Source organism: Telopea speciosissima, chromosome 7 (assembly GCF_018873765.1).
Source record: "Telopea speciosissima isolate NSW1024214 ecotype Mountain lineage chromosome 7, Tspe_v1, whole genome shotgun sequence".
Lineage (NCBI taxonomy): Eukaryota > Viridiplantae > Streptophyta > Magnoliopsida > Proteales > Proteaceae > Telopea > Telopea speciosissima.
The window spans coordinates 50,502,232-50,574,320 of NC_057922.1; the positions used below are offsets into that span (position 1 = coordinate 50,502,232).

At 40.3% G+C, this 72,089-nt stretch overlaps 1 protein-coding gene and 1 long non-coding RNA gene across 4 annotated transcripts; one reads left to right on the plus strand and one right to left on the minus strand.

The window, feature by feature from the left end:
• Nucleotides 1-11,231: 11,231 nt before the first annotated feature.
• LOC122669196 lies at nt 11,232-45,007 on the minus strand. 3 transcript variants are annotated; one of them, XM_043865891.1, is made up of 4 exons: nt 44,702-45,003; nt 43,514-44,602; nt 38,623-38,697; nt 11,232-11,532 (listed from the first exon to the last, which is right to left on the minus strand). In XM_043865891.1, the coding sequence occupies exons 2-4, from the start codon at nt 44,447-44,449 to the stop codon at nt 11,416-11,418; spliced, it is 1,128 nt and encodes a 375-aa protein (XP_043721826.1). In that variant the 5' UTR covers nt 44,450-44,602; nt 44,702-45,003; the 3' UTR covers nt 11,232-11,415. The 3 variants fall into 3 exon arrangements, with proteins under 3 accessions (XP_043721826.1, XP_043721827.1, XP_043721825.1); XM_043865892.1 differs by having other exon boundaries at nt 38,661-38,697; nt 43,514-45,007; XM_043865890.1 differs by having other exon boundaries at nt 43,514-45,003.
• On the plus strand, nt 20,706-39,218 carry LOC122669197. The gene is made up of 3 exons (XR_006333978.1): nt 20,706-20,718; nt 24,567-24,570; nt 39,093-39,218. It is a non-coding gene; the product is annotated as an uncharacterized LOC122669197 (long non-coding RNA).
• Nucleotides 45,008-72,089: the final 27,082 nt, after the last annotated feature.

Below are 72,089 nucleotides of genomic sequence, written 5' to 3' on the forward strand. Positions count from 1 at the left end.
CGACAAACAGGCCTAACAATGGACTTGGGCTTGCGTCAAATATGTGTTATTAATATGAAATGGACTAACTCATCCTAGTTTAGCATAGAATTAGTACATGATGATCTTTCATTTTTGCTACTACCTTGTGTAAAGAAAATTTTTTGTTTTTAATTCTCATTCAATATAATTTTGTTCAGGAATTTACTTTAAGAGTAAGATTATTCCAAAACATTGCAAATGCATTACTGGAGAAGAGATGGAGGAATACTATTTCCAAAGGGTTAAGAAGCACAAATAAAAATAAGGAAAGCTATACAATCGGATCAATGATTTACCAGGTGTGTTACATTTTTCTTATATTTCCATAAGGGAACAAAAATAAATACACAAATAGACCTTTTTATGCGAAAAGCACCCTTGTTTTCTCCTCACAATGTTTCCTCCATTTTAGGTTTCTTATATTAATCTATGAATGGTGACATCCAAAATGGCCTAATGCATATCTATTTGTTATAATTTATCATTTCATTGGATTATTCCTTTTAGTAAGTTTTAAAATTCTTATCGAATTAGATGCTAACTTCCCCACCTGTTGGACGAGGACATCAACATCCACTCCTTTTCTAGCTAGAAATTTGTTGTAGTAGTTGTTATGTTTCTTAGCTTGTACTCACTTTCCAAAAAATATCTTATCTAAGTGAGACTATTATGCCTTGTGGAAATTTTCTGTCCTCCGGTGATAGAATTCTAGATCAATGCAAAAAGGGGTGTGGCTTTAGCTAAACTTCAAACTGAGGCACTAAACTTGTTTCCACTAATGTGTTTTTAGTAGTATGAGAACTATTAGATGTCTTTTGGTGTCCGCTTCAAGCAGGCTGGTTTAAATCAATATTGATGGGTGTTCGCTTGGTAATCCTGGAAAGGTGGCTGCTGGTGGTTTTATCAGGGACTCTAACCCCAAAGTGATTGCTTCTTTTAGATACTTCCTTGGTGTCTCTACCAACTTTGAAGCAGAGTTTAGGGCATTGCTTATAGGGTTGACTTAGGCAAGAGATCTTTGTCTCCCTAAGGTTTGGATTGAGTGCGACTCGGTTGCGGTGGTGGTCTTGGTTTCTAAGTTGTTGCTGCTAAGGTTTGCTTGGTAACAGTTGTTGGGCGTCCAAGATTATATCAGGAGCATTGAATGGAAACTTTCCCATTATTGCTTTCGAGAGTTTAATCCAGTTGCAGATTACCTTGCTAAGTCGGTTGCTAAGTTTGGATTATCTTCTCCTATTGATTCTTGGTTGGCTTCTGTTGAAGAGGATCTTAGGTTTGATGCTTAGGGAAGACCAAGATTCCGTTGGCGATACTTCTTTTTAGTTTTCTCTTTCTTTGTCTATTTTTCTTTTCTGCGGTTTGAACCCTCTGCTGATGGCAATGTCGTAGGTAGGGGGTTAAATTGGTAGTTATCGTGTTTGATTTATCTGGTTTTCTCCGGTCTTTGCTTGTATTTTTCTTTCATTCTTTAATATACATGACCTTTAGCGGGGGGAAAATTTCATATTAGGGGATGTCAACTTTTGTATGTGGCACAATTGGACCTAACCCATTGAAAAAGCCAATCCACCTAGCTATTGCATAGGCAGGAATAAGCCAAATCCACCAATTATACCCATGATTCAAATAAATGAAGGACAAAATAGATAACTTTGTCCAGTTTATTTTTGTTGTTGTATGTATCTTAAACTCTTTTAGTTTTGTAATATATATACTCAACTCAATGGAACAATATTTTGTCGCTGATTTTCTCTGAATTGCAATACTGTTGAGATGATCTTAATAATCCCACATGGGATCATTGTGACAGAGCACCATATTGTGTCATTTTGGATTTTGAATTTTTGATTTAAAAAGAATTGGCTATTCTTATATAGAAAGAGTTTATAATTGAGTACACTCATTAATCATTATTGCATGATCTTTGAGGTTCATTTTTTGTTTCTTTGGAACAAGCAGATGATGATCTTAGTTGTAACATGTTTTCATTGCAATCTTATAGGAATAAATGTTATTCGAATGCTGAAGGCATGGTATGCCTATGTTAGTATTCCCTCCTCCTTCTCTAGGTATGTCATTTCTTTTTACTCTTTAATTTCACTTGTATTATTTCAGTTTAATTATTAACATAAGATCACTAAACATAGATGAGACTAAAACCCTAGTCATAATCAGGGTTTTAAGAATTGGAAATACAATTGGTGAATCGGCTATGATCGATCCTGATTTTCACCGATCCGACACGATCGTTTCGAAATTCCCTGTTTTCGGATCTGAGGACCGATTCTAGGATTCTTGAGGACCAATTCTGTCTCTGATTCCGCGTTTTAAAATATGGCTCATAATATTTAATGTTATTATAGTATAATTAGTGTCTTTCTTTTATAATTATTTTTATTTCTTGTCTCTTTTATGTGTCATCAGCTAAGGAAAACCAGGAAACGCAGTCGAGAAGAGAAGACTGAAGAAGTAGAGATGAAGAAGAAGATGGATGAGGAGGTATTAATGGATCAGAGAAGGGAATGTAACCGTGGTAATGGAAAGGTTGGAAGTGTAGTCAAATGACACTCAAAAGTGTGCTCCCTCAACATCGATCTCAACACCATTCCATCCATTACTGCTGATCCTTAGATGGAGAATGAAGATGGCAAAAACTAAGAGAAGGATAGATAATAAGCTCATTTACTCCTCTCTTCCCTTCCCTTCTTTTTCAAGACAAGAATGAACTAAAATGCAGTTTTCTGGACTGAGATCAGGCTTCACCAATAACCTGGGGAAGTAAGAGTAGCAAATTCTCCTCCTACAATATCTTCAGCCTTTATGTCATTGGCTTGTGATGGATCATTTTGGAAACCGCCACCATCTGGTATGTTAAAAAATAATACTCATGATCCCTTCGCTTTAGATGCGGGTATTGGTGGAGTTGGTTTTATTATCAGCCACTACCTTGGGCCACAGATCTTGACGGTTTCAGAGAAGTTATCTTTTAACTCTGTTATTGTGGGAGAGGCTTTGGCGGTAAGGGTGGCGCTCAAGGCAACGGTGAAGGAAGGGCTTTTGCAGGTTCAAGGGGAATCAGACAGTGCAACTCTAATACATTGGATTACTAATCAGGGTTGTCCTCGTACCCTCGAGATCGATCCACTTCTCAGACACTTTAGATATCTTTCCTTCATCTTTAATGATTGTAATTTTTTCTTTTCTTTCAAGGGGAGCAAATGATATAGCTCATTCCTTTGCAATGAAGGCCTTGTCAATAGTGCATATGACGATTTAACTTAATTCCACTCCTTAGTTTCATGATTTGTGTGTAAATAAAGGGACCGTTTGACAACGTTTTGTTTCTCCTGTTTCTTTGCCAGTAACGTTACCAGAACACAAATGTAACAGAAAAACCGTTTGATAAATCCGTTTTGTTTCACTTGTTTTTTATAACAAAAATCAAAATTTATAACAATTTATGCCTAAAATAACGTTTTTGACATAACAACTATCTGTTGTTATTACCATTTTACGAGCCAATGTCAAAAACTGTTACGCGACAAATCACTCTTGCTCATCTTTCACTCAAACAAAACAAAGGTAAAGGGTAAAGGAAAACCCTATTTTGCAGACGAAGGGAGAAGGGAGACGATCTGAAGGGAGAGCTGCAACTCTCAAGGTACGGTCATCTCTATCTTTGCTATCTCTCACTCTCTCTCTCTCACTATCTCGCTCACTCTCTGGAGAGAATGCACCAATCTGCCACTCTATCTCTCTCGCTCATCTCTCTCTGGCTCGGAGATGAAAACAATGTGAAATGCTCCCCCCTTCTCCGGCAGCCCCAACCGCTCGCTGCACCTCTGTTTCTCAGCCAGACCCTCCCTCTCCCTGTCCGTCTACTTCCCACGTTGACCCATCCACCCTTGTTGTCGACCAATCTACCCCTGTTGAAAAACCCTGTTCCTCCTTTTTCTCCGGCAGCACCTCTGTTAAACCTGCTGGACATCCTCTCCATTTTGTCCCTCCCACCTCTGCTAAACCTGTGTTACTCTCTGTTTGTGAACTATAAGGCTGATTTTTTCTCCCATTTTGTCTTAGAAATTGGTGGATTGACTTGCTGTAAGCCCTCTGCTAGTAGATCGACGAAGTTCAACAACCAAAAGGTAAGGATTTCATAGGGTTTTTATTGAAATTGTTAAGGGCTTTGTGGAATTTCATTTCGAGAATATTTCAGTCTTCCCTGTTCTCTTCTTTTGTGAATGTTGCTTCTGCTCTCTCTGTGTCACTCTCTTTTTTTTTTTTTTTTACTTTGAAAAAGTCTAACATTGCTTCTGCTTTTGCTCTCAAGTAATAATTTCATCAACTTTGACTATCATCTCAGTAGCTTCAGTTGCAGAGAGCAGCACAGCTTGTTTCACTTTAAATGCCTCTGATATCCCAAGCTTCTCCCATGTCTCCCACCTGTAGGACACCATAAGTCATTAAACACGTATGGTTTGCCACTAATTTCTTATCTTTATAGAAGTTGGATCCTTGCTTAGCAGATTTTGTTGCCATTTGTATTTAGATTTTTTTTTCCATTTGTACTAGAAGAGAATACAAGGTTTGAAACTCTGTGAAGTCACTCTGGTTTTCAACTCACATACCCAGCCTCTCAAGCACACAGCAAATCCCAAATGATCTCTGGATAGGGCTATAAGATCTCTGCTTGAACTGTATTTTTATTAGCTTTTGTTCAAGAAGCTTACAAAGTTGTTCTCCAGGAAATGATTGGATCTGTTAATTTTTAGGGTGGATCCCATCTGAATGTAACCATACAACCTATGAGTAATTTTTTTTCTTTTGGTTCTTCTTGTCATTCAGGCATTTTATTAGTTGAATCACAAAAACTCTGACTGGATTTGGCATAATAGCTTTGTTTCTTTCCTTGTAAAAGGGTGAAAAAAGGAAAAATTTCATGTAAAATAAATTTTTTTACTATTTGTTTCAATTATAGACAATGTTTACAATGAAACACTTAGGTTACAGAGGGTGAAAAATTTTAGTTGACCTTATAACTCTAACTTGTCCTGTACCATAATCGTACCTCTATTTATTTGACATGGGAATATTGTATCTATCTAACGATTAGAGAATGATGATCAGCTGTGTGTCTGTGGCTTAGAAATAACAAAGGTGTGGATAAGCTCGTCTCAATTTTTTTTTGGGTAAATAGCTTGTCTCGATGTTGTGTGCAAGTAAACCGTTAGATAACCTGTTTGTCTGTATGGCAATAGATATTAGTCTAGCTTGTAAATGGTCTGGTGCTGTCAATAGCAGTTGGATTCTTTCGGAAGGAAATAAGGTCATGCCTTGGCAGCTAAAGAGAAGCTGTCAACTTTAATCCCAGCAGTAACTTCCTTGTGAGATGGAAGCATTGCATCAGGGAGCCATGAACTAAGCTGAATGGTCTTTTTCCATGAACTAAGCTGGATGGTCTTTTTCAGTATTCAGTTTAGTAAAGCCCATAAACATTTTGTATCTTTTCCCCCTTCTGAGTTTCTGTAGTTAGTGATTATTCTTGTAATGTCGTTGGCAGTGATTCTTCATTGTATCTTTTCATGGATAGTACTATTTTTTTAATCCTTTTTTTTTTTGGGGGTCGCAATATTTTCCTGTCACCACTTTTTGTAGTGATTTTCTATGTTCAAATTGTGATTTGTAACAGTTCATGATCAATTGATCACAGTGATAATAGTGAAAACCATTAAAGTGTTATGGAAACTAACTTTGACCATTGAGATGGTTGTTGGGATTTGGGAAACTGTCACCAATCCTTGTTGCATCTAGTTTTAGTTTTAAGAAAATTCTAACTAAGAAAAGTCTTGGTTTGGCCCGGCTAGACCAATAAAGTCATGTAGATTTGCCCACGCATAAAAAAAGAAGTAAGACTATGGCTTTCATTTAACTAAGAGATTCTCGCAAGTCTCTCTCCCCCCCCCCCCCTCCTAAAATTAATTTATACCAATGGGTGTTTTAAGGTATTGCCATGCAATGCAATGATTAAACTCTTTACTTGTCTATTTTAAGGTATTGCCATTAAAAGAGGTAAATTCTTGTGTAATATATCGTTTCTATTATATAACTATGTTATTTGTGATTAGGTTAGATATTATGGCAACTAGCTCAACTCAAGAAACTCATGTAACATGGAATGTACATGAGGTCGATAAGTTTGCTTATGTATTGATTGAGAATGTGAGGAATGGTCAAAAGACCAATACAACATTCTCAAAAGTAGGTTGGAGTAACATCTAAACTGAAATGGAACGGATGTTTCAACGTCCTTTTTCAAAGGACCAACTACGTCAGAAGATGTACAAATTACAAAAGGAATACCATAGCTTCAAAAAGTTGTTAGAGACTACAGGGTTTGGTTGGGACCATAATTCAAGGACAGCTACTGCAGAAGATTCTGTTTGGGATTCTGCTATTAAGGTACAACATACCTTTTATTCCCATCAACTGAATTCCTTATCTATTAGTGTCCATTACTTATGTGTTATTCCATTAAAACAGAGTTTATTTTAAATATACAGGCAAACCCAACATGGAGAATATTTCGAAGGAATGGCCTTCCATGGTGGCCTGAGTTGTGTGAGATCTTTTCAGACACAAGTGCAAATGAGGAAGGAGGAGTTACCCCACAAAGGCCTACAGCTCCACCCCAAATCATCATTGGTGAACAATTAGAGGATGAGATAGACCCACAGGATTCCTCATTGGGTTTGGATGAGATAGACCCAACTTATGTTGAGGATTGTACAACTCCTCCTACCACAAAGCAGAAGCGGGATCTTGATAAAACACCAAATGATTGTAGGAAGAAGAGTGCATCAAAAGCTGTTGCTGGTATTAAGAGTGATTTTACTCACTTTATTAACTGGAAAATGGAACGGGCTGATAGTGTCACTCCCACATCCTCCGCAGCACCTCCTGTTGTTTCTACCACTACTGTGCAACCTCTCACTGTGCCTCCTCCTGATCCGACACACCATGATGGACCTTATAACATCAAAGCTTGTCAGATTATGTTGGACAACATAAAAGACATTATCCAAAAGGTGTATGCGGCTGCCATCAAGAAGATGGTTGACGACCCTGGTTGGAGAATCTCATTTATGGAGGCAAGACCAGACAAAAAGATGTGGATCCTGTTTGTCTTTGAATAGTTATCTTTGATTAATGGTTGATAATACATTTAGACACGTATTCCTAAATAATATTGGCTTTTAAAATTTGATACTTTTTATATTAATATTTGGTTGTATTTGGTTGATATGAGACTTTAACACTACTTTATTTGATTCTGCTATTTGGTAAACTTAAATGGTAGACACGTATTCCTAATCAATGTTATCTTTGATTAATGATTGATAATACATCTAGATATTTTTATGGCATCTATTAAAATACTTTATTTGATTATGGTATTTGGTTGAATGCCCAACTATATGTCATTATGTAGTACGATGTAATATTGCATTAATTGTTGTCATATTCTTTACAGATATGTCAGTCAATAATTACAACCAAGATGATTCATCAGATGACGAAGATATTGTCATTCTAGCTATGGTTGACGCTGTTCTTGATTCGATCAGAGTTAGAGAACCATGCATGGATGGGCTGTACTCTTCATCTCTTCTAATGCATGACATATTGACGGGCCATTCCGATTTTTGCTATAGGTTGTTTAGAGTTGAAAGACACGTATTCCTTAACCTACTTGACCTCATGGTTCAGAGAAACTGGTTGCAAGACACTCGTTTTATTCGAGTTGACGAACAACTAGGGATCTTCATAATGAAAGTTGGACATGCTCTAGGTACTAGAAAGGTAGCAACTAAATTTCGGCGGTCAACACAGACAATTAGCTCTGTCTTTCAGCTTGTGTAACAAGCTATGCTCAATTTAGCAGAGGAACTCATTCAACCACCTTCTTATGAGGTAGTACCAAACGAGATAAAATACAACATTTATTTTAAGGTAATCTCGACTTTGACTGCAGGGTTTTTAGTATGTTAATTTATGACTGGAATTCTTTTTCCTTAAAATATAATATGTATCAATTGTTCCTTTTAGGATTGCATCGGTGCTATTGATGGCTCCCATATCAGTGCAATAGTCACAGCAGGAGAGCAAGCCCGATATCGAAACCGAAAGAGAATAACCACACAGAATGTCATGTGTGCTTGTTCATTTGATATGCGTTTCACGTTTGTGTACGCGGGATGGAAAGGTAATGCACATGATGCTAGAGTCTTTGAAGCTGCAAGAGCAGATCCATCTTTAGGTTTTCCTCATCCATTTTCAAGTAAATTATAGATTTTGAAACCCCTCAATTCTGTCAGATTTTGATTATTATAATTAATATTAATATATATCTAATTCATAATACTTCTAGGTAAGTATTATGTTGTGGACTCAGGTTATGCAAACCAACTTAGGTACTTAACACCGTTTAGAGGAGAAAGGTATCACTTACCGAACTTTCAGGGAGCGTGCAGGAGAGCAAGAACGACTAAAGAATTGTTCAACCACAGACATTCCTCTCTAAGAAATGTTATTGAAAGGACATTTGGAGTCCTAAAGAATAGGTTCCAAATCTTGAGGTCAATGAAAGCGTATGACATTAATGACAAAGCGTCAATTGTGTTGGTTTGTTGTGAGTTACATAACGATATCAAAGATGAACAAAGAAGGGATGAATTGTTAGAGGAGTATGGTCGGGAAAAACACATAATAGATGAACTTAATCCCGCCCCTCAATCTTTTGAACAAGTTAATGCAACTACAACTCAGAGGAAAAGTGCAAGACAAATGACAGTAGCACGCCTCCAAATTGCAAACGAATTGGCCATCGATATGAGGTTACCTCAGATTCCTACTTCGGAAGACTTTCTAATGGTTGGACTACATGGTTGTATACTTAACAATGTTATTTTGATACTTATGGAGATTGGTGATCGATTCAATTTTATGTACTTTATTTGGTTAACTTTTAAACTTATAGATATTGATGGTGTTGATGGATTAATGGTTATGTACTTAACATCGTTTATATCTTTGTGGCATGTTTAAATATTTTTCATATCATACCCATTATTAAACCATCTTTTTATTTGACCAGATGATTTCTAGTCAGTACACGCTTACACATGCTAGATGTGAAGTGTGCAACTCCATTTGTAGTACGGATATAACAAAGAAAGGTCCCAATACAGGTAGATATTTTTTCAAATATCTACAACATAAATAATTTTTCATGTGGGTGGAAGATTTAAGATTATGTCAATGTAGAGAGGGACAATGTAAGGTACGAACATAAAAAACCGCAGCAAACCCCGGCCGAAGATTCTGGTGTTGCTCAAAATCAACAGGGGTATGCCTAATATTCACAAAAATTTATAACATTGATTATATTCTTTTAAGGTTATGAAATGTTAATAAGAATGTTTTTATTTTTTATACAAATTCAAAACCCGGGTTATAGGTTTTTCAAATGGATAGATGAAGAAATCATGTGCGGTTATAAACAGCATAACCCAATGTCAAGTGATTGTGTGAGCACTTCAATTTCAGTCACCTCTTCCTCAACTCCTACATCTGTACGGGTTATGAAATATTTGCAGAAAGCTATGCAAGAAGAGGAAGAAAAAAAAAGGATTTTAATAGGAACAATTCAAACTTCAGAGGAAAAGTAAAAAATATACAATGATATCCTTGAAGACCTTAAGAATATGAGCATAAACAAAAAATGATGATTGTTCAAATGATTGTGTACCTTTTATTTCAATATATACTTTATGTGGGTTTGTAATAACTAATGTACTAATATTATTTACTTTATATGGATTACAATATTAATGGTTACACATAATTTTCTTTATATGGTTTTTATTATTTTTTAATTAAAAATAATTTTTAATGTCCTACCATCCATGATTTTATATGTATTTTAGTAAAAATAGAAATTTTGTAATTTACATTAATCAATACAAAACTGTTATAGAAACAGCTTTTATCAAACTCTTTTCAGTATTAATAGTGTTCTGGATACGTTTCTGGAACAGGTTTATCAAACACCTTTCAGGAAGCCAGTAACGTTATTCTAGTAATAGTAACACTAAATTACGTTTTTAGTCAAAAACAAAACATAAACGCTACTAACATTGTCAAACGGTGCCAAAGTCTTGGCTACTACACACTTTTATCATCAATAGACTTCGATTTATCTAAAAAACCTTTTTTTGAAGGATGACTTCAACCATGTCCAAAGGAAACAGAGTCTCAATTAATGGATTGTTCCTTATCAAAAAAAAAAAAAAAAAAAAAACATTTAAGGGAATGTTCCCAACTCCTATTAGCTAAAATTAAATCACTAACATTATGTAGATCCTGCTATCTAATTACATAGGTTGGGATCTTGTAAAAATTAAGACGGGATCCATGGATTTCCAAAAATCTATTTTTTTCTCCTAACTACACCCCAACAAACCCATTTTTGCAGTTGATCATATTAAGACCTCTTCAAACCTAGGATGCAAAATATGACTTTTTACTCTTAAGTTCTGTTTGGTTGCAAGGAAAATTAAAAAGGAGGGAAGGGAAATTTTTCAAACCTTAAAAAAAAAACTTTTGAAATCATTACCTCGTGATTGTATAAACTACTTAAATTTCTTATCATATTTAGTAATGATACATTTCACATATAATATTTATTTTACTTTTTAAACCAAAAGGTATTGGATGCAAGGTAAAGTGAAATTTAATAACCAAATATGAAATGATTTGGAATTAGTGATATTATCACATGGGATAATGATTACAAAAATTCTTTTTTGAAGTATAAAAATTCCACTTCCCTTCTCTTTAATTCCCCATGCAACCAAACGGAGCCTTAAGGAAATTCAAAAACATTTTGATTTCAAAATCCTAACTCAAAGAGAATATGGATCTTTTTGGATCTCTATCCTGAGGGTAACGAAGAGAGCTCGGTTTTCATTGCCCTTCCTTTTTTTCGTTCCAGAAATGGGATTGCAGGCTAATGTTTTACAGGCCTAAACAAACAGACCAGCATAATCTCTAAGGACCAGAAACCATTTAAATTCTCACATGCACAGAGAGAGAGACAGAGAGAGAAGTCAAATCAACAAGGTCCATAGTATAGAATAGAAGCCCATCAATACAAGAACATAAAGAACATATTCAACAGAAGAATTATGACGGAGAAGCAATTTAGGGGACCTTTTGAGTTAGAAATGGTGGTACCAATGATTTCTATAAAAGTACCCAATTTAAAGAATAACAATTAAAAAGCATTATAAAGGACATTTGTCCTGCTGCGCATCAACATTGTACCAACAGAATTCATGTATTATGTGCACCATGTGTTCGGGAAGCCCATATTCCAAAGACAAGAAACCAGAAGACAAATAAGATCGCCCAGTATCTTGCAGGTCCATATTTAATTCTAGATAGCACAATCTGCAAGGCCCAACAGACAAAATACATTATTCCAAATAATTTTCAGATGACTACTAGAACTACAATCTTAATTCTTTTAAGACAGGTGAATAGCAAGCAAGAAAGGCAAAACCATTCATCACAATGCCTGAAAATAGGTGACAGGGAGAAAAGGAGACAGAGCATAAACAGCCAAAACAGATCTCTAGCCTAACAACTACACAAGGCAATCAAGAAAACAAGATGGCTGCACAGACTCATCCCCTTGATCTGTTTAGGGAGACAGCAATTTTAACAACAAAGGTAGAAATATGGAATCAACACATGCACAGACAACCATCAGCCTCTAGACACTTCATAAATCATAAAAATCTTGATGACCAGATTACTTCTTCTCATCCTTCACTATTCCCGGGTCAGTTGCAAGAACCATCGCACAAACTTGAGGAAGCTTCTTCTAAGATTGGAAGATGCTTTCGAGTCTGATGAAGCACAGCCTAAGGTTATGGATTTCCAAGGCTGAACTACAAGGAAAGGTGGTGGGAAGACTTACAAAAATAGAGGAGACTAGAGGGAAGAAAAAATCTAGTGCTTCCACCATCAACATGTTTCATCATCAAAAAGAGGTAGATTGTTGGCATATTGCATTTTGCCATATGTTTTGATGATGAGCTAAACATGGTTGTGATGGTTTTATGGAATACTAACTTGTTTGTTAAAATGTGCTTCAAGTGTTTAATATCCCCACAAGCTCAAGTTGGACTATATTAGACCTAATTAAGTATTGAATTCCCAAGAAAAGTCGACCAAGAGCAAAGATTGAAGCCTTATTCTACCATTTGGAGTGTCAACAAGTCGTGACTCGCGACCATCCAAAAGTTGAAGATACCAGACTTGGAAGGAACCATGAGGATCATGAAGATCAAGACAAACTTCAAGACATAGGATTTAGTTTCATAATTGTACAAGTTTTTGCAAATCCAATGTAATGATTCCAGCAGGCTAGAAGCCCTTAAAAAAGTGTAATTGGTCACCCAAAAAGCTAAGGGAGTCGACCAATCTCACTGGAGACAAGTTGACAATCTTTAGTGACTAACTAAGAGGTAATGCAAAAGTCGACCTCGAACCAGTGAGAGATTGTTTGCAGCCAGGATCAACACGATAAGGATCTATTAATGGTGTACAACAACAGCAACAATTTGGGACAACAGCAGCAGCACTCGATTGACCTTCTGGGCAGAGGAGTGTCCATACAACAGCCCTGGTTCGATTGGAAGTAACAGCAACAATCTTGGGGGTCAATAGAAGGATGGATTCAGATCTTCAGATTGTATTCTCAGTAGTTGTTGCAGTCACAGGTAGTAGCAGCAGTCAGAAGGTATAAGGGAATCTCAGTAGTCTTCAGTTGAGGTTTTTAGAAGCAGCAACAGTCATAAATAGCACTAGCCACCAACAGGGAATCAAGGAATCGAGCAGGGTAGTTTGCAGGAGCAGCAATGGAGATCGAAGAGGGGTAGGGAAGAAGAGAAGATAGAAGAAGGGGGTAGGGGGATGGGTCTCTCACCCACAGCTATCTCAGCTGTTGTAACATAGGGAAAACACCCATACTCGTTGGCTTAATTGGCCAAACAATTCTTTCTCAAATTCTGTATTTTCCATTAAGATCTGATGCCTTTTAATAGGCAAGCTTACAATAAAACTTCCAAAAATAAAAGCTAATTCTAAAATAAAAACTCAATAAATTAGAAACTACTAAATCCTAAGAGAAATTAACTAAATCTAATTGGCTTTATAATTCAGCCACAAAATAGAAACTTAAACAAATTAGAAACTACAAAATTAAAAACATAATAATAACTGAATTAGAAACTAGACCTAATAAAAATAAAAACTAAAGAAAGTCTTCAAGTTCAATCTCCACCAATCTGTCCATATCAGCTCCAAATCACTGTTCACATGAACAGTAAGTCGTGGTACTGTTCATGTGAACAGTAACTATTTTTTTCTTTTTATTAATTATGTCCGTCTTCTTCATGCTTCGATCTACATCAAGATGGCAATCAACCGTCTAATGCAGTGTTTTGCAACCAGTGAGTTCTATTGATCCCTATTGGTTCCCAAACCCTATCAAGAATACGAAGCAACAGTGGTAATTTGAAATAACCCAAAAATGAAAGGAGGAGGAGGAAAACCAACCTGGGAGGGAGGATGAAACACCAGTCGACCTAGTCTCATGCTCTCACAGTAACCGCTTTATTGAAATCAATATTTCATTCATTCAACAACAACCACCACCACCACCACCACCTAGCCTTATCCCAAATAAATGGGGGATTTTTTTTTTTTTTTCCCATTCATTCAATCCAACCCAAATCAGCATGGGTTACAGTCTTACCTAATAAAGAAGAAAAAACTCCTAAACAAACTCACATAGAGTTCAAAGTTATTTGGACTCTCACTCCTACGTAGCTAACAAAGAGATAATGTTAAAAATGGAAATTGACCAAAATAACCCTATTTAACCCTACGTGTAACTGCATCAGTTTCGTTTCCTAATCCAAGTAAATTACTTTCATATTTCTAAATCTGACCATCAGTCTTCAACCTAACTTCACTGGATTGTTCCCCTTGACAGAAAGACCCTTCAACCAGAATTCTATAAGCATCTGAGTTGTTTTGAGTCTGGTTTATCCTTATTCCCAGTGATCCTGTCGCAATCTGACCTCGCACTGGATCTCACTGGTTTATGATTAGTTCTGCATTAGATCCAATGCGGCTGCTGGGTATAGGCTAATTCAAAATTACGAAACCTGATATTTTGTAGCCAAGGGACTAGCCTGTGGGGAAAGTATCATGAAAGGACTGAGATTACCTCCAATGTATTGATACAAAGGTGGGTTTAGGTAACATAACTCGATTTTGGGATAGAATTTGGTATTCCACCATAGGCTGAGAAATATATCATCCCCAATCTTTACAAACCATAGTTGTTAAGGTGCCACAGTAAGCCAAGGCACCAAAGCGAGTACCTAGTTCTTTTAAATGAGGGTTTCGGTGTATATATCCGTAGATATATGGGTGATAAGATTATGCAGTAAGGATGAGGGGTAATAGTTAAAAAATTTATGGATATATGGGCAAGGGTTATGATTGAAGTATGGTTACAATGTAAATAAAATAGACCTTGTGGAATAAATATAACAACATTATAAACCAGAGCCCAATTGGAGCTTTTGCCTGATTTAGACTTGATGAGGGGAGCAGCCAGCATCAGCAACTTGAAGCGGTAATAAGGTATGTCTCTTCTTCTTATTATTTTTCTTCCTCTACCTCCTCTTCCTCCGAGTTTGGATCAGGTCCCCACATGGGGACATGTGGGGTCAAATCTGGACCCGCCATGGGGTGTGGACCCTACACACCAGAGGTGGGTTCCACACCCCATGGACGGTCCAGATCTGTCCCCATGATCCCCATGTGTGACCTGATCCAGACTCAATTCTTCCTCCTCTTTTCTTTTTTATTTTAATTGCAGCCGCCAAGGCACCTTGAACAAAAAAGCGATAAGATGCCTCGAGCATAAGGGAACACTTTGCCACCCAAGCAACATCTTTACAACTATTGTGGGGAACAAGGCAGCAATGGTGGTGGCAGGTGGTATTACAAAACAAGAAAAAACAGACATGGGTACACTCCTTTAAAGAAAATGTAAATGATGGGGTTCAATCAAATAGCTAAACTGTTCTGGATTCTTCAGGTAGTTATTACTAAACATAGAGAAGACGCTTTAAAAGAAATGCAGACTAGAGAGATCTAGCTTCTTTCCTGACAACAGCACAATATCCTAAATGCACACTTTCATCCCTCTACTTTCCAAGTTTGGCAGTTTGTGCCACAGTTCCTCCAAGAATATAATGTCTTTACTCTTTAATGTGGTTCTAAATTGGTAGGAATTCAACTAGAAGCCAAATAACCAGGATCTGTTATGAACAGTAACTCGTGTAGGTCAAAAATAGATATTTTGGTCAAATTATGGTTAGGGTATAATGGAACCTAGGGTTTGATGGTAGGGTTAGGGTAAGTTGATGTTGGGGAGTCTTCTAGTGAAGGTTACTTTAAGTTTTTGTTGAAGTATTAGTGTGCTAGGGGCAGTTTAGTCTTTTCCTCTTTCTTTTCTATCGGTTCTTGAGTTCTATGTAATGTCGGTTGGTTGTAGGGGCAGTATTGTCCTATCCTTTTACTAATTACTATGATTAATTATAAATAGAACGGAACAGACCTGTGGTAGAACATTCTGTTCTAGCCGCAGGTTATCTCCCACCTTTGAACCTTGTGTGCTTCTTCTCCTCTCTTCTTCTCTTCTTTTTCTTCTTCATTCTCTTATTATTCTGGTCTGATTATAGGATCTTGATGTTATAACATGGTATCAGAGCACCTATAATCAAATTAGAGTCTCTTCCACAATTCCCCTGCTAATGTCTCTTTCACAATTTTACCTTGTGGTGTGCAGCCACCTATTGCTGTGGGTTTTTTTTTTTTTTTTTTGGGTGGGGGATAGATTGTTGAGGGTACTAGGAGTTAAAACCACTCCTTTCCCTATTAATGGAGTGTTTTAGTTTTTCCTATACTACTAATGGTTGCTGATTTGAAGATTACATCTCCTACAGCCAAGGTCAGCAAAAATCGATTCCAAGGCAAAACCCTGACAATGTCGATCTCCTCTGTATGGCTGTTTTTGGAGCTGTGCTTATTGAAGATTGTGATGCTATGCTTCCTAGTTGGTATTTGCAATTGATTGCACCTCAGATTTAATGCCTATACTGCATATTTGAAGTTGGGGGTATTCTTCTCAAAACCCTGACAACGATCTCCTCTTGGCCAGTTCAATTTTGTCTTCTATTCTGCTGGTTTGTTTCTTCTTGTTGTTGAAGATTCAAACTCTTCCAAGTACTAGAGTCAGTTGCTGCTCCCTTTTTTCCTCTACATATTAAAGTTAGTTGTGTTAGTCGCTCCTTAGTTATCTCTTCCAGAATCGACTGCTATCACCTTGTTTCAAGAATCGATTGTTGTTGCCTTTTAGGTGTTTGAAGAATTTCCTAAATCAGCTGTTGCTGCCCTTACTGATTTTTTGAAGATTTTTCTCTCATTATGGCTGACACAAAGACTTCCACCGATAATGTTAATGTTCAGATTACATCTATCAAGTTCAAGGAGAGTTCCAATTATCTATTGTGGGCCCAAGCTGTCTGTGTCTACATTATGGCTAAGGATAAACTTAGCTATATTACTTCTGCTCCTCCAGCTCCAGATTCCAAGGACTACAGTGTCTGGGTGAAGGAGAATGCAATTATTCTGATTTGGTTGTGGAATAGCATGGAACCCGATATTGCTGCCAATGTCATGTTTCACACAACTGCTAAGGGAGTGTGAGATGACTTGAAGGAGACATATTCTCAAGAGAAGACTATGATCCGTATTTATGATCTTTATAAGAAGCTATTCCAATTCCAACAGTCCGATAAATCTCTTCAGGAGTACTACAGTACTTTTAATGGGATTGTTGAAGAACTAAATGTTTTTCATCCCCTTACCACTAATATTGAAAAATTGAAGGCCCAACGGAATGAATTTTTTGTCTCCAAATTTTTGGTTAGATTGAATCCTAATCTGAAGGCTGTGAAGGGTCACTTACTTGCTGGTGATTTGGTTCCCACTCTCTATGATACTTACTCTAGGCTGCAGCGTATTGTCTTTCCTAGTTCCAAACCAGATCCCACCCCCAAGGAAAACTCAACATTCACCACTAGTAGACGTCGTGGTTCAGGGGAGGACGTAGTACTGGTGGCCTTGGCTCTAGTGGTCTTGGCTCTGGTGGGCAGCATATTGACAAAGCTGCTCAGCAATGTTCTTATTGTGGGAAATTCAATCACACTATTAATACATACTGGTCCAAGCATAGGAAACCAGAATGGGCCCAACACTTGGCCAATCATGCAGCTCCTGAAGAAGGGACAGACATGGTTGCATCCAGTGATTCTAAATCAGGCTCAGCCACGGTAAAATCCTCCTCCGCTCTTCATGATGAGGTCCATCAGCTGATGTGCCACATCAAGAGTCTTGAGTCATCCACTTCCACTACTGGGGCATCTACTTCCGCTACCACATTGGCTCATGCAGGTACACCTGCTTTTCTTTCCATCACTTCCACACCCTGGATTATTGATTCGGGGGCTTCTACTCACATGACTGGTAAGTCATCTATTTTTAATTCTATTTCATCTAACTCTCATACTCCAGCCGTTATCCTTGCCAATGGATCTTCTACACCAGTTACTGGGTATGGTACTGTTTGCATTAACTCTAACCTTTCCCTTTCTTCTATATTACATGTACCTCAATTTCCCCAAAGTCTTCCTTCAGTTAGTCAACTCACTAAAAATTTGAATTGCTCAGTAAAACTTTTTCCTTCTCGCTGTCTTTTCCAGGATCTTCACACAAGGAAGACGATTGGTGGAGGGCTTGAGAAAGATGGCCTAGATTATCTCTATGATGCTGCCCCATGTAATTTTGTTGTTGTTATTACTGTTAGTGGAGAGTCGCCATTCCAATGGCATTGTTGATTAGGACATTTGTTCTTGTCTAGGTTAAAAATTTTATTTCCGCAATTTAAGTATTTAGATAGGTTGGAGTGTGAGGGTTGCGAGTTGGGACAGCATCATCGTGCTTCTTATCTATCTCATACTATGCCCCGTAGTCCGTCTCTATTTTCTTTGGTTCATTCAGATGTATTAGGTCCTTGTCGTGCAAGTAATAGACTTGGTTTTCGGTATTTTACCACATTTTTGGACGACCATTCTCGACTTACTTGGTTAAATCTTTTAAAGGATCGTTCTGAATTTTTACATGTATTTCAGAATTTTTGCAATGAAACAAAACCCTAGTTTAAAGCTTCCATTCAAGTTTTTCGTTTTGATAATGCTTTGGAATTTGTTCAAAATGAAATTTCCTCTTTTTGAGTAGATAATGGAATGATTCACCAAACCAGTTGCTCCTATACTCCTCAACAGAATGGGGTAGCTGAACGGAAAAATAGACACTTGCTTGAGGTCGACCGTGCTATTATGCTTCATATACAAGTGCCTAAACATTTTTTGTGTGATGCAGTTCTTACTGCATGTTACTTAATTAACCGAATGCCTTCTTCTGTGCTTGCCAATAAGTCTCCCTTTTTTATGTTATGTTCTGAGTTACCGATTTTTAACTTGCCACCTCTGGTTTCCGGATGTGTCTGCTTTGTTCATAATCTCCATCAACTGGGTGATAAGTTAGACCCTAGGTCAACTAAGTGTAATTTTCTGGGTTACTCCCGTACCCAGAAGGGGTACCAGTGTTATGACCCCCTTACTCGGAGACAATTTGTCAATGCTAATGTCACCTTCTTTGAAGGTACCTCTTACTTCTCTGGTCAGCCCACCTTGTCGGGTGACCCCTTGACTGTGTCTAACTCTTCTCCCATTTCAGTGGTTGTTCCTCTATTTACCCTTCCTCTGCAGGTGTATCGGCGTAAGAGGCATATTAGGCAGCTCCGTACATATACTACTGGCCCATCCCCATCTCTTCCTGATCCGTCCTCAACCTCTGGTGTGGATCCTCACTTACTTGTTCTTCCTGACTTACCAACTGAACCAAATGACTTGCCAATTGCTGCTTGTAAAGGTCAACGGTCATGCACCCAAAAATCTTTAGTTGCATACCTCATTGAAAAGTTTGTGTCACTCTCCTATCTTCCTTCTTGTTACCATAGTTTTGCTCACTCTCTGTCTACTTACTCCATTCCTCACACCCATATTGAGGCCCTTGCTATTCCTGCTTGGAAGAAAGCCATGGACGTGGAAATGGATGCCTTATTGACTCGTCATACATGGGAATTGGTGGAGTTACCTCCTGGCAAAGACCTGGTGAAGTGTAGGTGGGTATATACTATTAAGTATTGTCAATAATAAGAGAAAAGGAAGAAGAAGAAGAAGGAGAAACGAGAGAAGAAGAGGAGAAAGATGAATGCAACTTGGGAGTTACACAATGAGGGTAATCCTCCCTCTAAACTTCAATATATAGCCACTTAAGGGTAAAACAGGAAAACAGAAAAATAAAAGTAAAACTAATTTACTAATCTACCCTTCCTCACACCTCTCGGTATTAGCTATAGAAACTAATACCGAGACTACATAGTTCTCAATAACACTCCCCCTCAAGCTGGAGCATAGATGTTAATCATGCCCAGCTTGTTACAAATATAATCCACTCTCGCACTCCCCAAAGACTTTGTGAACACATTTGCAAGTTGTTCTCCTGTACGTACGTGACCAGGAGAAATTAAACCTTGTTGTAGCTTCTCTCGAACAAAATGACAGTCAACTTCAATGTGTTTCGTTCTTTCATGAAACACCGGATTTAAAGCAATATGGACAGCTGCTTGGTTGTCACACCACAGTTTCATTGGAGAATCATCAACAAAACCAAATTCAGCCAACAACTGTCTTATCCACATCAATTAAAAGGTAGCAAGTGCCATAGCCTATACTCTGACTCTACACCAAAACAAGCAACTACTGTCTGTTTCTTGCTCTTCCAGGACACCAAATTACCACCAACAAACATGCAATAGCTTGTAGTAGACCTCCTGTCAACTGGAGACCCTGCCCAATCAGCACCTGAAAAACCCTCTATCTGCCTATGTCCATGATCACTGTATAGAAGATCACGTCCAAGAGCCTTTTTAAGATAGCGTAAGATATGCACAACTGCCTCCCAACAGACCCTGCCTTTTTATTGACTTCACTCACAAAAGAACAAAAAAATTGAGAATAATTCAGAATGACATTTCATTAAATAAAGCCAGGTAACCCTGGAATAGTCATCAACAAAGGTTACAAAGTAACGATAACCTAAAGTAGAGACGACAGGACATGGACCCCATACATCTGAATGAACTAAAGAAAAAGGTTGATTAGACCGTTTATTAACTCTAGGAGGGTAACTCACACGATGAAGTTTCCCAAACTGACATGACTCACAATTCAAACTAGAAAGAGACCGAAACCGACTATCCAAAATCTTTAAACTCTCCAACAAAGGATGACCCAAACGACAATAAATCTGGTGGGGTGACGCCACACCGATACACGCCAAAGATGAAGTGTCCTCAAGTATGTAAAGTCCCCCCGACTCACGACCTCTACCAATCATCTTCTTCGTCGTAAGATCCTGAAATACACAAAAATCCGGGAAAAAGGTTATAGAACAGTTATGAGATTTGGTAAAACGATTAACAGAGAAAAGGTTGACTGGGAAATCAGGCAAGTAGAAAACAGAAGATAAAGACAAAGAAGGTGTAACATGTGCAGTACCAGTACCAGTTATGTTAGCTAAGAAACCATTAGCTAAAGTAACACAAGACGAAGATTTTTGGAAGGAAGAAAGAATACCTGAAACACCAGTCATGTGATCCGATGCCCCTAAATCAATGATCCAAGGACGAGTAGCAGTCGAAATACAGGTAGTAGCATTACCTGTCTTAACAAAGGTGGCGGTTGGAGGCTGGGCTGATTGAGAAATCTGAAATTGTGTAAAACGGGCATATTCTTCATCGACATCTTCACTGTCTTACCCTCAGTGTGGAGATGCGAACTGTAGACTCATAGTGGTAGCTGAATTGGCAAACTGTTACTGAGGTGGTTTGCCATGAAGTTTCCAACAAAAGCGTTGAATATGTCCTGGACGACCACAATGATGACAACTCCTCACTTGCCCCGAACCATCAGGAACACTCTAAGTACCCAAGGTAGGTGGTTTACTAGAACCAGCCCCACCACCACGACCACGACCAGCACCACTATTACCATTACCACCAGTACCAGCCCCACCATTGGGCCCACGGTTCTGGGGAAAAGAAGCCAAGGCCGAATTATCAACAGTAGTAGTAGTCTCACAGGAGACACGTAGAACCCTGCAAAAAAGTCTCAGACAATGTCACTACCTTGTCACCACCAAGAATTTGGGAACGGACTGAATCGAACTCCTTCCCAAGTCCTCCCAAAAATCCCATAACAGCAAGCTGCTCCCGCTGACTTTGCATTGCTTCTACATTAGAAGTAATGTGAAGAAGAGAATTAAGCTCCTCATACATCCTTTTAAAATCAGCAAAGTATTGGGTCAAAGGATGACCCTTTCGATCAACTCTATAGAACTCCTAGGACAACTCATAAATGTGAGAAAGGTTGTTTTGTCCAGAGTACAAAACATTGAGATACTCCCAAAGTTCCTTAACTGTATCAATATGTGTTACCAAATCAACAATTTGGTGCTCCATAGAATTCAGCATTTGTCCCAGGATTCTAGCATCAACTGTATCCCACAATGGGTCATCATCAGGCTTGAGCTTAAATAGGTGATCCTGCTGATCACGTCCCGTCAATACCAACTTCACAATTTTCTTCCATTGTTGAAAGTTGGTAATTCCCTCCAATTTCTTTTTAGTGATTCGATTAGAGGAAGAAGAGAAAACTTCAGTCATCACAGACTTAGAACCATCACCCATAATTTACTACCAAATTGATGAAGTGAAGAAATACGAATAAAAATTCTGGAAAAAATCAAACCTCCAAAAACCCTGGCAAAAATCGATTATAAGAGAAGATGATCAACACTAAGAAATTCTTCTATATGTCCTTCGAAAGAGGGGCAGCACAGTCCAAAAATTCAGCCAAGTCCAGAAACAGTCCCAAAAATCGATTTCAAATCCCTATGAAAAAATCGATTTTTCTCTCTTGAAAAATCGATCTCAAAACCCTAATAAAAGGTGTCAATCCTATGCTTCAGCCTTCAATTCAATCTTCACTCCGTCCAATGCAATCCACAAACACAAAAGAGACCAAGTTCTTAATTTATACCATGAACTAGTCTCAAAAAGCCTCCAAAATACAGCATAGGATGCTGCACCCCTTCAAACAGAAAGAGGAAGAAACCGCAAGTCTTCACGCTTCAATACCACTTCAATCTTCAATCTTAAGTTGTAGAAAAGACAGAGAAGTCCACCAAGAGCTGTAACAGTGCTTAAAGCTTTGATACCATGTCAATAATAAGAGAAAAGGAAGAAGGAGGAACGAGAGAAGAAGAGGAGAAAGATGAATGCAACTTGGGAGTTACACAATGAGTGTAATCCTCCCTCTAAACTTCAATATATAGCCACTTAAGGGTAAAAAAGGAAAAAAGAAAAATAAAAGTAAGACTAATTTACTAATCTACCCTTCCTCACACCTCTCGGTATTAGCTATAGAAACTAATACCGAGACTACATAGTTCTCGATAACAAGTATCACTCTGATGGTTTTGTTGAACGGCTGAAGGCAACTTATGGTGTTGACTACTTTGAGACTTTCTCTCCTATGGCACGATTGAATTCCATTTGCCTTATTGTTTCTATGGCTGTAAACTTTGATTGGCCTTTATTTCAATTGGACGTTAAAAATTCCTTCCTCTATGGTGACTTACTCGAAGAGGTCTATATGGAGCAACCTCCAGGGTATGTTGCTCAGGAGGAGAATGGTGGATGTGTGTGTAGGTTGCACAAGGCTATTTATGGGCCGAAACAGTCCCCTCAAGCGTGGTTCAAGAAATTCAATGCTATTGTGATTGGCTATGGTTTTTCTCAGTGTTTTTCTAACCATTCAGTATTTGTTCGTCGCCAAGGAGAGAAATTGGTTCTTCTTGTTGTCTATGTAGATGACATCATTGTCTCAGGAAACGATGAGAGTCGCATTAAGGAGGTAAAGAATTACTTACAGCAGCAATTTCAGACCAAAGACTTGGGCCAGCTTCATTACATTCTTGGGGTTGAGGTTATTAGAAGCAAAAAGGGGGATCAGCCTATCTCAAAGAAAGTATATTGTAGATCTCTTGACTGACACTGGTATGCTTGCTGCCAAACCAGTGGATATTCCTATGGATCCTAATAAAAAATTTGGGATTGATGATGGTGAACCTCTCAAAGAGGTCCATTCCTACAGAAGCTTGATTGGGAAGTTAATATACTTGACTGCCACTCATAGTTATTAAGGCGTCGCCATGGCGATAAGGTGGTTTTATAAGGGTGAGGCGATTGGACGCCTTATGGTATGTAACAAAGGCGAACACTTTGGTCTCTAAGGCGTCGCCTTGGGCACCTTAGGACGCCTAATCCTCTAGGCGGTCGCCTTAGTACTTTTTTAAAAAATAAATCTATTTTTTACTTTTTTTATGTTGTTGAAGTTATTCTAATTTCCATAATGTTAATGGTTTTATGGTTTGGTTCCATGCTCTGAGAAGCATGGAATCATATGTTAAAAAAAACAAAAGAAAAACAAAACCTAAATCGATTTCAACTCACCGTCTCACTCACTCTCACCCATAACCCATTTGACCAAAAAGAAAAAAAAAAAAAAAAAAAAAAAGAAGAGAATCAGCGAAAGAGAAAAGGAAGAAGCAGCAGCGAATCACGACTATCGCGACCTCACTCCTCAGTCCCTCTCAGTCCCAGAAGGTATCAACGGCATCCGGCGACTCCGGCGAGGCGGCGACATATCCAACCTTTTAAGTACTGTGTTTTTTTTTTCCTTTCTAAACCGAAACCCCTTCTAACCTCTCCATCCTCCATCGACGTCTCCATCTCCAGCGGTCCAGCATTCCAACCTCAACCTCCACCGGCGACATCTTCAACCTCCAGCGACATCCGGCGAGGCAGCAACATCTCCAGCCTTGTAAGTATTGTGCTTTTTTTGGTTTTTCTTTTTTTCTTTTTTTCCTTCTAAACCTAAACCTCTTCTAAGTTCTAAGTTCTAACCTCTCCACTCTCCATCGACATCTCCATCTCCAGCGGTCCTCAACCTCCACCAGCATCAGGCGAGGCGGCGACATCTCCAGACTTGTAAGTATTGTGTTTTTTTTTTCTTTTTTCCTTCTAACCTCTCCACTCTCCACCAACATCTCCAGCCTTGTATGTTCTTTTGTTTGTTTCTAAAGAGGACTGTGGAGTAACAAACAGTGAAACAGTTCCTTTAACTTCATTGAGTTCATTCAATCTTGTCATTCTTTCTTTTCCTTCTTTTTTTCACAGAATTGAATGATTTCTTTATTGGACTAAAATGAAGTGATCACAAGACCAGAACTTGTAAATATTTCATATTTATGAATGGTTTTGAACTTTTGATTGGGCAGCTCTCTTGGCTGCATTTGGATGGACTTTGGAGAGAGGTCCTTTCTTTTCGTTTTCTGCTTGCTTGGAGCCTGAGCTACAGATTCTGTATATGCCTTTTGTATATGTCTTATACTCTTATTGTCTTTTGTAGTTTTGTTTGCTGCCTTGCATTATTGGAAATCGGAATACCATTCTAGTATTCTTTACTTCTATTAGCTTCTATATTTTTAATTTTTTCTATTTTCTGTCATTGTAGACAACTAGACATCAGACAAAGAGAGTACAATGTCCAATGTTGGTGGTAATAGTGGGGCTGAAAATATAAGTATAGCGGGGTCAGGAATTGATCCAAGCAAGGATCCAAAAAGGAAGGTTACGTCTAATGATCCTGGATGGAAGTATGGATCCTGGCCTAATTTAGAAGACAGGAATTGTGTCAAGTGTACCCTTTGTGGGGTGGATACCAAAGGAGGAATAAAAAGATTGAAGCAACACTTGATTGGTGGCTATGGAGATGTAGCCAAGTGCACAAAGACAACTGCAGAAATTGCTAAAGAGATGAGAGAAGCAATCTTGAAAAACAAGAGGAAGATGGAAAACTTGGATGATTTGGATGTTGGTGGTGAAGATTCACATGTGGAAGGGGCCGGAGAAGGGCATATAGAATCGGGTTTTGGGGGGATGGGGGGATCAAGCCTTATCCCAAGCTCTGGAACAACTTCAAAAAAACAGAAAGTTGTAGTTTAGACCATAGTCAAACAAGAAGTAGGGGGTTCCATGGATGCTCATGTCAAGAGGCGAAATCATGAAAAGGTTGTTGCAGAATGGCAGGGTAAAGGTCCCCAACAGACTACAATGGAGAACAGTCTGAGATCAGAGGAGGAAAGAGATAAACTTCGTTCTTATTTTGCAAAGTGAGCTTTTGAAAGCGGCGTTCCATTCAATGGATTGAAGCTAAGGAGCTTTGAGGAGTTGGTTGAGGCAATTAGAAAGTATGGGCCAGGTTTCAAGCCCCCTTCATTTCATGATTATAGGGTTCCTCTATTGAAGTTTGAGAAGGAGAAAATTGATGAAATAAAAAAGAAACATAAAATCTCTTGGAAGAAATGGTGCACTCTCATGTCTGACAGGTGGACAGACAAGAAAGGAAGGCATTTAATTAATTTTCTTGTCAACAGTACGGAGGGGACATTTGTTTTAGGGTCTGTGGATGCATCAAGTCAAATACAAGATGCAAAAATGTTATTTGAGCTCCTTGATAGTAAGCTTGAGGAGATTGGAGAGGAGAATGTGGTTCAAGTGGTCACTGATAATGCTTCCAATTATGTTGCTGTTGGAAGGTTATTAATGGAGAAAAGAAAAAAATTGTATTGGACTCCATATGCAGCTCGTTGCCTAGACCTTATGATGGAGGAGATAGGCAATAGAAAAACATACAGGTCTATGATATTGAAGGGGATAAAAATTACTAGCTTCATCTATAGGCATACTCGCCTTCTTGAAGCTATGAGGGTACAAACAAGAGGAGTAGACTTAGTGAGAGCTGGAGCAACCAGATTTACATCTTCATATTTAATACTTCAGATCTTATTGAAGCATAAGGATGCTTTGAGGAAATTATTTCTTTCTGATCATTGGGAGAATTCTAAGTTATCACATACAGAGGCAGGGAAGCAAATTGTTGAAATAGTTATTTCCACACCTTTCTGGAATGGTGTGCAAGATTGCTTGAGAGCATCATTGCCTCTTCTTCAAGTATTGAGGATAGTAGATGGAGATGAGAGACCTGCATTGCCTGAAGTATATATTGCAATGGAAGAGGCAAAGAAGAACATCAAATCAAATTTTAAGGACAGAGAAAGAAAATGGAAGAAGATTATAAAAATTATTGATAAGCGTTGGATAACTCAAATGGAGCGACCAATATATTTGGCTGCATTTCTCCTCAATCTAAGCAAGTTCTTTAATGCAATTGAGAAGGAATTAGATGAATCTTTAGCCAACTCCTTGATGCATAAAGCAAATGATGTCTTCAATGATATTCTTGCAAAGATGGTGCCTAATGCAACCTTGCAAGACAAGATCAGTGAACAATCTGCTACTTATGCTAGAAGTAATGGATCTTTTGCAAAGGAGATGACGATTAGACAAAGGGATAAGTTGAATCCTAGTAAGTATTTTTCTTTTTAATTTATATTGTTTGGTTGTTTCACTTGTTTGTACTTTATACTTTGTATGTTGATTTTAATTTAATCTATATTTTTTCTTATATATACTTATAGTTGTTTGGTGGGAAAAACATGGAAGCTCTACACCTGAGCTTACAAAGCTTGCAAGGCGCTTACTTGGTCTTTGTTGCTCATCTTCTGGTTGTGAGCACAATTGGAGCATATTTGAGTTTGTGAGTAATTGAGTACTTCAGTACCAAGTTAATTTTATTTTTATTTTTTGTTTTTTGTGTTGTTTTATGAAAGAATGATTTAAGGAATAAAAAGTAATATTTTCATATTGTTAATTGTTCTTCAAATTCACACCAAGAAGACGAAGAGGTTAGAGCATCAACGTTTAAATGATCTTGTTTACATCCAGTATAACCACCGTCTTCAAGTAAGGTTCCAAGAAAGAAAGGAACAATGTAGAAATTCTAATCCACTGGTGCTTGACCGGCGTATCAGATGATGAATTAGTTCATCCTGGGCATGATCTCACTTGGAGAACTGTATCAACAGCAGCTGGGGCATCTTCATCACTTCATGGCGCCAATAGAGCAAGGAGGTCTGGACCATCAACCAGTGGAGCGGTTCCAGCCATTCTCTTATTCACAGCGTAGTAGGGGGAGGGGTGAGGAGTCTTCAGATGAAGAACTGGAGGTCGGGTTGGAGTTGGAGGAAGAGGATATGCGTGATGATGAAAATGTTGAGGATGATTTTGGTATACAAAGTAATGCTGTGGGCAATCAACAGGAGAAAGAAGAATATTTAAATACACTTAATTGGGATTGAAATTTGAAGTAGTGAAGTACCTATTGAACAATTTGTATTGGAATTTGGATGTTTTCTTTTAGACTTTTCTTCACTTTAAGTATTTGAATGTTTAAGCTTTAATGATTACTTAATATTGGTATTTTACTATTTCAGGTTATTTTATGTTTTCTTTTATTAAGTATTGATTGACAAGGTCACATAAGTAGAAATATAGTGGATGACCTTAGGGCCTACTGCCTAAGCACTCATGTTGGCATCGTACAGGTAAGTATAATAATTTACCAACCCTTTATTCTTTATGTTTAATAATTTGTAATGTTGTTTCATATTTATATGCTATATTACTATGATAATTTGATGAACTTAGTTTGTTAATTTGTTTTTTTGATGAATTTCTTGCATTGGTTTGACTCTTTAATATTTATTTGGCAAAGAAGTAGAATGATATAATTTTTAATATACTATTTGTGCCAAATAAAATGGTTATATAAAAAAATAGAACCCTAGAACGCCTTGTGGCCGCCCTATCGCCAAGGCGCTTAGGAAGCCCCTCAAATGCCGCGATCGCCTTGGCGCCTTGATAACTATGCTGTCACTAGGCCAGACATATCATTTGTTGTTGGGGTTCTCAGTCAGTTCATGCAATCTCCTTGTAAGTCTCATTGGGATGCAGTTATTCGGGTACTTCGTTATTTGAAAGGTGCTCCTGGGAAGGCGCTTATTTACCGTCCCAATAGACATGGAGTTCGTTGCGTACTCTGATGCAGATTAGGTAGGTTCAGCCAGTGATCGTCGGACTACCACAGGATATTGTACTTTTGTTGGCGGAAACCTGGTTACGTGGCTGAGCAAGAAACAGACCACGGTTGTCATATCTAGTGCTGAAGCAGAGTATATAGATATGGCGCATACTACTGCTGAGTTAATGTGGATTCGGTTGTTACTTCTTGAGATGGGTTTTCCAGTCCCAACTCCTATGAAGATGTATTGTGACAACCAGGCAGCCATCCACATTGCTAGTAATCTGGTCTTTCATGAGAGGAACAAACATATTGAAGTGGACTGTCACTTCGTTTGCAGTATCGTGTTGAAGAAGTTGATTGAGACACCATTTGTTTCCTCGTCTGATCAGCTTGTTGATGTGTTTATCAAGTCTCTTTTTGCTTCTAGTTTTGTTCTTGTTGTAACAAGCTAAGCATGGGTGATATATATGCTCCAGCTTGCAGGGGAGTGTAGAAGTATTAGTATGCTAGGGGCAGTTTAGTCTTTTCCTCCTTCTTTTCTATCAGTTCTTGAGTTCTATGTACTGTCGGCTGGTTGTAGGGGCAGTATTGTCCTATCCTTTTACTATGATTAATTATAAATAGAGCGGGACAGACCTGCGATAGAACATTCTGTTCTAGCTGCAGGTTCTCTCCCACCTTTGAACCCTGTGTGCTTCTTCTCCTCTCTTCTTCTCTTCTTTCTCTTCTTCATTCTCTTATTATTCTGGTCTGATTATAGGATTCTAATGTTATAACAGTTTTAATGAAGGGAAGTGTGCTGGAATGAATTGAGAGCAAGGTTAGAGTTAGGGTTTTGGGTTTTTGAAAAGAGGAAAAGATGGATTTTTAGGGTTTATGATGGTCAAATGAGGGAACCACCTGGACCGAGTTTTCCTAGGTATGAAAGGAGAATTCGATCAAAGTTTCGTGTGATTTGGCTGGCTGGTTTGGTCTGGGCAGAATTAAGATATTTGGGAAAATTGAAAACAAAAAGGGGGAATCTAAGGGCTTGGGCTGTGAGAGGATTAGAAGAAGAATTATTGGGGATGGGAATGATTCAAACTCACTGTTGTTGCAGAATTTCCTTGGCAGCAGCTTTTTTTATTGTAACACTTGAATAAAAATCAGAACTTTAAAGTAGATCTTCAAAGGAACCACTCGAGCTTCACACCGCAAGCTGTCGATTGGATCAAACACCAATCCCACCAACGAACTACCCGGGCTTCCCACCACAAGGTTTCAATCGGATCAAACACCGATCCCACCAGCCTTGATCAAACACAAATCAAAAATCTTCAATGGAGAAGAAGAGCAGCAAAAGCTTCTCATTAATATCAAAATTCGTGTTCAATACTTGCCCACCTTACAACCTTATATAAAAGACTCAAAAATAGACTCCTACACTAAAAAGGAAAGGCCTAACCCAATCCTTAACCTATTAGGTAATTTAAACTGACTAGGACACTGAAATAGACTCAAGACAGAGTCCAAACCCAGCCCAACTGAACACTTGAAAGAAAAACTACTAAAATCACTTCAATTGAACCAGTGGTTGAACCAGTTCAATTTAAGAACAAAAATACCAAAATAAAACTAAGTACCAATTCAATTTAAGAACAAAAACACCAAAATAAAACTAAGTATGGAACTAACACAACTAATCCCGTATGAAACCTAATTACCCATATTTTAGGCCCATAAAAGTGGCCTATTACCATAGTTATCAAGGCATCACCAAGGCGACATGTTATGGCATCCTGGCGGTTTTCAAGGGTCAAGGCGAGCAGTCGCCTTATGGAAAGGCGTTATGATATTATTTTATTATTATTTTTTTATTTTATTCTATTTCCTACATTTGTATTGGTTTTGTGTATATGATTTCAATATAGTGTAATACACCGAATCATTTAAAAACAAAACAAAATAAAAATATGTAGAATTTTATTTCATTTCTTAGATTTTCATAGGCTTGTATACCTTATTTTTGTACATTGCGTTACATAGAATCACCTAAAGCAAACAAAATCGAAAGAAACCCCAGACTTCAACTCTCGGCTTCGTGCTCCAGAGACTCCTGCTCCTGCTCATCGACTCCAGTGCCTTCAACGATGATGAATCACGACCACGAACTCTGCTCCGGTGAGGGACTGCGGCCTCGAATCTTCTCCCGGTAAGTTTCTTTTCTTCTATGTTCCATTTTCTTCTTCTTCTTCTTCTTCTTCTTCTTCTTCTTCTTTAAAGGAGAAAATAAAACCCTTGACCTCCAACTCCAGCGATGTCGGCTCTTGCTTAGTGACTCCAGGGCCATTTCCTTTGATGATGATGAATCGCGACCACGAACTCTACTCCGGTGAGAGACTGGGACCTCGAATCCTTGCTGTGATGTTCTATTTTTTTTCCCCCTTCTTTCAATTTTTTTTTCTAGTGGCTGTTCTGTTACTCGATTATGTTACCCGACTCCTTTTTTATTTTTATTTTTTTAAATATACTTCTTCTTCTTCTTTTTCCCCTTTCCCTGCGACACTTCTCTAAAGAAGAAAGGAATCAAGTAACAGAATCGAATGATTAATCGAAGGAACAGGATCGTCTTCTTCTTCCCCTTTCCCTCCAACACTTCTCTGAAGTATTCTTTGTTCCTCTTTCGATTGTCAACTGTTTGTTGCAAAATTGATTGTATTGGTTCCCCTTTCCCTGCTACACTTCTCTGAAGACAATCATGATCTCTAGATTTTTCAGAAACCAAGGCATATGCCCTTTTAAAATTTCTGAAACTTTCAATGTTCTTGCTCAGTTGCGTTTTTTTCCCCTCCTTTTTCTTCTCATCTTCCTTCTTCTTCTATGTTGGTGCCAGTAGTGGTGGCTGCTAATGGTGTGGCCGGTGGCTGTAATTCTGTGGTATGTGATTTTGTTATTCATATCAAACTGTGCAACTGTTAGTATAAGTCATGTAATTTTATCATTTTCTGATTATATGATTATGTAATCTGAGATTATTTGATTTTGTGTTTCACTTATTTTGTAATGTTGTGATTATATGATTATGTACTTCCTTGATTGTTGACCTCATTTTAATGTTTTATGGATGGATTGTTGACTTCATTGTAATGAGTCTAATGAATTATATAATTTTTAATATGCTATGAGTGCTAAATAAAATGGTTCTATAAAAAAAAAGAACACTAGAACGCCTTGTACGCCGTGGCAACACCTTGCGTCCGCCCTATCACTAAGGCGCTTAAGAAGGCCCTCAAACGCCTTGGTCGCCTTGCCGCCTTGATAACTATGCCTATTACATAGAAAACCCATGGGATCAAAGGCCTAACATGTATATAACCCAACCCTAGACTTATTCTTAAGCAAACAAGCCCAGTTTGGTGATAAATCTGCATCAACTCTCCCCAGCTTGAAAAATTCATCCAACTAGAATTTTGTAGTGATGAGGGGGAAACATGCGAGTAGAAGCTTTGACCATTCCAATACAAAACTTTGGTGATGAAGGAACATTAGAAATAAAGTTTTCAAGGCGTGGAGCTTTCTCTTCAGAGAACCATGGTGGCATAACAACTCTATGTGCTCAAGCTCTGAATCAATATCAACTGTGAATGTCGTATTCACTTATTTCACTTCATCTTCCACTGTTTCAGCTCTGATACCTTAATGTAGTTTTAGATTGGTAGGAATCCAACTAGAAGCCAAATAATCAGGAATTGTTATGAAGTAACTCGGGTAGGTCAAAAACAGATATTTTGGTCAAATTAGGGTTGGGGTTTAATGGAACCTTGGGTTTGATGGTAGGGTTAGGGTAAGTTGACGTTGGGGAATCGTCCAATGAAGGTTACATCAAGTTTCAATGAAGGGAAGTGTGCTGGAATGAATTGGCAGCAAGGTTAGAGTTAGGGTTTTGGGATTTTGAAAAGAGGAAAAGATGAATTTTTAGGGCTTATGATGATCAAATGAGGGAAACACTTGGACCGAATTTTCCGAGGTATGAAAGGAGAATTCGATCAAAATTTGGTGTGATTTGGCTGGCTGGTTTGGTGTGGGCAGAATTTAGGTATTAGGAAAATTGAAAACAAAAGGGGGAATCTTAGGATTTGGGCTGTGAGAGGATTAGAAGAAGAATTGTTGGGGATGTGGATGAGATTGAAACTTACTATTGTTGCAGAATTTCCTTAGCACCATCTTGTAGGATTGTAAAACTTAAATAAAAATCAGAACTTGAAAGTAGATCTTCAAAGGAACCACCCGGGCTTCACACCGTAAGGTGTCGATTGGATCAAACACTAATCCCACCAACGAACCCCCCGGGCTTCCCACCAGAAGGTGTCAATCGGATCAAATACTGATCCCACCAGCCTTGATCAAACAAAAGACAAAAATCTTCAATGGAGAAGAAGAGCAAAAGCTTTTCATTAATATCAAAATTCGTATTCAATACTTGCCCCCTCACAACCTTATATAAAAGACTCAAAAATAGACTCCTACACATAGTTGTCATGGCGTCTAGGCAACCCAAGGTGTTGGAGATGATCCAAAATCAAGGCGACACCAACTAGGCGACCAAGGCGTCTAAACGCCTTGACAACTATGCTCTTACACGAAAAAGGAAAGGCTTAACCCAATCCTTAACCTATTAGGTAACTTAAATTGACTAGGAAACAGAAATAGACTCAAAAAAGAGTCCTAATCCAGTCCAACTGAACACTTAAAAGAAAAACTACTAAAATCACTTAAATTGAACCACTAGTTGAACCGGTTCAATTTAAGAATAAAACACCCAAAATAAAACTAAGTATGGAACTAAAATAGCTAATCCCGTATGCAACCTAATTACCCATATTTTAGGCCCACAAAAGTGGCTAATTACATAGAAAACCCATGGGAACCCATGGGATCAAAGGCCCAACATGTATATACCCAACCCTAGACTTATTCCTAAGCAAACAAGCCCAGTTTGGTGATAAATCTGCATCATTACTCGGCAACCCTGGAGAAAATTTTTTCTACCAACCACCTTTGTTAAGAGGGTGGTTTGATGCAGCCACGTTAGCCTGGCAGGACCGGAATGACCCACTTTGGAGACCCACTTTGGAGACCTGGTCTGGTATTTTACATAAGATGTAATCTTTATTTTATTTCTATGGTTAGTAATGGGGGACCGGGAAGGAGAGGGGAAATCTGAGAAGAAATCAGAATTGCAGGGGAGGAGAAGAAGCCGTGAGAAGGAGAGGGGGGGTGCGAAGAGTGAACACGCACAACTCATAAACTCAATTCATTCTTCACTCTCTCAATGATGGGGGATTACATCATACATAAAGAAAAATAAAAAGACTCCTAAAAAAATAAAACTCACCCTCTAACTAAAACTTATCTAATGAGGGAACCAAAAACAATTCAAAAATGGGAAAATATCTATCCCCTATTCCCCTCCCCTCTAAGTTTGTCTAATATCAATCCAGTACCCAAGTTTTGAAAAATATCTACCCCCTCCTACTTTATAAAGATTATATCAACCGTACCCCAACCGTTAAAAACCACCATTAAGTGATGACATGGCATGTACAAAATTTTTAAAACCCCAAAATACCCATCACATAACTTTATTTCAATTTTACCCCTTCCCTACTTTCCCTTTTCGTCTTCTTCTCCCATTTCCTCTGTGTTGCTTCTTCTTCTTCTTCCGCTAGCACCACCATCATCGCCACCCCTGCCGCCTCCGATCCTCTTCTACCACCGCCACCACCACCACCACCACCACACCGCCGAAACCCCTCCTGCGAAACATATACCAAATATATTTCTGATTCTTCACTCTTTTTTTCCCTGTTGGCTAAGTTGATAACTCAGAAATGGATTAGTTGAATCAATCGATTTGAATCGGAATGACCATCGATCCTGAATCCAGTCAATCCGACCCAGTAATTCAAGGTCATTTTAATCGATTTTAGGTTGATACTTGCCCGTTTCAGGCCTATTTGCAACGTTTTTAACTATCAGGAATTGCAGTAACTACCTTTGGTTATGAAGATTAAGGCACTGTTTATGGGCATCACGTCCCAGATCTAACGTTTCACTGGAACTGTAAAAAAATAACGAATGCTTGTTCGTCCGAACTTCAATTTTTGGCATTCAGCTCAGAGAAAAATTCTTTTAACATCAATAAGTATCGTTGGACGAGGAAAACCCAATAGCAACAAAACCCAACTAGAGATGTTTCCCCAGAAGGGATTCTGCATTTCTTCCCTCCTCATTTCTGCTACTACTGTTAATGGCTACTGGAGCTGTTGGGTTTGGTTCAATGGGTTCGATCTCCGCCGCGTTCGGAGAAGAACGGTTTTTCTTCTCTGTATTCATTTAGTGTAGAATAAATGGGAAGAGGGAAGAAACTGGGTGGATGGCACATTAGAGAAGAAAAGACAAACAAGATATAAGAAAGAAAAAAAAGGAAGAATAAAGTAGACGAAATGCAGTGAGTAGAACAAATGAAGAGAGAAGAAACGAGGAGGGTGGGACACTAGAGAAGAAAAGACAAAATGGATGATCGGAGATTTAACAGGCATGGTTGAATTCGGTGCTTTGATGACTAAGTGGAGGATGGGGAAGACTCGATGTCACATTTAATGTGGGCGGTGGAGCTGCTTGCAATTAATGGCACCAGTATTGCGGTGGATAGGAGGAGTGGCGATGGGGCAAGGATGCGAGACAAAACTAAGAATCGCATACCTGGGGTCGACACGGTCACACGAGGCGGAGAAACGGTGGGATAGACACGACGGTGCGGATGATGTCCTGTGGTGAAGCTGATGATTGATTCGAGGCATCAGTGGCTTACGACGGTGCAAATGGTGATGGCTGGGATTGTATTTGGTGATGGATCGGAGACGGTAGAGGTGGAGGTGGTGCTAGCGGAAGACGAAGAAGCAGCACAGAGGAAAAATAGGAAATGGGAAAAGAAGACGAAAAGGGAAAGTAGGGATGGGTAAAATTGGAATAAAGTTACATGAAGGGTATTTTGGGGTTTTAAAAATTTTGTACATGCCATGTCATTACTTAATGGTGCTTTTTAACGGTTGGGGTACGGTTGATATAATCTTTATAAAGTAGGGGAGGGGGTAGATACTTTTCAAAACTTGGGTACTGGATTGATATTAGGCAAACTTAGAGGGGACGGGGTAGATATTTTCCCTTCAAAAATCAAATATCCTACGTAACTAACTTCTAAAATAAAACGAGAATAAAATAAACTAAAATACATTATTTCCCCAAATAAGATAAATTCCTAAAATCCTACTAGATCCAAACATTCAATTTGGACCCGGTTCAACTAGGTTTGGGTCGGTCCAAGGTAGAGCACCAATTGGATCGGCCCGGTCCAAGATTCTCCTGCATCAGTTAGATTACGTAGGAGTTATTTGGTAGTTACTTTATTTGATTTATTTCCTAGTTTGTTTAGTTCCCAATTTTAGTTGGGAGTCTCCATTATTATATTAGAAGTTTCTTTAGCCATGTATTAAGTTGGAGAGAATGGAACGGAATGAAAAAAAAACACTTGTTTGCATGAATGTGGTTGCTGTGAGAGTGTGAAACCAGTGTCGTCTGGTTGGTCCCTTCTTTCCTGCAGGTTGGGTTCTCCTCCCCGATCATTATTTCCCCCCGTCTCTTACCATATCAGGTACAGTACTGACTCGTCATTTATTTTATTCATCCTTTCCTTCTTACTTTATATTCCTTTCTTCCCTATTATATTCTCTATACACAATACCCTGTTTCAGATGGTCTATCAGTCCCTCACATAGTGGAATTGGTCTCTCTTAGTTCTCCTTTCCTCCTATTTTCTGGGTATTGATTCTATTCCCTAGGGCGACCTAAGTCCTAGAGTTCCAATCCGAACTAATCTCACTGCTAAGAGAAACAAGTCAGAACTCATACCTGGTTCTTCTTTTGATGCTAGACCTAGGTTGCAGAATTTCTCCCTTCCTTATCCTTCGATCTCCGGGACAGTGATTGGCTGGAATCAAAAGGCTTTAGATTCAATTACTTCCTCCTAAAATCTTGGCTTGGCTGGACTCTTTTGTGGAGACCTGAGAGCATCGCAAGCTAACAGCCTTTCCGTGGTTCTGCTGTGATTGAAGATTGAAGACAACCCCAACCCCTCCCCCCCATGATATTACCCTTTTAAAGTTAGCCGCCTATATTGCCCCCACTCTCTATCCTTTATTATACTTTATCCCTTTATTTGTGTTTATTCCTAGTTTATCCCCAGTTAATAACTATAAATTCCCATTGTATCCTAGTCTTTGTTCTATCAAGTGAGCCTCTCCTATTTGGTTAATTACAGCCCTGCCACTTCCCCTTGAAAAACGTTATATATTTACAGAACTACCATTACCTCTTGTTATTGACACATTTTGAGCTTGGCTGGGCCCATAGCAAACCCTGGGATTGCGCCAGTGGTACCTCCCTAATGTGTCTCATACTGTTAACAATAAATATTCAGCCACCTGCATCTCCACCTGCTCTTTATGTCTTGGAGGTCTGGTTGGAGATGTTTGGAGTAATATGCATGACTTGCAAGCCCAAATTTTGTTTCTTTTAGACTTCATCAAAACTTAAAAACATGACACCAATAAAATTTATAAGATATAAGCTCCAACATTCTTGCCCATATTAATGAAAATTTTCCCGCTTTTTCTGATCATAAAGGGACGGGAGCTAAAAGTTTGATATTTTTTCAGTTCTCTCCATCAGAGCGAATCTAAATGGATTCAACAAGAATTCAACCAGATGGATCTATAGCTGGGTAAGAAGGGTTCACTTTCAGTAAGTAGGAGGTATATAGAACAGAGAAGTGCCCCTCACCCCTTAAATTCAACAAAGTAAAATTCTGAATAACTCCATTGTTAAAGTTCTAATCTAGATATATTTTGCTTTGGCCATTCTTCATTCAGTTGAAAGCAGCTTTATATGGGTGTACACATGAAAGATGTCACCTACTTTCCCTTCTCTGAGTCCACATTTGATTCATCTCATAAAAAAAAGCTCAAAATTCATTCCAAAAAAGTTGCAGAAAATTAATTCTCCGCATTCCTCAACCGGGTTTTGTACTTGGTGTTAAGTAGAAAGGCTTGATTATCACTGTTAGAACCAAATCTAACAATAATGTAGGAAGATGGTGGACTTATAAAATGAGAATATATTATGATCTCCAAAAAGGTGATAACACCACTGGATGATAAGGAATAGATATTTAAGAGGGTGAGAAGGTGCACCTATAATGGGTATAGTGGATGCTAGTGTGGAGATCACAGTTCTCTTCATTCCAGAAACCATCAAACAAGATGATAACACCATTTCAAGATAGGAACTTGATACTTGGTGGGTGAGAAGATGCACCTATAATGGGTGTGGTGGAGGCTTGTATGGCATATACAAAATTCTTCATTCCAGAAACCATCTGCGGCATATCAGCAATTGGGGAGGAAAGCTGTCTACTAGGTCAACAATTTTGTGAATTTCCTTCTAAGTGGGAATCCTGTGATGAATTCAGTACAAGATGTTTGCACAACTAGCTGAACACGTTAAAAGTGGAAAAGGAAGATGGTATCCCCCAAGGCAGTAACAAAGCCACTGTCTTGTTACAACAAAAGATTTGGTTTGAGAAGAATAAAAGGACTATGGGAAAGATTTTCTGAAGCCACTGACATACCAATACACAGGTTTAAGTAGCACGAACTCTAACCTATCATTGCACGTAGCATTTGCCATTTTCAGATGTTGCAGGCTTGTACCTTTATACATTATTACCTCTCGAGGGGTATGAAACAAAAGAATACCAATTTAAGATTTAATAATTTTCACCTGGAGTTTAAACCTCATGACAAGCAAAACAAATGAATCTCTCAAACATAAATAAATGTGAACCAGTACAGGTATAAATTAGGCATAATTTCGAAGCACTACAAGCAGCATTATGGACATTCCTTGTTATACCAAAAATGGAGGATCATATAATCAGGAGCATTAGGAACAATGACAATGCATCTTAAAAACATAACAAAACAGAATCTTGATTTCTTAAACAGATGCTAATAAACACATTTAAGCATAGAGACAAGAGTGAATAATGAATACTTACAAAGCGAAGGAAGATCACAACTGTCAAAGCACATATACCTCCAAGAAGAATATGCAAACCACTTTTTGCTGTCTTCTGCAAATCAAAGTGGTATTGTTACATAAATACGCCAACATGGAACAAGTCTATAAAACTCATATAAGTGCAAGGCATTTGTATCATCCTTGTTAGAAAACTATCCCAAATAATAACAAGAGAAGATGTGCCTGCTGTTTTGGGTTTGGTTCACTTTCTTGGGTCAAGTTAGGCTAATTTTACATGCCCAATGGGTAATAAGGGCCATGGGCTTAGTATTTTTGAGTCGTTTGAGGTGGTATGGTCGGTCATGTTCAACAGAGGCCTAGGGACGCCCTAGTAAGGAGGAGCGATATGATCCTCATTGAAGGAGCTAAAAGAGCTAGGGGCAAGCCTAAAATGACCATAGGAGAACTTGTGAGGAAAGACATACATTGTCTAGGTCTTGTAGCAAGTACGACCTCGGATAGAGTCTATTGGAGGGCATGGATCCATGTACCAGACCCCATTTAGCTGAGATTCTCTTAACTTGCTAGGTTGTGCCTCTTTCCTCTTACTTTAATCTTTAATCTTTCATTTTTTCTTTTTATTCTCCTTTCATTTGTCATTTTCCATTTTTCTTTTCTCCTCTATTTTCTCATCTTTCTTTTGTTTGGATCCATGTAGCCGACCCCATTAAGTTGGGAGAAGGCTATGTTTTTTGTTGTTGTTGTTGTTGGGCTTAGTATTTTTGAGTCCCCCCATTGAAATGGGTCAATGCTCTGAGCCCAAATATTAGGGACTTGGGTCCTATACGGGATTAAGTAATTAGTCTAATTTGTAGTGGTCAAGAAGCTTTCTATTTGTTTTCTCTAGAACTCTCTTGCTTGAGCATTAAGAGTTACTATTTTCTAATGTTGCAAGGTTACAAATAAAGGAGTAGAGGGATTATACTACCCCAACGATTTTGATAGTGAATGAATATTGGCTTTGGGCCTTTGTGTTTCTGTGAGATGCCCTTTCGGTTAATGAGATACTGAAGGCCGTAGGTGAGAGGCCTTGGTCATAGCCCCTTCTTCCTCTCTTGTTCTTCTACCATATCTCTTGCAACCCTATACCCTTTTTGAAGCTATTAGACACATACTGAACTGCCCTATTGTGCCATTATGGTGGAGTTCTTGTTGGAGATATCAAGATCAAAGAATCATCCCTATCATCTACATACCCTGTGACATCTTGTTCTTGGAGTTTCCATCACAGCATTTTTTCTCTCTCTTGTATCTTCCAATCTGCCCAGCAGATCCTTTTGGGGTTTTAAAGAGTTCATATACTGTTGGAGGCCTTCCATTGATCAGAAATTAAACCCATCTAATGGTTAGTTCTGCAGAAAATTAGTCAAGTTACTAAATCTGGCCCTAATTACAAATTTCGTACCTATGTTGTTATCTTTCAATCTAGCCATCAGTTTGATGAGATTTTTGGAGGAATATATCCACCCAAAAGATTTCACCTTTGACCCAAATTACGTGTTGATCTGTCCAGTAGTTTGCTAGATATTGATTGCTGCTAAATCTGTCACCATACTTTTTATTTTTGTTCCTCCCATTATAATAGATCCAACCATTGGATCCCCATCAAACTTGGGAGTACTGTTCCTGATGCAGTACCAAGTGTCCAGACCCGAAGGAAAAAGAAGAAGAAGAAATAGCCATGAAAGTAGGCTTAGATTGGAGCCATAGCTTAGGTTTATATTTAGTAGGTTCTATACTTAGTTTATTTTTCATGTTTTAGTGTTTTATTGAATTGAACCGGTTGAACTACTGGTTCAATTTAAGTGATTTTATTTAAGTCTTTTATTTTAAGTTATTAGGGACAATTAGGTCATTTTATTGCTTTAAGTTATTAGCTTTTGATTTTTATTCATTCCCTCCCACGATTTATGAAGGAAGAGTTTAGTTTGTAATAGGATTTGGCCTTTGGCCTATTATTATAAGTATTGAAATCGTGGGAGGCTCCCCCACAGTCCATGAGATTAAAAAAATCGTTTGCTGCCTTTGTTGTTGCTGCTCCTTGTGAGGGTTTGCCTCGTGGTTCTATCAAGGAAGAAGGGTAGGTGGATCTCCTACGACTCCTTACACCGTGACGGCTGGGAGGATCCTCTACAGCTGAAAGGTGGTTCTATCCTTCTATCACAGAGCTGCTGCCTCCATTGAAGACTTGCTGCAACTTTAAGTTTCTTCTTCTATCCTTCCAATCCCAACCCCCATCGATCCCCTTTGTTTTATTTTATTTTTATCACATTTGTCCTACGTTAATTCACAGTTATCCATCATTAAAGCCATCTCAGACCCTCCCATTAAATCATCCCATCGATCCATCATCATTCAGCCATTAAACCTGCAACTCCATACCATTGTTTGGGCAACCCTCAAACCCTTTATCTTCCAATCAGACCATCAGCCTGCTACCATATTTGGACCATTAGTTCCTCTCATTAGGACCCCCACTCAATCCCTATTAGGGCCCCATCAGACCATAGAATCAAAAACCCTAGCTTCCATTAACCTCCATTAAAGCCCCACGACCCTAAAATTCCCACAGCCTAATCTAACCATCAGAACCAGCCCAAACTTGGTTCGAACATCCCTCCCACTGTCCCCTAAACTCGACTCAAAGCCCTGTCCCAAAGTCCCATCTTAAACCCTAGTTTTGGCTGTTTTTCCTATTTCTAAAACCCGAAACCCGAACCCTAAAATTCTGAATTTTAATTTTTTAATTAAAACTTCATCAAACCTATACCATTAGCTTTTCCTAGACCTGCCTATTAGAACCATATAAGATTTAGCTCCATTCTCATAAACCTAACCCTAATTCTGCCCTAAATTACCCAATTCTGTCCATTCGAATCAGCAGCCCCCTTTTGATCCTGCTGCTTGGCCTCTAGTAGGATCCATCTCCTATCTAGAGCTATATTAGTTCCTCTACCCTAACTCCCCATTTAACCAGAACTATGGCTTGATCTAAGCCTTGGTTCCTTAGCCATCGATTTCCTTTGTTGTTGGAATTTCTACCCTATGATTCTGCTTGTGGGTGGGGTAGTGCTGTTAAGTGAGCTTAGCCCTATCGCATATACAACAAGCCATTACCATTCAGTATACCTTCAAATAAGGATAAGAAAAAATTCTGATTGTACATAGAAACATTTCTACACACACTAATCACATATAAATATGCTTTTCACAAGCTTAAGAAATAATGAGAAACAATAATCTATAATAGAATTCTACTGTCACTGGTGAACTAGAGGTTACCAATGACTGGCAAATTTTAGCTACAACAACGTATGCACTACAGGCCAGGGGTACATTTGACTAAGCAACACTGGTCAAAGTTAGTCACATCCTAAGTTAGGTCCACATGAAGCCATCTATGGGTCCAACAGATCAGATCATGAGGTACAGCTATAATAGGGTTTTGTTCATAGTTTTTAAGCTTAATTAACTTCTATTACTTCTATCATCAAGAGTAGCATTACAACTTTTGGTAATGTTACCCTCTCTCCTTCCCTCCTCCTATAAATAATTGTAAACGGTTTTGTCAATGAACAATGTCAAGCTTGACTTGGTGACCCCTTAGTAACCCCTTTTTTACTATAATAGATGTTGAACCATAGGACTTTGCCACGCATCAAAATTCAGGGTCCACCTAAATCTGATATAGATCGAAGCATGAAGAAGACCAAAGGGAGGAAAAAAAATTACTGTTCACGTGAACAGTTATTTGGGGGCTGATATGGACTGCTGGCTCAGAGGAGTTGCTTTTTGGTGTTATTTTTATTATTAGACACTTATTTAGTTTCCTATTTGAGTTGTAATCCTAATTGGGTATCCTAGTTAGAGTCTAGTTTCTATTTTATAGGTTTTAGTTTCTTACTTAGATTAGGATTGGGTTGTTTTGGGATTATTATAAATAAATATGTGGCTGAACAGGAAAAAAAAAAAAAAAAAGAGGCAGGGATTGAAGAGAAAAGAGGTATTGATGAAGCTGTGAGATGCAGCAACGGTGAGAGGATGATGAGCTGATAGCTGATCCTAACCCCCTCCCCTTCTATATCCCTTTCTTCATCTTTCCTTATTTTTTATGTTATCCTTCATATGTAAACAGAAAATTAGCAATAAAAAATAAGAGTTTCAGTTATTTAATTTTGTCCCTTTATTGTATTGATCCTGCTGCAACCGATCTCCCACTGGTTTCCCTGGTTCGAGGTCAACTTTGCATTAAAATCACATAATGAATTGGTTCAGAATTCTAGAATAAAAACTAGAGGGCACAAAGGCTGCCGAACCACACTAGCAATCCAGGATCTATAGAACAGAATAGGGACAGAATAGGAGAAATTAAATATCTATCATTCAATGGATATACCAGGCTGAAAACCTGGTCGAATAGAGGATTTACAGATTCATTAAGTAATATCATAATCTTGAAAATCATATGCCAGGAAAGAGATGGAACCCAGGTTACTGAAATTTCAAGCTAGGATCAAGAACTAAGAAATGACAGTAGATATATATAATAAGATCTCAGAAACTAGTTAAATAACAATCAACAAAACCACCCAACCAAACAAATGATAAACAGTTGTAAATGAACATTAATTTTCAAACGTTTTCAAATTTTAACCACAAACTAATAGGACAAAACCAATGTCAACAAAATTTCTTTTCATCTTTTCCCCTTCTTTGATTATTTTCTTTAGATGCATAAAACATTAGATAATGTTCTACAAACCAAGGTAATCCAGTAGTTATAAAAATTGAAGTACCAGATTGATATCACAAAACTTGACACATATCATCTTGTGAGAAACTGAAACAATTTCAAAGTAATAACATACCTTCCCCACACGAGGAGCAATAAGCCAAGCCAGAGTAACAGTAAGCAGCCCAGTAGCAACTAGAATTCCAGTACCTTCCACAGCCCATTTTGTTGCAGGATTCTCAGTGGGGACAATATTTTCAGCAGGAAAATTAGAAAGTTGTTCTGTGCCTCCCTGTGAAACTGTGGTAGAATTAATATTATTATTGCTACCATTGTTATTATGTGGATTGAACCACAGAGAAATTTCACTAAGCCTTTGTCTTCGAATAGCAGCAACAGCATCAGGATCTACCATGGAATCTGTCGGAACATGTGCTACAATAAGTTCCCCAGTAGCAGTCCTTTCCCTTAATGCTTCATAATCCTTTAGAGAAGCCACAACCTTCTTGAAGTCAGCAGATCGAACATTTTTTGCTACACTTCCACAAATTTCACAAACAGTAGATCCATGGTTAATAAACCACTTCAACACACAAGCATAATGTGCTAGAGCAAGATCATTTTTACAAGAACACCCAAGCTCTATAAGTGCATCCTGATGGCGGTAGGAGCCTGCTTCTAGATCAGTGTTACATATGAAAACCTCCCCATCAGGACTTATGAATTCAACAATTCCAGTTTCCCTCCCATAACTTCTATCATGTGCAACATCACTATCACAGTCTTTTTGAGCTTCTTTGTCATTAGAGTTCAATTCTCCACTAAGTTTCTTCAATTCCTGTATAGGAAAGGTGATTGGAGGGGTGATGCCTAAGAATCCCAGTGCAGCCTCCCCTCTTCTGTCTGATTCAACACATTGGCAGACACGACAAGTTGCTAAGCTTGAATCCTTATCTGTACTTTGACATGAAGAGGAACATCTACTTAAATTGTCACCCTCAACAGCTGAGCACAAACCTTCATTGTTGATTACACCGGTGCTCGTCTGGGTACAATCATCCTTGAGGCCCATCACATTAAATAATGCTTCCTTTAGTATAAAGAGGCTACTCTTTTTCCTCTCAATCACAAATCATTTACTTCTCGACTTGTAGAAAATCAAGTCAACATGAGGCCAATTCCACGGTTCCACCACTGTGCTCTTCCATGAAATAAATACCAAGTACTGGTATCCCCATTCAAAATTAACAATCATCGAAAACTCAAAATCCAAATTCAATTGAAATTAAAGATTAAAACATAAATCCAAATCTCTATAACTTACACACAAGATTGATAAGATATTCAGATTACTGCAAGTTCTTGTAACCTTTTGCGTCTTAATCCTTTCATGTGCTTAATTGCAAAATTCTTGGCAATCCTAGTGCTTTTCTTAGAGATTATATAAAATCAGGTACTGCACTGACAATGTAATAACCAATAGCAGGTTAAATAAAGATATAAAGGAGTCAACTACCTTGAAATGGTTATTAAGCAATCACATTTACAAAACATCAATTTAGACAGCATGCAATTGCTATAAAATGTGAATTCCAGCAAACTAATAATTCTTAAGAAAGATGCAAATACAAAAGACAAGAAAAATTACTTACACCTAGATTCCACTTTTGGGAATCAATAAACGTTCATTAAGATTGTAGAAAATTCACATATTTGAGAACAAAATTGCAGTTTAATGATCCAAAAAATTATGTTGGAACCAGCGGTAATAGTATTTGTTTGCTTGAATTGATTTTCTATCCCATTTCCAGTATGACTGGTCGTTTTCTTTTTTTCCCCTTAATTGTTCAACATTTATTTTACATACACATGCTTGGGCTGAATGGCATCCAAAATGTTTCATCTTGGATTACAATATCCACATAAGAAAGGATTGATACCTTTAACATTCATAATTGAAGCAAAACACTATGCATCAATGGACCAAACAGATTAGGAGAAAAATTATCAATAAATAAAATAAAGACCAAAAAGTCAGGTGTACAACTGTGGATATAGTTGCATGCTACCATAGTACCATTAAAAAATCTCCCTTTCATACCCAAGCTCATTTTTGTTATTTGGAATCAAATACAGAAAAATAAGCATGCATCATGTTTGCAAGAATGGCTTATACGGCAGTCAAATCAACATCCTCGATGTGAATCAGTTCAACAAATAAAGACATCAACTCAATTACTGGAAATATTCCTTTTTCATTTTTTGCTTTTCTCATTGTCGTTGGGGTTCTCAACCATCCCATTGTAATTAGGCTTCTAATAAGTGAACTCGCAATTTGGAATGCCTAGTTGATACCCAATCTCATTGCACGAAACAGTCCAATGAGTTATCACTCATACTAGATTCTTAAATTCTCCTTAATACACACATGATTATGGCAAATGGAGTAGTTCAGTTAAGTGATCACGGACTGGACTACACAGAGCACCATATGACCAACCGCTAACCCTAGAAAACCCAAGTCACCAATTACCTAATCTTTTGAGTTCTCCATAACAGTAACCATTCAACATCACAATTTTGCAGAAAACAAATTGCAAGAAATTGCAGAAACATTATTCAATCAACTAAAAAGATAAAAATAAACAAAGCATCTAAAAAAAAAACTCCTCCTTTCTCAACATTTAAAAAACAAAAATGATCGCATCAGATAAGAAATGAAATTTCAAATTTTATTTTTTAAAATAAAGAAAAGATTCGGAGGACTGGAAGAATAGTAAATTAGATGATGAAATTTACCTCCTTTTTTTTTGTTTAATTTCCGCTTCTTTTCTCCCGAAAGATCGAATCGAAAGAGCTTGTAAGTCTCATCAGTTCTCACACGAATGTTCGTTCTTTTTTCCTTCAAAGCATTACCGAGACTGGTCTGTTGTTTGTGTGTGTGAATGACACGACTCACGAGAGAATGTCTCCTACTTGTCTTGAGTTGCTGTTGCTGGTAATACTTTTTCGTTGCCTTATACAAGTTGTACTACGCGAGTAGCGCAACCAACTCCGTTGCTCTTTACTCTTTTAGAGACCACCGTAAATAGAAAGTACCGAAAGGTTATCAAGAAAGTAGGTAAGCAAAGTTATTGAACTAGTATTATAGACCGGAACTAAGATCTATTACCCAGCGGATATGAACCGGGTCCGATTTGGATTTCAGGTTCATACATGAAGGTATTAGGTAAGGTTGACCCAATAGAATTGACCATGCTTAGCCGGTTCAGAAGGATAGCAAGGTTGATGACCGGCTTGACCAATTTGGACGGTTCTCTTGGAATTATTATAAAACCCGAGATGTGTATGACCTAAAAATCTGCTGTTTTCTGGGACTTCGCCAAAACTTTTAGATTTAGGGGCTTTTCGGTTTTTTTTTTATTTTTTTAATTAATTCCATCATGAAGACATGAACCGTGCGTGTCGGTGGTATCTAGCTTTTATTTCGTTTTCATTTGCTTCTTGCATTTTTTGTTTCCTTCGCTATAGGATATGCTTTTGTCAAATTTATGCACTTTATTTTCTATAATGCTCGCAATGCTGTCATCTCTTATTACCTAAAAACAAATCTCTCTCTCTCTCTCTCCATTTGTTGGGGGTTTTCTTTTTTTGGTCTTATAAGGGAAGAAGAAAAACACACTAAAAAAAATCTAAGGAAGAAAGAACGGGATCGTGATCCTCTACGGCACGAGGGATGTAGAAGGATTCTCAAGTCGGTCATCATCAGATGTACGTATTTATCTGAGTTGTCCAAAGGGCACTTCAGCTACGTGTCGAGCTTGAGTGGTACACCGGATATCTTCCAAAAGATTCCTGCATTGTGGAAGAGCTCAATTCAAAAGAACGCCACCCGATTGTACTTGTACCAGACACGTTGCCCTTGCAATCTAACGCAGCGATGCATGAAATGACCGTCACATCCTTGGGCATTTCACGTTAGGGGTGTCATTTGGTCCAGTTCTGGGCTATCGGTCTAGATCCTTAGTAGTTCTGGCTCTAAGGTGTCAAAATCATAACCAGACCAATAAGCTTAGCGGATCCAAATCTGAGACCCAGGACTGTTAACTAATGGGTGGTTCGATTCTGATTTCTAATCGGTTCTAAACATTATTGAGCCCAAAACAAGGACAATGAGAGTTTCTCTAGGAAAACGGGAGCTTCATCATACATAGATATAATCATGTGGAGCCCAAAATAAAGACATTGATGCATATATAAATAAGGAGACAGCTTTAAGAGTTCATGATTTCCATTTCAAACTCAACTCATATACTGATGATTTAAAGAGCAACAAAAGAGCGTTACTTAAAAATCCCAAGCAATGTAATAATATTAATACGTTAGGAGTTAAAGCCTTTTAGGGTTTTAGATTTCTAATTTCCCATTCAATTTGTTTACATATCATCCGGTTCCAACAGTTCCGGTGCTATCGGATCCTTAATGGGCTATCGGTTCTGAAACCGTTGGGAGACCCAGACCAAAATCGCTCCAGACCAATAGTATATCACTAGGACCAAATACGTCCCAATAAGCTATTGGGTGGTCCGGTTCCGATTTCGATTCTTGTCCGTCTAGATCGGTTTCGATTTACGGTTCTGATCCTAAATTGACACCCCTATTTCACGTGCTCCTGTATCAGGTCGCAGGGCGACGTGCACTTCACAATCGGGTGGCTTTGTCTTTCTCTAAAATCAAAAATGTTTGTCGGGGTCCTTAGCATCTAATTGTTATTCTGATTTATGACAATAAAAATAAAGAAAATATCACAAAACAGGAAAATGGTGGGTCAATCAGAGCCAACCCAGTCTAGCGGTCTAGCCTACCAATCAGGGTCTATTAAGGCTGAGTAGGGTTGGCTAAGCTTGACAGGGCTGGAACTAGATTGAGATACTTCAACCCAACCTCGACTGGGTTGGGCTAAGCTAGGCTAGGGTTTCTTTCTTTCTCTTGAATGATTACCTACTCAACCCACATCATCAACCACCACATCCGTCATAATCATAATCATAATAATTATCAACCTAACCTAGTCAAAAGTGTTTTTCTTTTCTCTCATTTTATAATTGTTACTTTCCAGATGGAGGTAAGGGTTAGAAAAAAAGGGTTTCACGAAGTGTGGACTCCGTGGAGTATTCTCCTTGACAGTTTACCTACATTTAACTTTGGAAAAGCCTCTCGGTGGGTGTCAAAAGGTTGTGAGACATTGCACAAAATTACACAAATGTTGGGTGTACATAAGTAATGTAGTAATTCGTTCAAAATTCACGCCAAATGAAGACCCACGTTTAGGTGAGGATAAAATAGTAATTTTTGTCCCATCATCATGAATCTCGACACCCACCTCCTTTGGAGAGAGGGGTGATTTTTTAGCACAATATGCAATTCAGGAAAGTCGAACCCTTGACATCCTGGGGTGGATGCACTCAACTAGCAAGCTACCAATCAACCAAGGGTTGACGAACGTAAATGTTGGGTGTAAATAAGTAATGCAGTAATTCGTTCAAAATTACCCTCATCACCTCCCTCACAATGTAATTAGTCCCCTGCTCTATTGGCTTCCTTGCAGTTAGTATCTCCCAACGTTATTATTCCAAAGCTATATACATCCCTCTTCTCCGTCAATTATATTGTTGTGTCATATAATATTTTGGATCCAAGTAGCCCTGCATCAAAACAAGATTCATCGATCCTTATTAAAACTGAAGCTGGAATCGTCCATCTGGCTACATTGATGTTGCAACTTAGTAAGCCCTATTGATATTATTGAGAGGTGCATAGACAAGGGTTTCTCAAGATAGTTTGGCCGCCGTCAAAATACGACGACGATCTTGTTGGATATGTGTGTCCAGCAAACCCGGTTTGATCCAGTTCAACCCGGTTTACCTTTGTATTGAACTTTTATACATTTTAGTTTAATATTATTATATGCGGTATAAACTTTTTGAGCATTATGTGTCCATAAGTTATACTTAAAATAGTAGTCACGACTACGGTCTGGGCTGGGCACCCTTATCATATGGTCGTCTCATTGGATATGCCTAGACATGTGATGTCAGGGTACAAATGCGAGTACTCACATGTTGATGTGTGTATTGGCTAAGAATCTACTTTGTCGATTCCCTCATGTATTACTGCCAGATGTAGGAAAGGATAGACATGTGTCACCGACACCCTTTTGCCTGAGGGAACCCTGTCACTGCAAAGTGTGACCGCATTCTTTGGTTCATCTATGACTGAGACTCAAGCGAGTCAAAGCCAGTGTTCTGGGAATGAGTGAACGCTTTGTGAGTGAAGAAGTTACTCAACATGCTTACCACTGCCCGATTGGGGAACACCAAGATAGAGATTGTCTGCGTATGGTCGGATCAAAATCTGGATCCAGTGCCGTTTTAGAAATGGTTTTGCAAAAATCTATTTTACATAAAATAATAGATTATTTACAATTATTTGAACAAAGTGTTTTATTGAGTTTTGCGGGACCCGATCAGATGCACAGACGCTCTTATATGGACATGTACTATGAATTGGGGTTTGGCAGTACATGTGTACATGCCCTAGATTCCACAATGATGGTATTGATTAGTGGAGGGGTTGTATATGATAAATTGTTATCATATAGGGAGTTATTTGAAATTTGCTATTTTAATTGATTCTTTATTTAATTATTGGATATGGTGCTAATTGTAAGTATTCATAAATATTAAATAAAGTAACTAATTAATACTTTCTCTATTAGATTCTGCTTCTTCACCAAGTAAAGGACTCTGAGATAAACAGATAAAGCTTATCTGAGATAAACAAATAAAGACTATCTCAAATAAACAGATAAAGCCAATCAGGAGAGAGAGTGTCAGACTTTCATTGGGATTCTTCCCATTAGGGTTTTGGAAACCCATCTATAAATAGAAGCCAAAACGTAGGAGGGGAGAAGGCTTCCACATTTTTTCACTGCCAACCCCTCCCACGATTTTGGCTCTCCCTCTCTCTCTCTTGTGATCTCTTTTTCTTGCTCTTTAGTTTTGAGAGCTAGGGTTTTAGAAACCTAGGTCTGGTTGGAGATACATTCGAATTGGCTTGGAGAACCTTGGTAGCACCATTGGAGGTTCAGATCTGTTTGCTTGGAGTGCTTCTTGGAGGAAGAACCACTGTCTATTGGAGGAGCAACACTTGAGGCTCACCAGGTTAGCAATATTCTATTAATTTCTTTTGATTGTTATTTATTTTTAATATTCATGGGATGCGAAAGAAACCCGAATCGATTTATTTCCACTGCGCATTCGGGCATGGAATGGATCCCTCCCTCCATGTGATGGAATGGAGATGTTTGTTTTATTTCTGTTCGGATCCCATAATTATGGGGAACATGAAATAATGAATTTAGGGTGCACCAGGTTTTCATGGGCAACCATGTAAAACCCTAAAAATTTAAATAGGGGCACCCATGGCTTCCCATGGATTAGCCCCAGGGTGCAAAACCCTAATTTTCAATATATTGATTTTCCAGGGGTGTAAAACCCTAATTGGTTTATAATCGATTTGCCTAGGTGAACCGCCCTGATCCCATGGTTTGTAGTTTTGGCCTACAGATCTTAACTTCCTGCTGCTGCTATGCCTGTTTTTTTGATCTCTTTATGAATTAAATGTTCGGACGCCGATTGGTTTCTTGCACGAAACCTCTTTTGATCGTTGTCATCGGCGAGTTCCTGCTTTCTCATCTAGTTTCTACCCATCTCTCTCATTTGTGCGTGTGTTTCTCCGCCGTTTGTGTGTGTCATTTCTCTGCCATTTGGGCATGTCTCTTCTCCGCCGTTTGTGCGTGTACTACTTCTCTTCTCCTTCTTTGCTTCGTTCACCATGATCCTTGGAATCGTCGGTGACGATACCGACGATGCCGATGACAATGATGACGAAGCCACCCCTTTCATCACGGTTCATCACCGTCTCGCCTTTTCCATTTTCTTTGTTTGTCTATTTGTAGATGTTGCTGACCCTGGTGCTGGTGGCACTGAGTTTATCGTCGACTCAGAATCTCCAACCGCCGTTCAACCTTCACCATCCCTCTCCTGTCACCAGTCGAATCTCCACTCACCGATCTAGTAGATCCTTGCAGATCTGTTCGAAAGTAGGCTGTGGCAACGTTTTAGATGGTTTTTTAACTGTCTATCGAAGCTCCACTCGTCGATTCAGTAGAACTTTGTCTTTCTAGCAAGTCTGTTTGAAAGTAGACTATGGCAGCATGTCGGCACACGTGGGAAGTCTGGTGTTTTTGGTCTGTTCGGCACGTATGGGCCCCCCTCTATTGGCACATATGTGCATGCGCAAGCATCTTTAGCTGTGTCTATAGCTTTTTCTCTAGGGATATGGTTGAAATCCATCCCCTACTTTGGATGATCCAGTCAATGGCATGTGAGACCGGGTCAATTTCCACTCCTTGGTTTTGGATATTGTATATCCATACCTTGTGTTTATCATGCTCTCTATCAATCTTATGTATTTTGTTTCCCTTTGTTTGGTGTTGGGCGCGCATGAATGAATAGCCTTCTTTTCTACCAAAAAAAAAAAAAAAATCATTCAAAATTCATGCCAAATGAAGACCCACATTTAGGTGAGGATAAAATAGTAATTTTTATCCCATCATCATGAATCTCGACTCCCACCTCCTTTGGAGAGAGGGGAGAGAGGGGTGACTTTTTAGCACAATATGCAATCCAGGAAAATCGATCCCTTGACATCCTGGGGTTGATGCACTCAACTAGCAAGCTACCAACCAACCAAGGATTGAAGAGCGTCTCGACATATTCTTTTGGAATGTCACTTGGCTATTCATCTATCTATCCACTAGCTTTGGAGCATCATAAACAGTCCATCACTTATGGCTTCTTGAACTGTCTTTCCAATGTGTGGTTGAATATTCATTCTCGGGTTCTCAGCCTTCTATTTTGTGTGACAAACTCAGCATCTTAAAGGAGAACTAATTTCTTGGAACAAACATTCAGTTGGAAATGTAAATAAAAAAATGAAATGGCTTCATTTTCAGTTGGCTGTTCATCATACCATGCCTTTAACTCTCAAAGAGGATGCATGGTACATCAATGAAAAAAGGACTTATTGCTCGCCTTAAATTGTCTATTAACTAAGAGGAGAAATTGTGGGAACAAAAGTCTTGTATTAACTGGGCGAAATCTAGGACTACAATTCTAGATTCTTCCATCTTTTTTTTTTTTTTTGGTATAAAAGATTCTTCCATCTTTAAATTGTTAAGAGAAGAGCCCGATATCAAATGCTCTTTCAATCAGGGTGGCCTAACTTATGGAATTTGCAAATATTGTCTCAGTTTCTTCCAAGGGTATTTTAGAAATATCTAGTCTTCTTGTATTCAACTGTTAAATGAGGAGTATTTTTCTCCAATTCATGTTTTTTCAACAAATCTCTGGGTCTATATGGTCTTTTGGGTGCCTTTTTTCAGTAGGTATAGGATTCGGTCACCCTCCATTATTTCTGCAATTAAGACTCGTTTTTTGAGGACGCCGCATTCTTTAGGAGACTTAACCATACTTACATTTACTCTCATTCTTATTGTGGAATTTCCATCTTCAATCGAAGACTTTAGGCCTATTATCCTCTATAATTTTGTCTATAAGATTATTTCTCATATTATAGTGAATCTTCTGTGGCCTCTTCTTTAGAATCTCATCTCTTTCAAGAAAAATGGGTTCATTAAGAGACGTATCATTCAAGATATCAAAACCCTTCTATTTCCTAAATTAATTCTTGAAGGGCAGTCCTCAATTGGTCCACATATCCAAAAAGTAAACCCACCTCAAATGAATCGTTATCCTCTCTTATTACAGCACGGTGCTGTACTGCATCGTGCAGTGCTGCAGAGGCCATGTGGCACAGTGGGCCCCACATGGTGCACATGGCCTCTACAACCGTCGCACGATGCATTACAGCACCGTGCTGTAACAGGAGACGATAAAAATTCACCTCAAACTTCAATTTTTTTTATCATTATCCATATCATATTGTTTGCTATAGGGTTCATGATACTCATCAGAATTGTAATCTAACAAGTCATCATTACTATCCTCATTTTTCTCTCTTCCCCTTCCCTTTTGTCATCTTCTTTATCATGTTCCTTTACATAATCCTCTTCATCACCATCACTGCTAGGTTCTCTATCAATATCATCATCATAATAATATTCAAATCACTTTGTGTAAGATTTCCATAAGGTGGGCTGGTATAGTCCCACTTTATTTTCACAAAATCGGTTTAGTTGTGCTGATGGGAGCTATCTTAATGGTATGAGTCAAGTTACTATGTGTGGACCTAAGGTATTGTTTCCTTAATGGAAAAAAAACCCTAGTTTCTATGTAGGGTTGGTCCCTACCCTCACCACTATAAATAGTTGTCACTGGCCCCCTCACCACTATAAATAGTTATCACTGGCCCATTAAGTGACTAACCGAAGAAAACCTAAAGTGAAAGGTGGAAGAGGGTAGACCAGACCAACGCAGTTCGTGTGCGACAGAAATCGTCAAGAATTCGGCTTTCACAACCAAGAATCTAGGTACGCCAATCACACCCCTAGATTTATTTGTATGCTCATTGATCTCCATGAGTGTTCCGCATGAATTATTCTATCAATGGTATCAGAGCAGTTTCATGGCAGACAATGGGCTGCAATTCTTTTTTTTCTCACTTGGCCGAATCGGCGGATTTAGATCCAACTGCTATGGCCGAAACCATGGCCGCACTTATTGTTGGGAATACCCTTCTTAACATTGCCAAACCTATTAATGGCTGTAGTGCTTATGATTATTTGACATTAGGTGTTTTTCGGTTACTTTTCCGGCCTCTTAATAAGGGGGTTTTGATTGCTACACTTGGGCGATCGTTCGTTGAAACTCGCATGCCTTACGGTGGCTTGAATGCTTTAGCTGCAACAAAAAAAAAAAAAAAGGTTTTGTAGAGGCGGTACAACCGTTGGTATGCCCGGCGGTGGATTGTTTTCAGCATCTGATGTCGGCGTATTAATCGCCAAAGTGAGAACTTTCTTTGCCAAGTTTTTTTTTACATCGTTGGCTGCTGTTTCGTTTGGTCACTGTTTGCGATTAATTAAATTTTTTGAAGACCCGCAAGGGTTTTCACCTATATCATGGTGATCGTTGAGTTTTTCGACCATCTAAGGCCGGGGTTATTGTCACCGGAGTAAATGGGTCCTTCGCTGATATATCCCTAGCGCTTGCCGCTGGTTTGGCCACCACCAAGGCGGCAGTGGAGTATTTTTAAACCCTAAATGTTTTTTACCTAAATCCGAGTTTAACTGTTCTGAATCGCCAACGTTTGAGGCCATATTGTTGATCGATGAAGGATGACGTTGGTTCATCGGTATTTTACCTTGCGCCAGACCAGTGGTTTGACAACTGCAGCGGGCGATAGCGGGGTTTTTTTTGTTGAAAACCCTTTCGAGGGTTTTCCGTTTCTATTTTTTACGTTTTGGTGAAGAAGGTCCCTGTCCAATTCTTTTGTCTTTTTTCAAAAAAAAAAAAGAAAAAAGGAAAAGAAAAAGGTCAACACGTTTTCAAAAAAAAAAACTTTAAAAGGAATTTTTTTTTTTTGGTAGATGTGCAATTAATAAAAGAAAACTACCTTTTTGGTAGATGTGACATAATAAAAAGGAAATTACCTTTTTTGGTAGATGTGACATAATAAAAAGGAAACTACCCTTTTGGTAGATGTGTAACTAATTAAAAAAAAAAAAAAGTTCAAAAGTCAAAAAGTCAAAAAAGCTAATGAGAGGATGCGATATCGTTCGTCGGAGGTTTTACTAACATGCGCCTCGAGTCGGGCCGACCCAACAACCTGACCCGGTAACCCAATTGGGTGACCCCAAATTTTGATCCGATCAAACCCGGTTAACCGGTCAATGCATTGACCGTTGACCTAGCCAGTTTGAGCGATTTAGTTTTGGTTAATCTGGTTCGGGTCTGGCCCATGGTTTGGCAGATTTAGGTTTGGTTCATTCGGTTCTGGTTCATCAAAATTAGAATTAAAAAAAAAAAATTTTGAGAAAGGAAAACAAAAACAGAAATAGAAATTGATTTGTTTTGTTTTCTGTTGTTTATAAACAGATATAGAAATAGATTTTCCTTTTGGTTTATTTTTTGTTTTTTATAAACAGAAATAGATAACAAAATTTGGATTTAATTCTGTTTATATCTTGTGCTATTTTAATCTATCACAATAGGAAACATATAACTTCTAACACTTGGAAAATTTTTGATATGTTTCCAATTTTCACATAATGTAACTTTGTGATTGTCATTGTGATAGTATATTATCAGCTTGGTGGAATTAGTAATGGTATGATAGGAACACCTTGGAAATAAAAAATAAATAAAAAATTTGTTTCATACTCTTGTGTTCCATATTGTAGTACGAATCTTGGATGGTATACATTATAACAATAGGGCATATGTGATGTATATCTCGTTACCGTTTGTTATTGCCACCATGTGGCAATGTCTTTACATTGTGGTGTTCCAATAGGAACACTTTAAATATTTGATTTGTACCTCGTTATGTTTCAAATTGGCACGATAGGAAGCTCTTCTGTATGGTAACACTTGATTTTTTCTATTGTACTTGTTACATGCTTAAAGAAAACTTTTAACAGAAATAAAATGAGCCCATTCGTTTTTTTTTTTTTTTTTTGGGTGGCTTATTATTATAAAGTCCTAAATTTAAAAATGTGTAATATGGATATAAGCCTGTATTAATTTTCTTAGTTAAAGGCTTATCATTGTTTTATGTTATTGTCATAGTGACTGGTCGAACTGGTGGGAGGATGAAATTATGTACTCCGAGCCGATTATATGGTTCGACCAGTGAGACAATGTAATTATGAACTTTGTTCAGATTTTGGCTCAATTTTGTCTGTTTTAGTTTAATTCAGGCTATGGATTTTTCGTAGAAATTGACTTGGTTCATTCTATTTACAGAAGTAATTTCTGGTTGATATTTTCTAAATTATTTTAAGACTATTAAAAAGTCAATTTTTGAACCATTTTAATCCTGAATTTAAAGAGTACCTTGAACCAGTGGGAGTATAAAATTTAAGTCAAAGATAATTTAATTTTTCATACAGTGTCAGGAACGTGTTAAAGTATGGTCTCAATTTGAGAGACATTAAATTAAACTCCCACATAAGGGTCTGTTTGGCTGCATTATGTATTCCTTTGACCTTTTAAGGTGTAGTTTGGATACACAGAGTAAATTTTGGTGCATATTAGTTGTTCAATTGGTTAATCTTTATGCTTTGTTTTCCGTTATGCTATATCACTGTTGCGTGTGAAAACCTCCGTCGCCCGGTTCGCCCACAGATGAGCCTGCAAAAATCGAGTGAGCGCAAGAGAGCCGATGTGGCTCCGACTAAGGACTCTACAACGCTTAAGTCAGGTCCCCAATGCAACAACGTAACAACTTAGTAAAAAGTGAGATGAGCGTTTGAGCCCCATATCTGGGTATTTATAGGATGAGATGAGGCGGTTAGAGCAATCCTTGTATGGTAAGAGTCCTCTATTGGTAGGGCTCTTCCACGTGGAGCGGAGTGGAGAGTTATTTTCGGAGTCGGCCTCTTACCTTAGTAAGAGTCCTAATATGAATACGATTCGGTATCTCGTAGGATTACGGCGCGAGCCTTATCCCATGATTCTCGGGTTGTGCTGTCGTGGCACCATGATCCCTGGTGGGGCGTTATGGTAGCTTCTGTGGAGGGCTTGGCCTCGGGCGACCGCAACCTCGTGCCGGGCATGTATGTGAGCTTGGTTGAGCCCAGGCGTTCCGCCCATGGCCGACTTGCATTGGCTCGGCCCGAGTCTCGGTAGGCCCGATGCTCGGCCACAGGACCTGGTAAAGGGGGAGACCATCTTCTCCGTCGATGTACAGCTTAACGCCGAGCACTGGGTGCTCGACCAAGAGGAGATTGAGGTGAGGTGCCATCTTTTCTCCTGGCGACCGGTTTGGTTCAGCACTAAACAGCTCGGCTCGATCCTCGGGTTTGGTCTAAGTTCCTCCACGTGGTACTTCTAGTTGGTTGGGGATTCTATGACTCATCACAGGCCCCCCACTCATCAAGGGTTGGCTCAGCCTTGATGAGTACAAGCTCTTTACTTACTGACTGTTCCGTCCCGAGGCCTAGTGCGAGCTCTTTTCCCTCGACGATTTGACGTTGTACGGACTGACAGTTGGGGTGTCAGTGCCACATCACTCGGCGCCATTATGGGCTCAGGAATTCGAATCGACTTTTGATCTGGATCGTTGAATCTAGCTGAGTTCTTCTCGACCCTTGGATCTCGGTAACTCGAAGGCTATAAATAGGCGCCCCTTCTTCACTTCTTCTCCACTGTTTCACATCTTGGAGTGTTCGGCTAGCTAAGAGTCTTCAGGTCGTCAAGTGCTCGGCATCCTCCACCTATTACCTTGCTTCGTGTTCGGTTCATCTTTGAAGCTTCATCAACCAGTAAGTCCTCTCTGCCCATTATGTCAGTTGGTAGTGGTCGCGAGGGCGAAGTGCTCGCCAGGGTGGGTGAGGGCTCGAGTCCGAGCCAAGAGCTCTCCACCCACTCTCCCTTTATAGACCTGTTGGGCTCGACCTCGGATGAGCCCGTTGCGGTGGAACCCCATCAAGGGGACGGCGTTGAAGCTCCATTGCCCACAGAGTCCGACCATGTGGCTCAGCCAATTTCTGAAGACCGAGCGGAGTGCTCGGGATCGTCCTCAACAGACGATGAAGAGTTAGACGGAGAGAAATCTGCCGAAGATGGGGTCGGCTCGGTTGACTCCACCACTGACATTCCCGAGCTAGAAGAGAAAAGCGTCAGCACAGTGGAGAGTACGATCACCGAGGCCGGTCTCCAACGCCTGAGGGACACTTATGCCATTCTCGAGGACATCGAGCTCCGAGTCCCCAACCCCGGGGAGATGGCCTGCTTCATTCAGCCTGGCGAGGTGGCCCTGTATGAGATTGCATTTAAGTACGCTTTTAAGTTCCTAGTGCTCGGACTGGTGGACCAAATTTTGGACCATTTCCACCTCTCGCCAGGCCAACTGACGCCGAACGCATGGTTGTTGTTGTACGGCTTCCACGTCTTCTTCTGCCAGATGGACTGAGCTACGAGCGTAGCCCTCTTCTCTCGGCTCTATTACTTGAAGAAGTCCATGGAGAAAGGGTGGTACTACTTCATTCGCCGAACAAAAAAGGGTTCGGCACTAAGCACCCACAAGTACCTAGTTGGGGTGCCGACCTCCAACAAGCATTGGAAGCTCCGGTTCTTCTTCGCTTCCATCCCTGACTGTCCCTTCCGAACCGAGTGGAAGGAGATAAAGCTCAGCTACGTCAATCGGGTGTTGCCTCTGAATGAGAACGAGTTGACCTCGCTCGATCTGACTCGTCAGCACCCGCCGTTCGACGTCCTGCAGCTCCAGGACGAGGGGTTCCTTCATAGGTGGAACCTGACCCCGAGTAAAGAATCCGAGCCGAGCTCTTTACTTGTGATTTTCTTTGATTATGTTCTAACTCTTCCTTTTTGCAATGGTCGGAAACGTTCCCCAGATGGACCAGGATCGGCTCAGGGCCGAGCTCCTTGAGGATAGGAGGAAGAAAGCTGCCGAGCGGAAGGCCAAAGGCGGGGCCTCTAAGGCGGCTAAGGGCAAGGGCGTCTTACCGAGCCCGAAGGACACTGTTGTAGGCTCGAGGCCAGGAAGGGCAAGGACCCAGTGAGCCCACCGAGGAAGGGGAAGGGCCGAAGAGAAAAGGACGAGATGAGTCCGTCGAGGGATCTGAAACGGTCCAAGATCTCCTTCAACCTTATAGGTGGCAACCCTCCTGGGGTCGCCTCGAACCCGGAGATTGCTAGGCTAGCTTTGGGAAGGGTTTCAGCCAACAATATTCTGATCCAGTCGAGCTGGCGCCTCTTTCCCGATGACTCGGCCCTTACTTTCGCCACGCACGCCAAAGAGTGGCTCGATGCAGGTCGGCTACCCAAAGACAAGGACATACTGGAGGGGCTGACCGACCCCGAGCTCCTCTCCACGCTCTTCCAAGATTTTGCCATGGTGAGTTTTTGCTCGTCTTTTACAAAGTGACACTCCCATTAGGGCTCGACCCCAGTTATGCTCGGATGGCTTTTCCAGGGGTTCTTTAAGGCGGTGGAGACCACCCTGTGGTTCGAGCGGATCCTTAATGCCTCCCTCGAAGCCCAATGCACGCAGGCCAGGAAGGAGGCTAGCGCGGCCATCATAGCACGTTGTGAGGCAGTGGCGAAGCTCGAGGCTGCCGAGGCTTGCATCAAGAATCTCCAGGACGCGGTGGCAAAGCACAAAGAGGAGATGGAGGTCATGAAGGGTCGGCTCGGGCAGGCTAAGAAGAAGGCCAAGGCCGACTTAAAACGTGCCCGTGCCGAGGCGGTGAGCGAGTACCTCGCATCAAAGGAGTATGAGAAGCTATGCCACAGTCTGCGGAAGCCCTCGTATGAGTCTGGGTACGATGGGGGCCGAGCTGATCTTTTGACTGAGCTCTGAGCTGCCTACCTCGACCTCGACCTCAACCTCTCTCGGTTCAACGATGATGCAGTCACTGTGGTCGAGGAGTTGGGAGACGAGGAGGGGGCAGAGGTTGTGCAGACCCTCCCGACCGAGGTCACCCTACTGGCTGACCCTCTTATCACCGCTGAGGCCCCTAAGGACCTTCCTGCCAAGCATACTGCTGGGGACGTCATCGAGGACGCCACCAAGGACCCAGTGGAGATCCTCGCCCTTTGAAGTTTTCCTTTTTGCTTTTGATGTATATGTCCCCTTGCTTGGGGTGTGAACACTCTTTTGCTTTCTCTCTTTTTTTTTTGTATGTACCAAGCCGAATGGCTCCTTTTTGTACTGTGCCGAGCTTTCGGCTTTCGAATGAATGAAACATCTTTTTCTTCCCAATTGTTAAGTGTTTGCATTCGGCCTTTCGTTTTTGCTATTTTGTTAACGATGTTCCCTTATCCAAGCACTGCGGCTGAGCAATCGATCTGACCCCTCGGTCGAGGTCAAGGTGCGCGGCCGAGGTCGAGTTCTCGGCCGAGGTTAATGCCTTGGCAAATTTTCTAGAACAAGTTATCAATTCAGCTCGGCCGCTGTCTCTGGCGTTGGCGTGGGATTGCTGATCCGAGCCATCCAGTCGGCCGAGCTCCTTACCTTGGGCAATTTCTCGTTTTACCGTGGGCGAACGTATGCTCGGCCGTCATGCTTGACAATGAGTTGGCTAACTCAAGAATAGCCTCGTGGGTCAGCCAGCCTATGAGGGTTGGTCTTATGATCTCGTTGCCGACCTATGAGGGTCGATCTTTGTCGTCGGCCAACCTATGAGGATTGGTCTTATGACTTCGTTGCCGACCTATGAGGGTCGGTCTTTGTTGTCGGCCAATCTATGACGACTGGTCTTATAACTTCGTTGCCGACCTATGAGGGTCGATCTTTGTCGTCGGCCAGTCTATGAGGACTGGTCTTATAACTTGGTTGCCGACCTATGAGGGTCGGTCTTTAATGTCAACCAGCCTATGAGGACTGGTCTTATGACTTTGCATGTTTTTTACTCGAAACAAACTATAGAATGGAGGAGAATCTTAATTTATGACTTTCAAAGCTGAGTTGAACCTTACAAAGCCGAGGCCGAGGCTGAGTACATAGGTGCTCGACCGAAGCCGAGCTGAAAAAAACACTTTATTGAAAAAATTTCTTCAAATTTTCTGAGTTCCAAGGCCTAGATACCTTCTTGCCCCCCGGAGTCTGCAAGCAATACGTCCCTGGGCGGATTTGCTTGGAGACTATATACGGTCCTTCCCAATTTGGTGCTAACTTTCCTTGTTGCCTTGGCTGAGACGCACTGAGCTTTTTGAGGATGAGGTCTCCTTGGCGAAAATGCCGCTCCTTTACTCTTGAGTCGTAGTACTTTGCCGTCTTCTATTGGTAAGTTGTGTTCCAAAGTAAAGCACTCTCTCGGACTTCATCGAGGAAATCAAGATTGGCCCTGAGTCCATCTTCATATGTTTTCTCGTCAAAGTTGAGCACTCGATATGACGAGGCCTTGACCTCCACGGGGGTGAGGGCTTCAGTTCCGTATGCTAGCCGAAATGGGCTTTCTCCTGTGGGTGTTCTCACTATCGTCCGATAGGCCCAAAGGACGCTCGGGAGCTCTTCCACCCACCTTCCTTTCGCCTCATCCAATCTTCTCTTGATCCCCGCTAGCAGTGTTCGGTTCGACACCTCTACTTGCCCATTAGCTTGTGGATGAGCTACCGCCATCGGGCAAAAATCTATGTAAAAGTGCTTGCAGAACTCTCGGAAGCTTGGATTGTTGAATTGTGTCCCATTGTCTGTGACGAGCACTTTGAGTAGCCCGATCCGATAGATGACTTTGTCTAGGAAGAACTTCTCCATGTTCTTCTCGGTGATGTTGGCCAGGGTCTCGGCCTCGACTCACTTGGTAAAGTAGTCGATGGCAATGACCAAGTATTTCCAATTTTTGGATGCCGGGGTAAAGTCTTTGAGAATGTCCATCCCCCACATAGCAAAAGGAATCGGACTCTGCATAGAGGTCAGCTCAGAATTGGCGCAAAAAACTGACACTTCTTGCATGTCTTCACATACTTCATGGCTTCTTCTTGCATTCTCGGCCAGTAGAACCCTTGCCAAAGTATCTTGTATGCCAATGCTCGGCCCCCCATGTGGCTTCCGCATATTCCTTCGTGTACCTGGGCCAAGGCGTACTCGGCCGCTTTCGGTCCGAGGCACCGGAGGAGGGGAGCAGAGATGGCTCTCTTGTACAATACTCCGTCGATCATTGTATACTTTGCCGCTCGAATCTTGACTTTTCTTGCCTCGTCTTGATTCTCCGGGAGTTGATCGTTCTTCAAATAGTTAACGATCGGGTCCATCCAGGTCGGCCCGTCTTCCTCGATGTGAGTGACACTTTCTTGTTGGGATGGACTCTCCCGAATCTCGATATACACTGATCTGCTTAGATTTGGGAGGTCGGCCTCGGCCAACTTTGACAGGGAGTTAACCACAGCATTCCCCTCTCTTAGTACTCGGGTCATCTCAAAGTGCTCAAGCTCAGAGATCAGTGCTCAGGCTCGGCTCGGGTATGCTATCATTCTTTCATCCTTGGCTTCGTACTCCCCATTGACTTGGTTGACCATAAGTTACGAGTCGCTCCATATCTTCAGTCGTCTAATGCTGACGGCCTTGCTCACTCGGAGTCCGGCTAGGAGGGCTTCGTATTCGGCCTCATTGTTGGAGGCTAAGAACTTGAATCTCAAGGCATATTGGATACGAAATCCCTCGGGGCTGACTAAGATTAGTCCCGCTCCGCTGCCATCGGAGTTGCTCGAGCCGTCTACATTCATGGTCCATGATGGCTGGGCCTCGGCCTCTTCTGCCGCTCTCTCGCTTCTGATCTCCGTGTCTGGTACGGTGCACTCAGCGACAAAGTCGGCCAAGGCTTGTCCTTTTATCGCGGTCCTCAAGTGATAGCTTATATCATATTCGCTCAGCTCCACTGCCCACGCGATCAACCGTCTCGACACATCCGACTTGTGTAGTATCTTCTTGAGGGGTTGATCGGTTAACACCGTGATTGGATGAGCTTGAAAGTACAACCTCAGCTTTCTTGCGGCCATGACAAGGGCAAATGCTACCTTCTCAAACTTGGAGTACCTCGTCTCGGCATCGATGAGAACATGATTAATATAATATATAGGCTTTTGTGTCCGGTCCTCCTCCCTGATCAGTATCGCGCGGACCGCGACCGGGGTCGCGACGAGGTAAATTTGGAGTTCTTCTTTAGGCTCAGGTCGGGAGAGGAGAGGCGAATTCTCCAAGTACTTCTTCAGGTCTTCAAAAGCTTGTTGGCACTCGTCGGTCCATTTGAAATCTTTCAGGCTTTGACTGTTCTTTAAAGTTTTGAAGAATAGGAGACATTTGTCATCTGATCTCGACATGAACCGTGCTAGCACCGCGACTCTTCCGTTTAGCCTTTATACTTCTCAGATCGTCCTTGGAGGGCTCATCTCTTGAATTGCCTTTATTTTTGCCGGATTGGCCTCGATACCTCGTATGGAGACCATGAAGCCAAGGAATTTTCTCGAGGTTACGCCGAAAGCGCACTTGGCGGGGTTCAGTTTCATTTGGTTCTTCCTCAACACGCCAAAGGCCTCTTCTAGGTCCGTCAAGTGGTGCTCGACCTTCAAGCTCTTCACCATTCATAGACTTCCATGTTCCTGCCGATTTGCTGGCGGAATATGTGGTTCACCAACCGCTGGTACGTCGCTCTGGCGTTCTTTAATCCGAACGGCAAGACCTTGTAGCAAAAATTCTGTTGGTCGGTTCGGAATGCCGCGTAGGACTCATCCTCTTCGTGCATGAGAATTTGATTGTAGCCAGAGTACGCATCCATAAAGCTCAACATTTCATGCCCGGCAGTGGCGTCGATTAAGAGGTCGATCCGAGGTAGTGGGTACTCATCCTTTGGGCACGCCTTATTGAGGTCGGTATAATCGACGCACATTCTCCACTTCCTATTTGGTTTGGGAACCATGATGACATTCGCCAACTACGTCGAGAATTTCTCTTCTCAGATGAACCCTGACCGGCGGAGCTTCTCCACCTCTTCTTTGATCGTGGCTTGGCGGTCCAGGGCGTAATTCCTTCTTTTCTGCTGGACTGGCTTTCAGCTTGGATCTACATGGAGTTGGTGCTCAGCTCTGTGTCTCGATATATAGGGCATGTCGGCGGCTGACCAGGCGAAGACATCGGCATTTGCCTTCAAGAAGTTTCTAAGCTGATTTCTTTGTTCTTCGATCAGCAATGATCTGAGTTGTACCGTCCTCGTTAGATCTTCATCGCTAAAAGAGAATGGGATGAGATCTTCTATAGGTCTTCCCCGTCTCTCGATGAGCTCATCCCGTTGGTCCTTAGAAAGGTGCCAACACACATTGTCATTCCTCAGACATTTCCCTTGTTTTGTTTGACGAAGGTGGCGTAGCACTCTCGGGCCTTCTTTTGATCACCTCAGATTTCTCCGATGCCGTTCTCCGTGGTGAACTTCATCTTTAAATGCATCGGCGAGATTATGGCTTGGAGAGCAGTCAGTGATGGGCGGCCGAGTATGGCGTTGAAAGCCACCACTGACCGTACTACCATGAATTTGACTTGGATCGTCGCTTGACATGGAGCTTGTCCGAACGTGACCAGTAGGTCAATTGAGCCATTGATTGTGGCGGCGGCCCCCGAGAACCCATGGAGGGAAATTCCTTCCGACTTGAGGGCGTCGTCACCGAAGCCGAATTGTCGATATGCGTCAAGTGACATAAGATCCACGGATGCCCCCGTATCGACCAATACCAGATGAACGGGTCTCCTCGCGATTTCTACCTGCACAGCCAAAGCATCATCATAAGGTAAACTTATACCTTCGAGGTCGGCCTCGGTGAAGGAGATTGTCGCCTCGGACTTCGGCCTTTTGCTTGGCATCTCCGCGATTCCAACGTATAGCGCATTCACTTTGGCCTTTCGAGTAGATTCTTGCTCGGGTCCTCCCAGGATGGTGTATATAGGAGCCCCTTTGTCATTGCTTGGCCCAGATCCGTCATCTTTTTTTTTGGCTCGGGCCTTCTCCTTATCGTGCTCGGCCCTTCGACTCTCGGACCTCGGCTCGGCTTTCTTATAGTTGCGATCTTCGGGCCGTCGACTTCCACGTTCTTCCCGGCTCCCCTTGATGTACCTCTTCAAGTGCCCTGCTTTGATCAACTCTTCAATTTCTCTTTTCAACTGATAGTAGTCTTCGGTGTCATGTCCAGTGTCTTTGTGGAATAAACAGTATTTGTTGGGGTTCCGGGACAACCCGGTTGCATCGGTCGAGGTCGGCGGATGTATCTATCATCTTGAATTTGCATCAAGATCTCCTTCTATGACGCGTTGCTTTCGCTCTTCTTCCTCGCTTGGAGCACCTCCGCCATGTTTGTGAACTTGTTGCACCTCTCCAAGAGCTTGGCCATATTTTTGGTTAGTTTTTGGGCCAAGTCCTTGATCAGGTCCATGTCAGTGAGTCCGTTGCTCATGGCCGTATGAGCCGTGGCCTCGTCCAAATCCTTGATGTCTAAGGATTCCTTGTTGAAGCAGGAGACGAATGCTCGGATCGACTCGTCAGACCTTTGTTTCACGCTGAGGAGGTTGACCGTCGTCTTCTTGTGCTTCATGCTACTCTGGAAGCGGGTCACAAAGGCTCTGCAGAGGTGAGCGTAGTTTGTGATGGAGTTCAGCGGCAGCCACGAGAACCATGATTTCGCCGCACCTTTAAGGGATGACTGGAAAGCTCGGCAGGAGACAATTTTGATCCCCCCGTACATGGTCATCATTGCATTAAAGTAATTGATGTGGTCCATCGAGTCGGTGGTGCCGTCATACTGGTCAAGGGAGGCGACTTGAACCCGACTGGTAGGGGTGCAGTCATGATCTCGAGAGGATAAGGGTGTCGCCCGACCAGTGAGTAGGCGTCCGAGGTCGTCTGCTCTTCAATCCCTCAACCTGCTCAGCCAACTCTCGTAGCCTCCTTTCCAGCTCAGTCTTGGGTGCTCGGCCGTTCAGCTCGTCCGCCTGGTGTAGGTCATCCTATTCATTCGATCGAGGTCGGCCATTCTGCTCTTTGGCTCTGGATCTGCTCGCGCGGTCATCTTGTTGAGGTCGGCCATTGTGCTCTGATCGGTCAGCCTCACCCCTTCTGGCCCTTCCTTCCCCTTGGAAGTTTGATCTGCGAGGGCTTCTCTGCAGGGTTCGGTGTAGAGGGGTATGTCGAGGTCTTTCTCCATCCGCCTGGACGGGCCTCCCATTGGGCTCCTCCCGTAGTTCTTGGTGCCCTAATGACCGTCCGTCTTCTCCTAGCTGACCAGAGAATACCAACCTTCTAGCTGTCGACGCTGCTGGTTCAATCTCTCGCCTTGCCCTCGGGCTCCGACGACACTCCTGTTCATCCCGCCGAGCGCTCCTATTGGGACGCGGAGGAGGAGTCTTCTGCTGAGGCGGATGAGACGACGCTACCCGGCTCGGCTCGACCCGACGCCTGCCTCTGTTCTGCTACAAATTCTCATCATTGCGTACGGGCGCTAAGGGGGGCACCACTGGCGGCTAGCCTAGCAACCTGCCCTGAGCCATCTATCTCATGAAGGTTCGCAACATCTCGTTGGTGTGCAACAGTTGGAGCTGAAGATCCATGACTTGCCGATTATTCGCTGAGGCCTCGGGGTCCAAATTCTCCGATAAGGGTGGCTGTGGCGGCAGGTTCAGCCCATTCAAGTTGGGCTCGGCCTGGGTCTGGCCCGCTGCTGCCGTCATGTCCAAGACACTTCCACCATTCCCTCCTTCTGGCGGTGGAATCGGGTTGGCGGTGACTCCCTCAGTGCGCTGGGTTACTCCCCCTCGTGGGGGTCTTCCAGCTGTGCCTTACCGTGACGTCTTAGGGGGTGGCGAGTGTCTCGCCTGTCGGTCAGGTTGCGGCTCAATTCCATGGGAGGCTGAGCTAAGGGTGTCAATTTGGGACCGGAACCGGGAACCGTCCCACTAAAACCTGGTACCGGACCGTCCCATTAGTAAATGGTACGGTACTGGTATCTGATTTTGGTACCGAATGATAAATGGGGCGGGACGGTTCTGGGACGGGATTCCCAATGGTACCAGTACCGAAATACCAATTAGGTACCGGATGGTACCGAAACTACTAGCAGCGTTTAAAAAGAAAGACTATATAAGATCATTTAAAAAAAAAAAAAAAAATGGTATAAGAATTACGACTCATTAGGGTTTCACTAATTGCCTTTTGAATACGAAGAGGAACAATAGGTCAACAGCCGTAGCTTGAAGTCTCTGCTCACAGAACCTTCTACAGTGCTACTCCCTCCTCCCTCCTCCCTCGACCAGCTACATCTACCAGGTTCTTCCTTTTTGCACTTCGTACTTCATACCATACTAGCATGTGACGTGTGATAAATAGAGTTTTGTTTGGGAAAATCAAAGAGGAAAGACAACGGGATTCTTCCATTTTATAGGACTTCTCTAGATTTAAAAAAATGAGAAGCTTATTACATGTGATCTTAGGGAGTTTGAAGAAGTAAAAACTATAATTTCATAATTTAAGCTGCTTTATAAAAAGTAGTAGACAACTTAGATTTCATGATAGTGAAAAAATTCCACAAAACTAATAAACCCGCCTTGTTAGAAACAATTAAACTTCTTCTCCCTTTTTCTACAGTGCCTAGAACCGTTTAAGAACCAATACCGTCCTCGTCCCGCTAGTAATCGGGACTGGGATCTAGGTTTGGTCCCGTTAACTAAATGGGATGGTACTGGGATTGGCACTTTTGGTATCGGTATCGGTACCATCCCACCCCAAATATCGGGAACCGTCCCAATTGACACCCTTAGGCTGAGCCGTGTTGCCCCAATCTCAGTTGCATGACCATTGTCTTCGCTCTGTAGATGGGTAGAAACGACGATGACTAGCTGAAGTAGTTCCCACAGACGGCGCCAAATCTGTTGCATGTGAAAACCTCCGTTGCCTGTTTCGCCCACGGATGCGCCTGCAAAAACCGAGTGAGCGCAAGAGAGCCGGTGTGGCTCCGGCCAAGGACTCTCCGACGCTCAAGTCAGGTCCCCAATGTAATAGCATAACAGCTTAGTGAAAAGTGAGATGAGCATTTGAGCTCCACACCTGGGTATTTATAGGATGAGATGAGGCGGTTGGAGCAGTCCTTGTATGGTAAGAGTCCTTTATTGGTAGGGCTCTTCCACACGAAATGGAGTGGAGAGTTATTTTCGGAGTCGGACTCTTACCATGAACACGATTCGGTGTTTCATAGGATCGCGGCACGATCCTTATCCCATGATTCTCAGGTCGCGCTGTCGTGGCACCGTGATCCTCGGTGGGGCATTATGGTAGCTTCTGTGGAGGGCTCGACCTCAAAATTGGGCCTCGTGCCCGACATGTCTGTGGAGGGCTCGACCTCAGGCGACCACGGCCACGAAGCTCGGCCTCGTGCTCGGCATGTATGTGAGCTCGGTTGAGCCCAGGCGTTCCGCCCATGGTCGACTTGCGTTGGCTCGGCCCGAGTCTCGGTAGGCCAGATGCTCATCCACGGGACCTGGTAAAGGGGGAGACCATCTTCTCCGTCGGTGTACAGCTTAACGCCGAACCGGGCCGAACGAGCACCGGGTTCTCGGCCCGGTCCTCGATGGGCTGAATGCCCGGTCGTGGTGCTCGACCAAGAGGGGATTGAGGTGACGTGCCGTCTTTTCTCCTAGCAACCGATTCGGTTCAGCACTAAACAGCTCGGCTCGGTCCTCGGGTTTGGTCTAAGTTCCTCCACGTGGTACCTCTGGTTGGTTGGGGATTCTATGACTCATCAGTCACATACATCTACAATATGCAACATCACATTTTGGATTATTCTAAGTGTGGATTCAGTGCCATTAAGGTTGTGACATTTAAGTATGTCACTAGGTAGTATATAAAACCACATGTATATTATAATACATTAAGAAATTTGTGACATTTTAAATTATCATGAGGTATTATAATCAGTGATGTACGTTTTTTGTTATTTGTGACATTTAGGAAAACACAATTTTTAATGTTTGGTATTTACAAGTTTGCCATTTAGGGGATATTGTTACCACATGTTCCATCATTTTGTATCCCATAAGTTATTTTAGGCAATCTTATAAATATGTGAAGGCATTGAAATTTTAATTTTTGTAACTCCTGTACAAGATGAACATGATGATGTCCACGTATAATTGAGATTTTGGATCATTAAAATAGTAAGCATGGGCTTATAAAGTTACGGATTAAATACTTCCATCATAGTTTTTCTAACGAAACTTACTTGAAAAGTCTTATAAATAGATTGATCATAAATTGTTTATGGAAGTAAATCAGAAATCATACGGCTTAGGTTTAATCTATTGAAATAATTTCTGAATTCTAGATATGACCTTATGATTATTGTGTTTGGCTTCATTTCTAGAAATCGTTTCTGTAGATTGGTTCTATATATCATTTCTGGTCTTAAAAATTATTTATCAATAAACATTTATGGATTACTTTCTGTGCTTATAGTTATTATTTTAGAATCTCTACAATGTCGTAATTATGAATCTATTGACTTGTTAGTCCTACTATTGTGCACTGGTATTTCTGTCATCATATTCCACTAGGTTGGATCGACTCAATAATCCGGCCTGCTGACTTTTTTTTTTTTTTGTGGGGCCAGTAGAGCCGTTGCTAGTATGGTCTTTTAAATTTGACCAATTTTGGTCTTTTGGTTTAAGACATAGATTTGAACAAGGTTGATTAGTTCAATAGTGAACAAGTTGTAGATCTTATATGAAGTTTTCTTATGGTGTCACAATGGGAAGATAGAATTCTATCCTACTATGGGTGATGAATGCATTACACATTGGTTTATATGCAATATACTTGCCTCTTCGTTAATCTTTAGCCAATCTGATGTATTTTGACTTGCTCATCGGTGTTATACAGTTTATGATATTCGGTCTCGTCATGAGAAATTGCATGTAGCCTATTCATGATATTAACATCCTGTGATATTTCAAAACTTCACAAAAAGATTAATTTATATGGTATTTCTTTAAATATATTGACTGTGTGTTTTATGATAAAAGCAATATTGATGGAAACTATTGAAATAAAATGGACATTCAGTAGCAATCCAAGTCTATGGGATTTATGATTTAAGTGATTATGCTTCTACTTAGTGGGCTAGTTACTTGGATTGTGAGATCATCATTGACTATTCGGATGGATTACAGTCAGGGAAACCATATGGCGAATGATGTGCTCTTGCCACCACAGATGAGTCATCATTTGGTCGGTTTCGCTTGACGGTGAGAGAATGACGTTTTGGGCTTCGCTACTTTAGAGGTTCTTGTCTTACCACCACAGGTGACGAAATCTTCAGAGTGGTGTTGTTTCAGACATTTTCCCTTACATGTGAGAGATTCCACTGCGTGTTGGGCGATCTTGCCATCACAGGTGTGACCCCGATGACGCCAGATCTTTTTCCAGTTGTTACTTTCCTACAGTTATTGAAATAAACATTAGGATAAATCTGATTAATAAACCCTAATTAATCAATTCTTTTTTAGTCATATTATTGGGATATTGATATGCCTTCAGTTATTGCATATTATATATTTTGGTAAATTTTTGTGTGATCATGTTTACCAGCTTTAACTTTTCAATTATCTTCCATCAAAATCTTGAATGGTTCCAATTTAGGGAATGGAATGAATTCTTTAATATTTTGTGGCTATAATGAGAATGGATTTTGCCATTTTAGAGTTGACAAACCTCTCAAGCCATTGGCTGACAGCTCCATTGAAGATAAATGTCTTTATGAAAAGTGAGAGGAGTCAAATCGATTATGTCTGATAGTCATAATATACATTATGGACATGACCATTAAGAAAAGTGTCATTTTGATTAAGAGTGCTAAGAAACAGAAACTCATTACACCCATAAATAGAAAATTCATTGTTCAGGATGAGCTTTAATGAACACTTACATGGATTTTATGTTGTTTACACCCAGTCCTCATAATAGTGTGAGTGTGTTTTGTGAATATATTATAAATTATTAATTATGTCATACAAGTTGAGTTAAATAGAGATAAAATACTTAATATGTTTCTTGTATAGTATATTATTCAGTTCTTCTTGTCTTAATTTGACAATATTTATCTAAAGATCAGTGGGGGTTAGATAATCTTTTCTTGTATTTTATAGTGATGATATTCTTGCTGCAAGTAATAATGTTACTTTTTTATTTAAGACAAAGAAGTAGTTACCATTTTGATAAGAAGATCTTGGTGAAGCCTCTTATGTTTATGCATTAAGATTCACCGTAATAGAACTATATGTATTCTTGATTTATCTCAAAAGACCTCTTATGAAAGAAAACAGATTTATCAATTCTCAGTGAACTCAGGTGAATAATACTCTTTGTGCATCTAATGTTAGTAGTTTAATGTAAACTCAAGAATACATATGGATTGATATTGCTTATTTTATTAGTGTGCTAAGTAAATATTTGAGCAATATTTACAGGATTTGTGACTTATTATGATGTCACTGTTTTGGACTTTATGATTGAGGAATCTCAACTCAGGGCAATTGAAATTACTATAGATAGTATGATTGTTGATCCTCTCACTAAGGACTTGACTCCAAAAGTTTTCAGGAGCATGCCAGTAATATAGAACTTGTTAGTTCTTTTGATGCATTTTATTAGTGGGAGTTTTGCTTATGTATACAGTTGCAACTGATTTCACATTCTTGTCTTTTGTGACATTTTATTCTCGAGAATATACCATTTGTTTATTGTGTATACACTTGATTAATTGCCTCATAGAGAATTAATTGAGATCATATGTGGTGTATTTATCTCATTCGTATATGAGGTTCCAGTAAATACACGCACATCGAGTCATTAAATAAATGCATGTAGATTCTATTGTGTACACTTGATTATTTGCCTCCTTCGGATATTTGAGGCT

Bases quoted from the DNA above. Each gene is read 5' to 3' on its own strand.
- LOC122669196 (XM_043865891.1), bottom strand. From the start codon at position 44,449: ATGGGCCTCAAGGATGATTGTACCCAGACGAGCACCGGTGTAATCAAC. The intron at 38,698-43,513 runs GTATGTTATTAC...TTTGATTTGCAG, and splicing joins TTGCTCCTCGTGTGGGGAAG to AAGACAGCAAAAAGTGGTTT. The intron at 11,533-38,622 runs GTAAGTATTCAT...TGGGCCTTGCAG, and splicing joins TTGTGATCTTCCTTCGCTTT to ATTGTGCTATCTAGAATTAA.